Source organism: Lolium perenne, unplaced genomic scaffold (genome assembly GCF_019359855.2).
Source record: "Lolium perenne isolate Kyuss_39 unplaced genomic scaffold, Kyuss_2.0 unplaced14, whole genome shotgun sequence".
NCBI classification, from domain to species: Eukaryota; Viridiplantae; Streptophyta; class Magnoliopsida; order Poales; family Poaceae; genus Lolium; species Lolium perenne.
The window spans coordinates 32,177-104,265 of record NW_027248972.1 but is presented as its reverse complement, the minus strand read 5'-3'; the positions used below and the strand labels follow the sequence as shown (position 1 = coordinate 104,265).

Here is a 72,089-nt window from a genome sequence, read left to right as displayed (position 1 = left end):
TGAACCAATTTTGTACCCCCGGGTGCGTCCAGCTACACGAACATGCGCTGATGGCAATTAGTCAATGTTGTAGACAACACGGTCAATGGATTAGGGTTTCCCTGGAAAGCGAGCATCGGATTGTGGGAATGACCCCAAAAATCGTGTGTGTCCACATAATGTGTACACTATCATGGTGGGGTGTTGTTTGAACCAATTTTTTACCCCCGGGTGCGTCCGGCTACACGCACATGCGCTGACGGCAATTTGTCAATGGATTAGGGTTTCCCTGGAAAGCGAGCCTCGGAGGGTGGGAATGACCCAAAAAATTGTGTGTGTCCACATGGTGTGTACACTATCATGGTGGGGCGTTGTTTGAACCAATTTTCTACCCCCAGGTGCGTCCGGCAACACACACATGCGCTGACGGCTATTAGTCAATGTTTTAGACAGCACGGTCAATGGATTAGGGTTTCCCTGGAAAGCCAGCCTCGGATTGTGGGAATGACCCCAAAAATCGTGTGTGTCCACATGGTGTGTACACTATCATGGTGGGGTGTTGTTTGAACCAATTTTGTACCCCTGGGTGCGTGCGGCTACACGCACATGCACTGACAGCTATTAGTCAATGTTGTAGACAGCACGGTCAATGGATTAGGGTTTACCTGGAAAGCGAGCCTCGGATTGTGGGAATGACTAAAAAAATCGTGTGTGTCCACATGGTGTGTACACTATCATGGTGGGGTGTTGTTTGAACCAATTTTGTACCCCCGGGTGCGTCCGGCTACACGCACATGCGCTGACGGCAATTTGTCAATGGATTAGGGTTTCCCTGGAAAGGGAGCCTTGGAGGGTGGGAATGACCCAAAAAAATTCTGTGTGTCCACATGGTGTGTACACTATCATGGTGGGGCGTTGTTTGAACCAATTTTCTACCCCCGGTGCGTCCGGCAACACACACATGCGCTGACGGCTATTAGTCAATGTTTTAGACAGCACGGTCAATGGATTAGGGTTTCCCTGGAAAGCCAGCCTCGGATTGTGGGAATGACCCCAAAAATCGTGTGTGTCCACATGGTGTGTACACTATCATGGTGGGGTGTTGTTTGAACCAATTTTGTACCCATGGGTGCGTCCGGCTACACGCACATGCGCTGACGGCTATTAGTCAATGTTGTAGACAGCACGGTCAATGGATTAGTGTTTCCCTGGAAAGCGAGCCTCGGATTGTGGGAATGACCCAAAAAATCGTGTGTGTCCACATGGTGTGTACACTACCATGGTGGGGTGTTGTTTGAACCAATTTTGTACCCCCGGGTGCATCCGGCTACACGCACATGCGCTGATGGCAATTAGTCAATGTTGTAGACAGCACGGTCAATGGATTAGGGTTTCCCTGGAAAGCGAGCCTCGGATTCTGGGAATGACCCCAAAAATAGTGTGTGTCCACATAATGTGTACACTATCATGGTGGCGTGTTGTTTGAACCAACTTTGTACCCCCGGGTGCGTCCGGCTACACGCACATGCGCTGACGGCAATTTGTTAATGGATTCGGGTTTCCCTGAAAAGCGAGCCTCGGAAGGTGGGAATGACCCAAAAAAATGTGTGTGTCCACATGGTGTGTACAGTATCATGGTGGGGTGTTGTTTGAACCAATTTTGTATCCCCGGGTGCGTCCAGCTACACGCACATGCGCTGATGGCAATTAGTCAATGTTGTAGACAACACGGTCAATGGATTAGGGTTTCCCTGGAAAGCGAGCCTCGGATTGTGGGAATGACCCCAAAAATCGTGTGTGTCCACATAATGTGTACACTATCATGGTGGGGTGTTGTTTGAACCAATTTTTTACCCCCGGGTGCGTCCGGCTGCACGCACATGCGCTGACGGCAATTTGTCAATGGATTAGGGTTTCCCTGGAAAGCGAGCCTCGGAGGGTGGGAATGACCCAAAAAATTGTGTGTGTCCACATGGTGTGTACACTATCATGGTGGGGCGTTGTTTGAACCAATTTTCTACCCCCAGGTGCGTCCGGCAACACACACATGCGCTGACGGCTATTAGTCAATGTTTTAGACAGCACGGTCAATGGATTAGGGTTTCCCTGGAAAGCCAGCCTCGGATTGTGGGAATGACCCCAAAAATCGTGTGTGTCCACATGGTGTGTACACTATCATGGTGGGGTGTTGTTTGAACCAATTTTGTACCCCTGGGTGCGTCCGGCTACACGCACATGCACTAACGGCTATTAGTCAATGTTGTAGACAGCACGGTCAATGGATTAGGGTTTCCTTGGAAAGCGAGTCTCGGATTGTGGGAATGACCAAAAAAATCGTGTGTGTCCACATGGTGTGTACACTATCATGGTGGGGTGTTATAGATTGATATCTCAACACATCATTCATTACATCACATAATTGTCTTACATAGAGGGATCACATGATCCAGTCTTAATACATCATAGTGGATCTAGAGATCCTATTACAAAACACATAGCGGAAGCGAAGTAACGATTGCGGTCCATCTATTCCACAGGCAACTGTTGACGTCAGGAGTGATCCTAGTTGTCGTAGACGTCCTGCTGTCCATCTTCCTCGTACTGCTGTTCCTCTTCATAGTCTGGCCATTTGAATAGCCAGGGACAAAGCCATGAGTACTTTAAAGTACTCGCAAACTAATACTAATGTAAGCACTATCAACTATAGTAAGGGGGATGCTAAGCTCTAGGTTTATTTGCATAAAGCCAAGTTTATTTCATAAACATTTAGTAAAGATGCTTGAATCGCTAGACTAACTCAAGGGGGAACATTAGTGTCATTCCCACAACTCTGTTGTGATTCCAGTCAAAGTCACCAGTTCAGGTTCAAAACACAAGTCACCCTTCACATGTCACATTTTTGAAAATGGTCTGATGACGGAACAGTATGGCCTTTCCAATCGTCCGTAACCGTGGACACGGCTATTCGAATAGTTCTACACTCTGCAGAGGTCGTACACTTGTGCCACAATATTTGCAATAATCCGTCAGGGTGAACTGGCCCTGATTTATCACACTCCGTGTGCGGACTACCAACCATAACCTTTCACTTACATACCCTAGTATAGGCACCTCTCCCCATGAGCTTGGCCTCCCAGTGAAGACAGACAGTCAGCACAGGAGCGCACAGGGCTTGGGCCGGACAATTCACCTCATTCACGTCATTTCACATCATGTCATGTTTCTTTGGAGGCAGCCCTTGGCATAACCCCGATGACGCTTGTTTAGAGGGAACCCATACTAAGATACATAAACTTCCAGTTAAGCCCTTACCCATAATCAGGTATTGTGGGGGTACTTGCAAAATTGGAATGGTATCGCATCCGAACCCAACCATCAGTTTTTGTAAAGTTCACCATGTCATTCACAAGTCACATTCACCTTCAAAATCTTTCAATAGAATGACTCATCATTCCAAGGTTTTCAAAGTCATTTCATTTCACAAGTTCCCATCTAGAGTAGTCAATTTTATTTGTTAGCACTAGCAACTAATCATGAGGGGTGCTATCTAGCTTTCATTGCTCTAGGCTAAATTTGCTGATCTTGTTCTACTCTAGACCAAGTGAATCATGAACCAAAAGTAAACTTTGATAAACCAAAAACATTAAAGCTTGTAAGGTAAAACTTGGGTTGGGATCATTAAGCATAAAGTAAAAAAATGGTGGTGCCTTGCTCTGGTAGAGCTTTGCACTTAGCAATAATATTAGCTTGCCTTGGGTGGTGTACTGATCAAAGTGGTCTTCTTCTTCCTGGAAGTAGACCTCCTCCTCCTCGGTGTACTCCTCGGTACTAGCGTCTAAATACGAGTATAATACACACAATTACTACACAAAGCCTAAGTACTAGACTAAGCACACACATAAATCATTCCTACTAAGCTATCAATCAACATGCTTATTAGGTGAGTTGATTTAATTTTATTCTTAAGAAAAATATTTTCATCTCATTATAAATATTAATTAGAGTTTCTATTTATTTCTTGAGAGAAAATAATTTCCTCTCATTAAATATTATTAAGATTTAATTTCCTTCATGAATAAGATGTGACCTAGGTTGACTAAAGTCAACCTCTTCACAAGTGTCAATTGGGAAATGATTTAAATGAGGTACACCACCTCATGCCTTTTTAATACTCAGGATTAATGATTTAATATCATCAACTAATTTAATATGAGTTTAAAATTGACCATAGTCCATACCCCATATTAACTTAGTTGAGACAAGATTTAAATGAGACCAAAACATCTCATATGATTTAATAAGTAGTTTTGAACAATTTAAATACTACTAGGAAAATGATTTAAATGAGGTGAAGCGCCTCATGCAATTTAATCCTAACATGGTAAAGTTTTAATATCATTAAACAATTCACATGAGACCTAAATGACCAGAGTCTCTACCTTATTTTGAATTGTTCATGACAAGATTTAAATGAGAGAAATACTCCCATAAGCTTTATTAATAGTTTTGGATAATATCTTTGACTAGAAATAGCCATAAAGTCCTTTAATTAAACTAGGCCATGATCATTCAAGGTAAGCATGGCATATTTTTGCAGAAACAATTAGTATAAGTGAAATGTGAATTATAGGAGTTGGACTCAACTCAAAAGCATTTTTGGTTGATTTTTAAGAATTAATCTAAGGCAGAAAAGTCCCTGCCTTGTTATTTTTATCATATTATTTCTACCAACAATTTAAGGGTGAGACCAGTGTAGTTGTTTAGAGAATTTCATAAGCTTTCCAAATATATAAAGTTTGTTCAATTTGGTTTGGTAGATTTTATTCTATTTAATTTTCAAAACAGCATCTGAGAGGATTTTGATTTAATTCGAAAAATTCCAATTCAAACGCATGGGCTCGCGCGGGAAAACAAATGGGCCAGGGAGAGAGGGAACGAGTTGGGCCGGCCCAGCTATGCTGGCGATGCTCGCGGGCCGCCTGACAGGGGCTACCCCACCTGTCAGCCTCACTTAAACCCGCGAAGCGGTACACGAAGCGTGAGCCGTTGGATTAGAACTAGATCGAGCGGCTCAGGAGGGTCATCGTCTCCGGCGAGAACCAGGGTTACGGGCGGCGACAGTGGGGGGTCGGAGAGTCACCTGGGCTCCGGCGAGGCTGGTCGTCGGTGCAGGGTGATGTTGCGGACGATGAGGAAGCGACTGGTACCGACGGCGGCTCGAATGGTGGTCGGATTTGATGGCTTCCTTCTCAGCACCGCCGCGGGCTCCGGCGAGAAATTTGACGGCTGCGGGCGGCAATGTGGAGGGGCAGGAGGTCGAGAGGGCTCAGGAGGGAGTGGGGAGTGGAGAGGTGTGAAGAGATCATCCAGGGGATGCCTCCTTTTATAGCGGCGCGTGGTGGCCGTGTCGAGCGGGGCAGGTCGTCGACGTCGGCATGGCTACGGTAGGTTAGCGTCAACGGCGGAGGTGCGGCAGTGTTGGCGACGTCACTGTGGACACGACGGGCGTCCTGGCGTTGAAATTGGAGCACGGGAGCGTCGGCGTCATCACCATGTACCCGTGTACCTTGGCGGATGGCGTCGGCCATGGCGTGATGCACAGGGTTCCCGCGGCCAGGTAGGCGTGTCCAAGGCGTTGCTGGGGTCGTGGTCGTCCTTCTGGCGCAGAGAGAGAAGAGGGGGAACGACGGAGCAGGTGGCGCGACGACGTGGCCAGGCGCGTCTGCGACGCACGCCGTGCGCGCTCTGGCGTGCGCGTGCACGTTCCGGGCGCGTCTGGGCGTCCCTGTTCCGGCGCGTGTGACGCACCAAAACGTCGAGGCTGGGGTCTGGCACGACCGTGGGAGTGTGTAGAGCAAGTTTGGCAAGGTGGTGCGTGCTGGAGATGGCTAGGGAGAAAGGTGGCATGGTGACATCCATGCCATGCCACGGCATGGCAAGTTTTGGGTCAAAATATGATGAGTGCTTGTACCACAGCTTGTCCCTTCTGTTTGGCAAGGTTTAGCAAGGTCAATGGAGTACAGAGGATGACCTAAGGTTGAAGAGGAATGCCAAAATCTGCTGGACAAAGCCATGTCTTGGGTTGGCAGATTGGGGCTCACAAAGTGTTTGATGAAATGGCCGCAAGAACAAAACTTTCAAATTTTTGGATGAATTTTGGTGGGTTGCAAACATATATTATTTGCAGTAGAATAGTGGTGGTTTGGGTTAATTTGGCAAAGATTTGCAAAATCACAAAATGCATGTGATCTTACATATGCAACAAAGTCTCAATTTTGGTTCACCACCATTTGAAAAAGAGAGGGAATTTGGGGTGGTGTCTTTGGGCAAAGTTATTCACCTTGATGTTGTCTTGGATGAGGTGCAAAGTTTGAGCAAAGTCTAGAAGAGAAATCTCAAGAAAACAGGGCTCAAAGTAGGTACCAGAATAAGAAAAGCCAAAATGACCATATTGCATGTCACTTGGAATTTGAATTTGGTTTTGGTTTGATTTGAGTTTCTTCACTTCCAAAAGTGTTTAAATGTGTTTAGTAACCATTTACCTCCAATGGTGCAAGCCATAATGGTCTAGGTTCAAGATTTGTAAAAATGGCCATATCCACCTATGTGTATTGGAACATCTTCTTATTTTCTATTTGATTTGGTTTTTCTTGATCTCCTTGATGTGGTTGAGGTTGAATATGATATAAGAAAACAATCCCAGCAAGGGAAACAAGTTTGATGGTCTTTGGCTCACATTTGTATTTTTGGCCATATGCACATATGTGCATTTCATATATTTATTTCCATTTCTTTATTTATGATCAAAGGTCATGGTTTAGGGTTTATTCAATGTTAGATTGGGTTTGGTAAAGTTTTCCAACCATTTGTGTAAGGTAGGGGTGTTTAGGTCAAGTTTTGGAAAATGGCTATGTGCCACATATGCTCCTATGCATAGGCTTGATTTCTTTTTATTTTCTTTGGTTTCAACTTGGAATTGGTTGGAGAAGTACTAGGTAAGGTTTATGAAGGTTTTCCAATCCTCTATATAAAGTGGAAAGGTCTAAGGTAAAGTTGTATAGAAATAGCCATAGGCACATATGTCCTTTTTCTTATTTAATTCCTTTTATTTCATTTTAACTAAGATGGTAAAACAAAGGGGTGAGGTTTAGGGTTTTGTGGAGTATATCAATGGTTCACCTCTATTTTAACAAGTAAGAATGGTATTAGTCAATATTTGCATACTAGGGTTATATGCCCATTTATGCCTTTTTATTTTAGTTCTCTCTTATTTGATACTATTTAGTTTTGAGAGGATTAGGGTTTAGGATTTTGGGAATTAGGTTCAATGCAATAAACAAACAATCATGGCAATATCACCACATATAAGCATGCTCACTATGTACCAAACTTAATTTAATAAAAGTTTTTGTTGGTTCTCATTTTTGGAAAAAGGGAATTCATTTTCTCTTTGTTTTAAATTTTTTTGGGATGTTACAAACCCTTCCCCCTTAAACAAATCTCGTCCCGAGATTTTAAGAAAAGTTAGGTTCCTAAGAAAGATTGAGCAATTTTGATTAACAGAAAAACATACTTGGCATGGCCTGAGGTGCTTCCTGTGCTTCTGCTGCATTCATGTGGTAGAGGCGGCCGTTATTGTTGTTCTGATTCCTCCTTCCGGCAAAGCGGCGCTGTTGCTGAGCAGGTGCGGCGGTATTGGCGGCAATCCTGGCAAGCTTCTTGGGGCACTCATTGGAGAAGTGACCCACAACTCCACATTCATAGCAGTTGACTGTGGTCTTGTCTTTGGGGTTGACGGGGACAGTGTTGCTTCCAGTCTTTGGGGCATTATTGGGGTTGTTATTGTTTCCCTTGTTGTTACTGTTGTTGTTGTGGTTGTTGTTGTTGTTGTTGCCTCCGGGCTTCGGGGGTCCTCCATTGTGGTTGGGGTAGTTGGGGCGATAATTCTGAGCAGGGGGTTTATTGTATCTTGGGGTGAATCCTCCAGAGGAGTTGTTGCGGTACTTCTGGGTATGGTGGGGTCCATTCTGGTTCATCATCCTGCGCTTGCGGTTTTCATTGGCTTGATGTAACTTTCCTTCCATTTGTATGGCTGAGTCTACCAGGGCTTCTAAGTCAGCGAACGGAATGTTCACTAACACAGTTTGCATCTCGTCATGCAGTCCATTCAGAAATCTTTCCTTTCTCTTTTCATTGGTGTCGGTCTCATCCGGGGCGTACCTTGACAGTGTAAGAAACCTGTCGCGGTATTCCACCACGGACATCCTTCCTTGTTTGAGTTCACGGAACTCGTCTCTCATTTTCTTGATTAGTCCTTGGGGCACATGGTATTTACTAAACTTCAGCTTGAAGTCTTCCCAGTTCATCATTTGTCCAGCATTCATTGCGCGGGCACTTGTCCACCAGGCTCTTGCAGGTCCTGACAGATAGTGGGTGGCAAACAGTACTTTCTCTGCGGCTTCAACTTGCGCAACTTCGAGGTTGTTCTCCATTGTCTGGAGCCAGTCATCTGCGTCAAGTGGCTCTTCAGTCTTGCTAAACATCGGAGGGTTGGTGTTCTGAAAGTTCTTGAGCTTTGATCCTGGGTGATCATGGTTTCCATGGCCTTGATTGTTCTGAGCTATCTGTTGCAGTGCAGCTAAGTTGGCTTGTCGTTCAGCTCTCGTGGCTTCGCGATCTTCCATCATCATCTGGAGCATCTGCATCATTGCGTCTTGGTTGCGGTTTGGTGGGGCCATCTGAAGATTGAGATAGATGATAAGATAAGAGGGAAATTTCTATGGTTTATTTGAGTTAAAGTTCACAAAGTTTTCAAAACTTGAGTAGTGTTGAGGGGGTAAAAACCCACAACACTTTTTTATTTATACCAAGCATCACACATTACAAGGCTAACACACCGGTGGTTTTAAGAACCATTCATCGCGCTACTATACAAAAGGGATCCTGATACAAACTCACACCTACGATAGTGCTTTAATAATACTACTCTTCAGGGGGGGAATTCTTTGTCTTTACGGTTGAGGTGCTTGGCGAAGTGCGAGGGCGTTGTCCAAATCCCTGCGGGTTTTGTACTGCCTGAAGTCATGAGGGGCTTTATAGGGGTTCATCTCTGGTTGTGGTGGGGGCATGGTCATCGGTCTTCCCATGGAGTCATGTCTTGGGTAGTAGAGGAAACGAGTGTTCTTGATCTTGTCCTTATTTTGTCCACACAGACGGGAAATTGCTTCTTGCATAGCTTTGTCTAGTCCTTCCTTCCAGGTGTTTCCCGTTACAGAAAACCATATGGTTTCCCATACCGGGGCTCCAAGCTTTCTTCCTAGATCAGCAGAAACTTCCCACCGAGGTGGTCCTCCCAACTGATTATTGAAGGATGTTCCGAAGAACTCAGGGTACGGGTGTCCTAGATATTCCACTAGTTGCTTCAAATCCTTTTCGAACTTCAGTTCTCCTCCATGACCAAGCTGATAGCATTTCCATTGGTATTCCATCTGTGAGAAATTTAAGATGAGTAAGTTAGAGAAGTGATCAAGTGTGCAAACTTTTATGTAGGATTATAAGGAAAAGTGGAGGATGGATCTCTTATTTTGGAAAAGATCTCAAGGATAAGAGTGAGAATAAGTTTTCATAAATATCTACTTCATTTGTTTTTGAAACTAATTTTTTTTCAGGACGTCCATTCTAACTAGGGTCTCCTAAGGTCAACAATGGCTCTGATACCAACTTGTCAACACCCGGATTTTTAAGTCCAGATGCCTATTATGCCATTCATCGCAATCCCAGGAATATTGTTTTTGCGAGACATAATAGATTGATATCTCAACACATCATTCATTACATCACATAATTGTCTTACATAGAGGGATCACATGATCCAGTCTTAATACATCATAGTGGATCTAGAGATCCTATTACAAAACACATAGCGGAAGCGAAGTAACGATTGCGGTCCATCTATTCCACAGGCAACTGTTGACGTCAGGAGTGATCCTAGTTGTCGTAGACGTCCTGCTGTCCATCTTCCTCGTACTGCTGTTCCTCTTCATAGTCTGGCCATTTGAATAGCCAGGGACAAAGCCATGAGTACTTTAAAGTACTCGCAAACTAATACTAATGTAAGCACTATCAACTATAGTAAGGGGGATGCTAAGCTCTAGGTTTATTTGCATAAAGCCAAGTTTATTTCATAAACATTTAGTAAAGATGCTTGAATCGCTAGACTAACTCAAGGGGGAACATTAGTGTCATTCCCACAACTCTGTTGTGATTCCGATCAAAGTCACGATTCAGGTTCAAAACACAAGTCACCCTTCACATGTCACATTTTTGAAAATGGTCTGATGACGGAACAGTATGGCCTTTCCAATCGTCCGTAACCGTGGACACGGCTATTCGAATAGTTCTACACTCTGCAGAGGTCGTACACTTGTGCCACAATATTTGCAATAATCCGTCAGGGTGAACTGGCCCTGATTTATCACACTCCGTGTGCGGACTACCAACCATAACCTTTCACTTACATACCCTAGTATAGGCACCTCTCCCCATGAGCTTGGCCTCCCGGTGAAGACAGACGGTCGGCACTGGAGCGCACAGGCTTGGGCCGGACAATTCACCTCATTCACGTCATTTCACATCATGTCATGTTTCTTTGGAGGCAGCCCTTGGCATAACCCCGATGACGCTTGTTTAGAGGGAACCCATACTAAGATACATAAACTTCCAGTTAAGCCCTTACCCATAATCAGGTATTGTGGGGGTACTTGCAAAATTGGAATGGTATCGCATCCGAACCCAACCATCAGTTTTTGTAAAGTTCACCATGTCATTCACAAGTCACATTCACCTTCAAAATCTTTCAATAGAATGACTCATCATTCCAAGGTTTTCAAAGTCATTTCATTTCACAAGTTCCCATCTAGAGTAGTCAATTTTATTTGTTAGCACTAGCAACTAATCATGAGGGGTGCTATCTAGCTTTCATTGCTCTAGGCTAAATTTGCTGATCTTGTTCTACTCTAGACCAAGTGAATCATGAACCAAAAGTAAACTTTGATAAACCAAAAACATTAAAGCTTGTAAGGTAAAACTTGGGTTGGGATCATTAAGCATAAAGTAAAAATGGTGGTGCCTTGCTCTGGTAGAGCTTTGCACTTAGCAATAATATTAGCTTGCCTTGGGTGGTGTCTTGATCAAAGTGGTCTTCTTCTTCCTGGAAGTAGACCTCCTCCTCCTCGGTGTACTCCTCGGTACTAGCGTCTAAATACGAGTATAATACACACAATTACTACACAAAGCCTAAGTACTAGACTAAGCACACACATAAATCATTCCTACTAAGCTATCAATCAACATGCTTATTAGGTGAGTTGATTTAATTTTATTCTTAAGAAAAATATTTTCATCTCATTATAAATATTAATTAGAGTTTCTATTTATTTCTTGAGAGAAAATAATTTCCTCTCATTAAATATTATTAAGATTTAATTTCCTTCATGAATAAGATGTGACCTAGGTTGACTAAAGTCAACCTCTTCACAAGTGTCAATTGGGAAATGATTTAAATGAGGTACACCACCTCATGCCTTTTTAATACTCAGGATTAATGATTTAATATCATCAACTAATTTAATATGAGTTTAAAATTGACCATAGTCCATACCCCATATTAACTTAGTTGAGACAAGATTTAAATGAGACCAAAACATCTCATATGATTTAATAAGTAGTTTTGAACAATTTAAATACTACTAGGAAAATGATTTAAATGAGGTGAAGCGCCTCATGCAATTTAATCCTAACATGGTAAAGTTTTAATATCATTAAACAATTCACATGAGACCTAAATGACCAGAGTCTCTACCTTATTTTGAATTGTTCATGACAAGATTTAAATGAGAGAAATACTCCCATAAGCTTTATTAATAGTTTTGGATAATATCTTTGACTAGAAATAGCCATAAAGTCCTTTAATTAAACTAGGCCATGATCATTCAAGGTAAGCATGGCATATTTTTGCAGAAACAATTAGTATAAGTGAAATGTGAATTATAGGAGTTGGACTCAACTCAAAAGCATTTTTGGTTGATTTTTAAGAATTAATCTAAGGCAGAAAAGTCCCTGCCTTGTTATTTTTATCATATTATTTCTACCAACAATTTAAGGGTGAGACCAGTGTAGTTGTTTAGAGAATTTCATAAGCTTTCCAAATATATAAAGTTTGTTCAATTTGGTTTGGTAGATTTTATTCTATTTAATTTTCAAAACAGCATCTGAGAGGATTTTGATTTAATTCGAAAAATTCCAATTCAAACGCATGGGCTCGCGCGGGAAAACAAATGGGCCAGGGAGAGAGGGAACGAGTTGGGCCGGCCCAGCTATGCTGGCGATGCTCGCGGGCCGCCTGACAGGGGCTACCCCACCTGTCAGCCTCACTTAAACCCGCGAAGCGGTACGCGAAGCGTGAGCCGTTGGATTAGAACTAGATCGAGCGGCTCAGGAGGGTCATCGTCTCCGGCGAGAACCAGGGTTACGGGCGGCGACAGTGGGGGGTCGGAGAGTCACCTGGGCTCCGGCGAGGCTGGTCGTCGGTGCAGGGTGATGTTGCGGACGATGAGGAAGCGACTGGTACCGACGGCGGCTCGAATGGTGGTCGGATTTGATGGCTTCCTTCTCAGCACCGCCGCGGGCTCCGGCGAGAAATTTGACGGCTGCGGGCGGCAATGTGGAGGGGCAGGAGGTCGAGAGGGCTCAGGAGGGAGTGGGGAGTGGAGAGGTGTGAAGAGATCATCCAGGGGATGCCTCCTTTTATAGCGGCGCGTGGTGGCCGTGTCGAGCGGGGCAGGTCGTCGACGTCGGCATGGCTACGGTAGGTTAGCGTCAACGGCGGAGGTGCGGCAGTGTTGGCGACGTCACTGTGGACACGACGGGCGTCCTGGCGTTGAAATTGGAGCACGGGAGCGTCGGCGTCATCACCATGTACCCGTGTACCTTGGCGGATGGCGTCGGCCATGGCGTGATGCACAGGGTTCCCGCGGCCAGGTAGGCGTGTCCAAGGCGTTGCTGGGGTCGTGGTCGTCCTTCTGGCGCAGAGAGAGAAGAGGGGGAGCGACGGAGCAGGTGGCGCGACGACGTGGCCAGGCGCGTCTGCGACGCACGCCGTGCGCGCTCTGGCGTGCGCGTGCACGTTCCGGCGCGTCTGGCGTCCCTGTTCCGGCGCGTGTGACGCACCAAAACGTCGAGGCTGGGGTCTGGCACGACCGTGGGAGTGTGTAGAGCAAGTTTGGCAAGGTGGTGCGTGCTGGAGATGGCTAGGGAGAAAGGTGGCATGGTGACATCCATGCCATGCCACGGCATGGCAAGTTTTGGGTCAAAATATGATGAGTGCTTGTACCACAGCTTGTCCCTTCTGTTTGGCAAGGTTTAGCAAGGTCAATGGAGTACAGAGGATGACCTAAGGTTGAAGAGGAATGCCAAAATCTGCTGGACAAAGCCATGTCTTGGGTTGGCAGATTGGGGCTCACAAAGTGTTTGATGAAATGGCCGCAAGAACAAAACTTTCAAATTTTTGGATGAATTTTGGTGGGTTGCAAACATATATTATTTGCAGTAGAATAGTGGTGGTTTGGGTTAATTTGGCAAAGATTTGCAAAATCACAAAATGCATGTGATCTTACATATGCAACAAAGTCTCAATTTTGGTTCACCACCATTTGAAAAAGAGAGGGAATTTGGGGTGGTGTCTTTGGGCAAAGTTATTCACCTTGATGTTGTCTTGGATGAGGTGCAAAGTTTGAGCAAAGTCTAGAAGAGAAATCTCAAGAAAACAGGGCTCAAAGTAGGTACCAGAATAAGAAAAGCCAAAATGACCATATTGCATGTCACTTGGAATTTGAATTTGGTTTTGGTTTGATTTGAGTTTCTTCACTTCCAAAAGTGTTTAAATGTGTTTAGTAACCATTTACCTCCAATGGTGCAAGCCATAATGGTCTAGGTTCAAGATTTGTAAAAATGGCCATATCCACCTATGTGTATTGGAACATCTTCTTATTTTCTATTTGATTTGGTTTTTCTTGATCTCCTTGATGTGGTTGAGGTTGAATATGATATAAGAAAACAATCCCAGCAAGGGAAACAAGTTTGATGGTCTTTGGCTCACATTTGTATTTTTGGCCATATGCACATATGTGCATTTCATATATTTATTTCCATTTCTTTATTTATGATCAAAGGTCATGGTTTAGGGTTTATTCAATGTTAGATTGGGTTTGGTAAAGTTTTCCAACCATTTGTGTAAGGTAGGGGTGTTTAGGTCAAGTTTTGGAAAATGGCTATGTGCCACATATGCTCCTATGCATAGGCTTGATTTCTTTTTATTTTCTTTGGTTTCAACTTGGAATTGGTTGGAGAAGTACTAGGTAAGGTTTATGAAGGTTTTCCAATCCTCTATATAAAGTGGAAAGGTCTAAGGTAAAGTTGTATAGAAATAGCCATAGGCACATATGTCCTTTTTCTTATTTAATTCCTTTTATTTCATTTTAACTAAGATGGTAAAACAAAGGGGTGAGGTTTAGGGTTTTGTGGAGTATATCAATGGTTCACCTCTATTTTAACAAGTAAGAATGGTATTAGTCAATATTTGCATACTAGGGTTATATGCCCATTTATGCCTTTTTATTTTAGTTCTCTCTTATTTGATACTATTTAGTTTTGAGAGGATTAGGGTTTAGGATTTTGGGAATTAGGTTCAATGCAATAAACAAACAATCATGGCAATATCACCACATATAAGCATGCTCACTATGTACCAAACTTAATTTAATAAAAGTTTTTGTTGGTTCTCATTTTTGGAAAAAGGGAATTCATTTTCTCTTTGTTTTAAATTTTTTTGGGATGTTACATGTTTGAACCAATTTTGTACCCCCGGGTGCGTCCGGCTACACGCACATGCGTTGATTTTAATTAGTCAATGTTGTAGACAGCACGGTCAATGGATTAGGGTTTCCCTGGAAAGCGAGCCTCGGATTGTGGGAATGACCCAAAAAATCGTGTGTGTCCACATAATGTGTACACTATCATGGTGGCGTGTTGTTTGAACCAATTTTGTACCCCCGGGTGCGTCCGGCTACACGCACATGCGCTGACGGCAATTTGTTAATGGATTAGGGTTTCCCTGAAAAGCGAGCCTCGGAAGGTGGGAATGACCCAAAAAATTGTGTGTGTCCATATGGTGTGTACAGTATCATGGTGGGGTGTTGTTTGAACCAATTTCGTACCCCCAGGTGCGTCCAGCTACACGCACATGCGCTGATGGCAGTTAGTCAATGTTGTAGACATCACGGTCAATGGATTAGGGTTTCCCTGGAAAGCGAGCCTCGGATTGTGGGAATGACCCCAAAAATCGTGTGTGTCCACATAATGTGTACACTATCAAGGTGGCGTGTTGTTTGAACCAATTTTGTACCGCCGGGTGCGTCCGGCTACACGCACATGCGCTGACGGCTATTAGTCAATGTTGTAGACAGCACGGTCAATGGATTAGGGTTTCCCTGGAAAGCGAGCCTCGGATTGTGGGAATGACCCCAAAAATCGTGTGTGTCCACATAATGTGTAGACTATCATGGTGGCGTGTTGTTTGAACCAATTTTGTACCCCCGGGTGCGTCCGGCTACACGCACATGCGCTGACGGCAATTTGTTAATGGATTAGGGTTTCCCTGAAAAGCGAGACTCGGAAGGTGGGAATGACCCAAAAAAATGTGTGTGTCCGCATGGTGTGTACATTATCATGGTGGGGTGTTGTTTGAACCAATTTTGTACCCCCGGGTGCGTCGAGCTACACGCACATGCGCTGATGGCAATTAGTTAATGTTGTAGACAACACGGTCAATGGATTAGGGTTTCCCTGGAAAGCGAGCCTCGGATTGTGGGAATGACCCCAAAAATCGTGTGTGTCCACATAATGTGTACACTATCATGGTGAGGTGTTGTTTGAACCAATTTTGTACCCCCGGGTTTGTCCGGCTACACGCACATGCGCTGACGGCAATTTGTCAATGGATTAGGGTTTCCCTGGAAAGCGAGCCTCGGAGGGTGGGAATGACCCCAAAAATTGTGTGTGTCCACATGGTGTGTACACTATCATGGTGGGGTGTTGTTTGAACCAATTTTGTACCCCCGGGTGCGTCCAGCTACACGAACATGCGCTGATGGCAATTAGTCAATGTTGTAGACAACACGGTCAATGGATTAGGATTTCCGTGGAAAGCGAGCCTCAGATTGTGGGAATAACCCCAAAAATCGTGTGTGTCCACATAATGTGTACACTATCATGGTGGGGTGTTGTTTGAACCAATTTTGTACCCCCGGGTGCGTCCGGCTACACGCACATGCGCTGACGGCAATTTGTCAATGGATTAGGGTTTCCCTGGAAAGCGAGACTCGGAGGGTGGGAATGACCCAAAAAATTGTGTGTGTCCACATGGTGTGTACACTATCATGGTGGCGTGTTGTTTGAACCAATTTTGTACCCCCGGGTGCGTCCGGCAACACACACATGCGCTGACGGCTATTAGTCAATGTTTTAGACAGCACGGTCAATGGATTAGGGTTTCCCTGGAAAGCGAGCCTCGGATTGTGGGAATGACCCCAAAAATCATGTGTGTCCACATTATGTGTACACTATCATGGTGGGGTGTTGTTTGAACCAATTTTGTACCCCCGGGTTTGTCCGGCTACACGCACATGCGCTGACGGCAATTTGTTAATGGATTAGGGTTTCCCTGGAAAGCGAGCCTCGGAGGGTGGGAATGACCCAAAAAATTGTGTGTGTCCACATGGTGTGTACACTATCATGGTGGGGTGTTGTTTGAACCAATTTTGTACCCCCGGGTGCGTCCAGCTACACGAACATGCGCTGATGGCAATTAGTCAATGTTGTAGACAACACGGTCAATGGATTAGGGTTTCCCTGGAAAGCGAGCATCGGATTGTGGGAATGACCCCAAAAATCGTGTGTGTCCACATAATGTGTACACTATCATGGTGGGGTGTTGTTTGAACCAATTTTTTACCCCCGGGTGCGTCCGGCTACACGCACATGCGCTAACGGCAATTTGTCAATGGATTAGGGTTTCCCTGGAAAGCGAGCCTCGGAGGGTGGGAATGACCCAAAAAATTGTGTGTGTCCACATGGTGTGTACACTATCATGGTGGGGCGTTGTTTGAACCAATTTTCTACCCCCAGGTGCGTCCGGCAACACACACATGCACTGACGGCTATTAGTCAATGTTTTGGACAGCACGGTCAATGGATTAGGGTTTCCCTGGAAAGTCAGCCTCGGATTGTGGGAATGACCCCAAAAATCGTGTGTGTCCACATGGTGTGTACACTATCATGGTGGGGTGTTGTTTGAACCAATTTTGTACCCCTGGGTGCGTCCGGCTACACGCACATGCACTAACGGCTATTAGTCAATGTTGTAGACAGCACGGTCAATGGATTAGGGTTTCCTTGGAAAGCGAGCCTCGGATTGTGGGAATGACCAAAAAAATCGTGTGTGTCCACATGGTGTGTACACTATCATGGTGGGGTGTTGTTTGAACCAATTTTGTACCCCCGGGTGCGTCCGGCTACACGCACATGCGTTGATTTTAATTAGTCAATGTTGTAGACAGCACGGTCAATGGATTAGGGTTTCCCTGGAAAGCGAGCCTCGGATTGTGGGAATGACCCAAAAAATCGTGTGTGTCCATATAATGTGTACACTATCATGGTGGCGTGTTGTTTGAACCTATTTTGTACCCCCGGGTGCGTCCGGCTACACGCACATGCGCTGACGGCAATTTGTTAATGGATTAGGGTTTCCCTGAAAAGCGAGCCTCGGAAGGTGGGAATGACCCAAAAAATTGTGTGTGTCCACATGGTGTGTACAGTATCATAGTGGGGTGTTGTTTGAACCAATTTTGTACCCCCGGGTGCGTCCAGCTACACGCACATGCGCTGATGGCAGTTAGTCAATGTTGTAGACATCACGGTCAATGGATTAGGGTTTCCCTGGAAAGCGAGCCTCGGATTGTGGGAATGACCCCAAAAATCGTGTGTGTCCACATAATGTGTACACTATCAAGGTGGCGTGTTGTTTGAACCAATTTTGTACCCCCGGGTGCGTCCGGCTACACGCACATGCGCTGACGGCTATTAGTCAATGTTGTAGACAACACGGTCAATGGATTAGGGTTTCCCTGGAAAGCGAGCCTCGGATTGTGGGAATGACCCCAAAAATCGTGTGTGTCCACATAATGTGTAGACTATCATGGTGGCGTGTTGTTTGAACCAATTTTGTACCCCCGGGTGCGTCCGGCTACACGCACATGCGCTGACGGCAATTTGTTAATGGATTAGGGTTTCCCTGAAAAGCGAGACTCGGAAGGTGGGAATGACCCAAAAAAATGTGTGTGTCCGCATGGTGTGTACAGTATCATGGTGGGGTGTTGTTTGAACCAATTTTGTACCCCCGGGTGCGTCAAGCTACACGCACATGCGCTGATGGCAATTAGTCAATGTTGTAGACAACACGGTCAATGGATTAGGGTTTCCCTAGAAAGCGAGCCTCGGATTGTGGGAATGACCCCAAAAATCGTGTGTGTCCACATAATGTGTACACTATCATGGTGAGGTGTTGTTTGAACCAATTTTGTACCCCCGGGTTTGTCCGGCTACACGCACATGCGCTGACGGCAATTTGTCAATGGATTAGGGTTTCCCTGGAAAGCGAGCCTCGGAGGGTGGGAATGACCCAAAAATTGTGTGTGTCCACATGGTGTGTACACTATCATGGTGGGGTGTTGTTTGAACCAATTTTGTACCCCCGGGTGCGTCCAGCTACACGAACATGCGCTGATGGCAATTAGTCAATGTTGTAGACAACACGGTCAATGGATTAGGATTTCCGTGGAAAGCGAGCCTCGGATTGTGGGAATAACCCCAAAAATCGTGTGTGTCCACATAATGTGTACACTATCATGGTGGGGTGTTGTTTGAACCAATTTTGTACCCCCGGGTGCGTCCGGCTACACGCACATGCGCTGACGGCAATTTGTCAATGGATTAGGGTTTCCCTGGAAAGCGAGACTCGGAGGGTGGGAATGACCCAAAAAATTGTGTGTGTCCACATGGTGTGTACACTATCATGGTGGGGCGTTGTTTGAACCAATTTTCTACCCCCTGGTGCGTCCGGCAACACACACATGCGCTGACGGCTATTAGTCAATGTTTTAGACAGCACGGTCAATGGATTAGGGTTTCCCTGGAAAGCCAGCCTCGGATTGTGGGAATGACCCCAAAAATTATGTGTGTCCACATAATGTGTACACTATCATGGTGGGGTGTTGTTTGAACCAATTTTGTACCCCCGGGTTTGTCCGGCTACACGCACATGCGACGACGGCAATTTGTCAATGGATTAGGGTTTCCCTGGAAAGCGAGCCTCGGAGGGTGGGAATGACCCAAAAATCGTGTGTGTCCACATGGTGTGTACACTATCATGGTGGGGTGTTGTTTGAACCAATTTTGTACCCCCGGGTGCATCCAGCTACACGAACATGCGCTGATGGCAATTAGTCAATGTTGTAGACAACACGGTCAATGGATTAGGATTTCCGTGGAAAGCGAGCCTCGGATTGTGGGAATAACCCCAAAAATCGTGTGTGTCCAAATAATGTGTACACTATCATGGTGGGGTGTTGTTTGAACCAATTTTGTACCCCCGGGTGCGTCCGGCTACACGCACATGCGCCGACGGCAATTTGTCAATGGATTAGGGTTTCCCTGGAAAGCGAGACTCGGAGGGTGGGAATGACCCAAAAAATTGTGTGTGTCCACATGGTGTGTACACTATCATGGTGGGGCGTTGTTTGAACCAATTTTCTACCCCCTGGTGTGTCCGGCAACACACACATGCGCTGACGGCTATTAGTCAATGTTTTAGACAGCACGGTCAATGGATTAGGGTTTCCCTGGAAAGCCAGCCTCGGATTGTGGGAATGACCCCAAAAATCGTGTGTGTCCACATGGTGTGTACACTATCATGGTGGGGTGTTGTTTGAACCAATTTTGTACCCATGGGTGCGTCCGGCTACACGCACATGCACTAACGGCTATTAGTCAATGTTGTAGACAGCACGGTCAATGGATTAGGGTTTCCCTGGAAAGCGAGCCTCGGATTGTGGGAATGACCCCAAAAATCGTGTGTGTCCACATGGTGTGTACACTATCATGGTGGGGTGTTGTTTGAACCAATTTTGTACCCCCGGGTGCGTCCGGCTACACGCACATGCGTTGATTTTAATTAGTCAATGTTGTAGACAGCACGGTCAATGGATTAGGGTTTCCCTGGAAAGCGAGCCTCGGATTGTGGGAATGACCCCAAAAATCGTGTGTGTCCACATAATGTGTACACTATCAAGGTGGCGTGTTGTTTGAACCAATTTTGTACCCCCGGGTGCGTCCGGCTACACGCACATGCGCTGACGGCTATTAGTCAATGTTGTAGACAGCACGGTCAATGGATTAGGGTTTCCCTGGAAAGCGAGCCTCGGATTGTGGGAATGACCCCAAAAATCGTGTGTGTCCACATAATGTGTAGACTATCATGGTGGCGTGTTGTTTGAACCAATTTTGTACCCCCGGGTGCGTCCGGCTACACGCACATGCGCTGACGGCAATTTGTTAATGGATTAGGGTTTCCCTGAAAAGCGAGACTCGGAAGGTGGGAATGACCCAAAAAAATGTGTGTGTCCGCATGGTGTGTACAGTATCATGGTGGGGTGTTGTTTGAACCAATTTTGTACCCCCGGGTGCGTCAAGCTACACGCACATGCGCTGATGGCAATTAGTCAATGTTGTAGACAACACGGTCAATGGATTAGGGTTTCCCTAGAAAGCGAGCCTCGGATTGTGGGAATGACCCCAAAAATCGTGTGTGTCCACATAATGTGTACACTATCATGGTGAGGTGTTGTTTGAACCAATTTTGTACCCCCGGGTTTGTCCGGCTACACGCACATGCGCTGACGGCAATTTGTCAATGGATTAGGGTTTCCCTGGAAAGCGAGCCTCGGAGGGTGGGAATGACCCCAAAAATTGTGTGTGTCCACATGGTGTGTACACTATCATGGTGGGGTGTTGTTTGAACCAATTTTGTACCCCCGGGTGCGTCCAGCTACACGAACATGCGCTGATGGCAATTAGTCAATGTTGTAGACAACACGGTCAATGGATTAGGATTTCCGTGGAAAGCGAGCCTCGGATTGTGGGAATAACCCCAAAAATCGTGTGTGTCCACATAATGTGTACACTATCATGGTGGGGTGTTGTTTGAACCAATTTTGTACCCCCGGGTGCGTCCGGCTACACGCACATGCGCTGACGGCAATTTGTCAATGGATTAGGGTTTCCCTGGAAAGCGAGACTCGGAGGGTGGGAATGACCCAAAAAATTGTGTGTGTCCACATGGTGTGTACACTATCATGGTGGGGCGTTGTTTGAACCAATTTTCTACCCCCTGGTGCGTCCGGCAACACACACATGCGCTGACGGCTATTAGTCAATGTTTTAGACAGCACGGTCAATGGATTAGGGTTTCCCTGGAAAGCCAGCCTCGGATTGTGGGAATGACCCCAAAAATTATGTGTGTCCACATAATGTGTACACTATCATGGTGGGGTGTTGTTTGAACCAATTTTGTACCCCCGGGTTTGTCCGGCTACACGCACATGCGACGACGGCAATTTGTCAATGGATTAGGGTTTCCCTGGAAAGCGAGCCTCGGAGGGTGGGAATGACCCAAAAAATTGTGTGTGTCCACATGGTGTGTACACTATCATGGTGGGGTGTTGTTTGAACCAATTTTGTACCCCCGGGTGCATCCAGCTACACGAACATGCGCTGATGGCAATTAGTCAATGTTGTAGACAACACGGTCAATGGATTAGGATTTCCGTGGAAAGCGAGCCTCGGATTGTGGGAATAACCCCAAAAATCGTGTGTGTCCAAATAATGTGTACACTATCATGGTGGGGTGTTGTTTGAACCAATTTTGTACCCCCGGGTGCGTCCGGCTACACGCACATGCGCTGACGGCAATTTGTCAATGGATTAGGGTTTCCCTGGAAAGCGAGACTCGGAGGGTGGGAATGACCCAAAAAATTGTGTGTGTCCACATGGTGTGTACACTATCATGGTGGGGCGTTGTTTGAACCAATTTTCTACCCCCTGGTGTGTCCGGCAACACACACATGCGCTGACGGCTATTAGTCAATGTTTTAGACAGCACGGTCAATGGATTAGGGTTTCCCTGGAAAGCCAGCCTCGGATTGTGGGAATGACCCCAAAAATCGTGTGTGTCCACATGGTGTGTACACTATCATGGTGGGGTGTTGTTTGAACCAATTTTGTACCCATGGGTGCGTCCGGCTACACGCACATGCACTAACGGCTATTAGTCAATGTTGTAGACAGCACGGTCAATGGATTAGGGTTTCCCTGGAAAGCGAGCCTCAGATTGTGGGAATGACCAAAAAAATCGTGTGTGTCCACATGGTGTGTACACTATCATGGTGGGGTGTTGTTTGAACCAATTTTGTACCCCCGGGTGCGTCCGGCTACACGCACATGCGTTGATTTTAATTAGTCAATGTTGTAGACAGCACGGTCAATGGATTAGGGTTTCCCTGGAAAGCGAGCCTCGGATTGTGGGAATGACCCAAAAAATCGTGTGTGTCCATATAATGTGTACACTATCATGGTGGCGTGTTGTTTGAACCTATTTTGTACCCCCGGGTGCGTCCGGCTACACGCACATGCGCTGACGGCAATTTGTTAATGGATTAGGGTAAACATTGAAATCGAGCCTCTGAAGGTGGGAATGACCCAAATAATAGTGTGAGTCCACATGGTGTGTACAGTATCATAGTGGGGTGTTGTTTGAACCAATTTTGTACCCGGGTGCGTCCGACTACACGCACATGCGGCGATGGCGATTAGTCAATGTTGTAGACATCACGGTCAATGGATTAGGGTTTCCCTGGAAAGCGAGCCTCGGATTGTGGGAATGACCCCAAAAATCGTGTGTGTCCACATAATGTGTACACTATCAAGGTGGCGTGTTGTTTGAACCAATTTTGTACCGCCGGGTGCGTCGGCTACACGCACATGCGGCGACGGCTATTAGTCAATGTTGTAGACAGCACGGTCAATGGATTAGGGTTTCCATGGAAAGCGAGCCTCGGATTGTGGGAATGACCCCAAAAATCGTGTGTGTCCACATAATGTGTAGACTATCATGGTGGCGTGTTGTTTGAACCAATTTTGTACCCCGGGTGCGTCCGGCTACACGCACATGCGGCGACGGCAATTTGTTAATGGATTAGGGTTTCCCTGAAAAGCGAGACTCGGAAGGTGGGAATGACCCCAAAAAATGTGTGTGTCCGCATGGTGTGTACAGTATCATGGTGGGGTGTTGTTTGAACCAATTTTGTACCCCCGGGTGCGTCAAGCTACACGCACATGCGCTGATGGCAATTAGTCAATGTTGTAGACAACACGGTCAATGGATTAGGGTTTCCCTAGAAAGCGAGCCTCGGATTGTGGGAATGACCCCAAAAATCGTGTGTGTCCACATAATGTGTACACTATCATGGTGAGGTGTTGTTTGAACCAATTTTGTACCCCCGGGTTTGTCCGGCTACACGCACATGCGCTGACGGCAATTTGTCAATGGATTAGGGTTTCCCTGGAAAGCGAGCCTCGGAGGGTGGGAATGACCCCAAAAATTGTGTGTGTCCACATGGTGTGTACACTATCATGGTGGGGTGTTGTTTGAACCAATTTTGTACCCCCGGGTGCGTCCAGCTACACGAACATGCGCTGATGGCAATTAGTCAATGTTGTAGACAACACGGTCAATGGATTAGGATTTCCGTGGAAAGCGAGCCTCGGATTGTGGGAATAACCCCAAAAATCGTGTGTGTCCACATAATGTGTACACTATCATGGTGGGGTGTTGTTTGAACCAATTTTGTACCCCCGGGTGCGTCCGGCTACACGCACATGCGCTGACGGCAATTTGTCAATGGATTAGGGTTTCCCTGGAAAGCGAGACTCGGAGGGTGGGAATGACCCAAAAAATTGTGTGTGTCCACATGGTGTGTACACTATCATGGTGGGGCGTTGTTTGAACCAATTTTCTACCCCCTGGTGCGTCCGGCAACACACACATGCGCTGACGGCTATTAGTCAATGTTTTAGACAGCACGGTCAATGGATTAGGGTTTCCCTGGAAAGCCAGCCTCGGATTGTGGGAATGACCCCAAAAATTATGTGTGTCCACATAATGTGTACACTATCATGGTGGGGTGTTGTTTGAACCAATTTTGTACCCCCGGGTTTGTCCGGCTACACGCACATGCGACGACGGCAATTTGTCAATGGATTAGGGTTTCCCTGGAAAGCGAGCCTCGGAGGGTGGGAATGACCCAAAAAATTGTGTGTGTCCACATGGTGTGTACACTATCATGGTGGGGTGTTGTTTGAACCAATTTTGTACCCCCGGGTGCATCCAGCTACGAACATGCTGATGGCAATTAGTCAATGTTGTAGACAACACGGTCAATGGATTAGGATTTCCGTGGAAAGCGAGCCTCGGATTGTGGGAATAACCCCAAAAATCGTGTGTGTCCAAATAATGTGTACACTATCATGGTGGGGTGTTGTTTGAACCAATTTTGTACCCCCGGGTGCGTCCGGCTACACGCACATGCGACGACGGCAATTTGTCAATGGATTAGGGTTTCCCTGGAAAGCGAGACTCGGAGGGTGGGAATGACCCAAAAAATTGTGTGTGTCCACATGGTGTGTACACTATCATGGTGGGGCGTTGTTTGAACCAATTTTCTACCCCCTGGTGTGTCCGGCAACACACACATGCGCTGACGGCTATTAGTCAATGTTTTAGACAGCACGGTCAATGGATTAGGGTTTCCCTGGAAAGCCAGCCTCGGATTGTGGGAATGACCCCAAAAATCGTGTGTGTCCACATGGTGTGTACACTATCATGGTGGGGTGTTGTTTGAACCAATTTTGTACCCATGGGTGCGTCCGGCTACACGCACATGCACTAACGGCTATTAGTCAATGTTGTAGACAGCACGGTCAATGGATTAGGGTTTCCCTGGAAAGCGAGCCTCGGATTGTGGGAATGACCAAAAAAATCGTGTGTGTCCACATGGTGTGTACACTATCATGGTGGGGTGTTGTTTGAACCAATTTTGTACCCCCGGGTGCGTCCGGCTACACGCACATGCGTTGATTTTAATTAGTCAATGTTGTAGACAGCACGGTCAATGGATTAGGGTTTCCCTGGAAAGCGAGCCTCGGATTGTGGGAATGACCCAAAAAATCGTGTGTGTCCACATAATGTGTACAATATCATGGTGGCGTGTTGTTTGAACCAATTTTGTACCCCCGGGTGCGTCCGGCTACACGCACATGCGCTGACGGCAATTTGTTAATGGATTAGGGTTTCCCTGAAAAGCGAGCCTCGGAAGGTGGGAATGACCCAAAAAATTGTGTGTGTCCACATGGTGTGTACAGTATCATAGTGGGGTGTTGTTTGAACCAATTTTGTACCCCCGGGTGCGTCCAGCTACACGCACATGCGCTGATGGCAGTTAGTCAATGTTGTAGACATCACGGTCAATGGATTAGGGTTTCCCTGGAAAGCGAGCCTCGGATTGTGGGAATGACCCCAAAAATCGTGTGTGTCCACATAATGTGTACACTATCAAGGTGGCGTGTTGTTTGAACCAATTTTGTACCCCCGGGTGCGTCCGCCTACCCGCTCATGAGCTGACGGCTATTAGTCAATGTTGTAGACAACACGGTCAATGGATTAGGGTTTCCCTGGAAAGCGAGCCTCGGATTGTGGGAATGACCCCAAAAATCGTGTGTGTCCACATAATGTGTAGACTATCATGGTGGCGTGTTGTTTGAACCAATTTTGTACCCCCGGGTGCGTCCGGCTACACGCACATGCGCTGACGGCAATTTGTTAATGGATTAGGGTTTCCCTGAAAAGCGAGACTCGGAAGGTGGGAATGACCCAAAAAAATGTGTGTGTCCGCATGGTGTGTATAGTATCATGGTGGGGTGTTGTTTGAACCAATTTTGTACCCCCGGGTGCGTCAAGCTACACGCACATGCGCTGATGGCAATTAGTCAATGTTGTAGACAACATGGTCAATGGATTAGGGTTTCCCTGGAAAGCGAGCCTCGGATTGTGGGAATGACCCCAAAAATCGTGTGTGTCCACATAATGTGTACACTATCATGGTGAGGTGTTGTTTGAACCAATTTTGTACCCCCGGGTTAATCCGGCTACACGCACATGCGCTGACGGCAATTTGTCAATGGATTAGGGTTTCCCTGGAAAGCGAGCCTCGGAGGGTGGGAATGACCCAAAAAATTGTGTGTGTCCACATGGTGTGTACACTATCATGGTGGGGTGTTGTTTGAACCAATTTTGTACCCCCAGGTGCATCCAGCTACGAGAACATGCGCTGATGGCAATTAGTCAATGTTGTAGACAACACGGTCAATGGATTAGGATTTCCGTGGAAAGCGAGCCTCGGATTGTGGGAATAACCCCAAAAATCGTGTGTGTCCAAATAATGTGTACACTATCATGGTGGGGTGTTGTTTGAACCAATTTTGTACCCCCGGGTGCGTCTGGCTACACGCACATGCGCTGACGGCAATTTGTCAATGGATTAGGGTTTCCCTGGAAAGCGAGACTCGGAGGGTGGGAATGACCCAAAAAATTGTGTGTGTCCATGATGGCGTGTAACTCACACGTTCGTTGGGAACCCCAAGAGGAAGGTATGATGCGCACAGTAGCAAGTTTTCCCTCAGAAAGAAACCAAGGTTTAATCGAACCAGGAGGAGCCAAGAAGCACGTTGAAGGTTGATGGAGGCGAAATGTGATGCGGCGCAACAACAGGGATTCCGGCGCCAACGTGGAATCTGCACAACAAAACCAAAGTACTTTGCCCCAACGAAACAGTGAGGTTGTCAATCTCACCGGCTTGCTGTAACAAAGGATTAAACGTATCGAGTGGAAGATGATTGTTTGCAAGAAAACAGTAAAACACAATTGCAGTAGATTGTATGCTATGTAAAGAATAGGACCGGGGTCCAAAGTTCACTAGAGGTGTCTCTCCCATAAGATAAAAGCATGTTGGGTGAACAAATTACAGTCGGGCAATTGACAAATAGAGAAGGGCATAACAATGCATATACATGATATGATAAATATAGTGAGATTTAATCCGGGCATTACGACAAAGTACATAGACCGCCATCCAACTGCATCTATGCCTAAAAAGTCCACCTTCAGGTTATCATCCGAACCCCATTCAGTATTAAGTTGCTAAGCAATAGACAATTGCATTAAGTATGGTGCGTAATGTAATCGACAACTACATCCTTAGACATAGAATCAATGTTTTATCCCTAGTGGCAACAACACATCACAACCTTAGAACTTTCTCACATCGTCCCGGTGTCAATGAAGGCATGAACCCACTATCGAGCATAAATACTCCCTCTTGGAGTTAAGAGTACAAACTTGGCCAGAGCCTCTACTAATAACGGAGAGCATGCAAGATCATAAACAACACATAAACAATAGATTGATAATCACCATAACATAGTATTCTCTATCCATCGGATCCCGACAAACACAACATATAGTATTACAGATAGATGATCTTGATCATGTTAGGCAGCTCACAAGATCCAACAATGAAGCACAACAAGGAGAAGACGACCATCTAGCTACTGCTATGGACCCATGGTCCAGGGGTGAACTACTCACTCATCACTCCGGAGGCGATCATGGCGATGAAGAGTCCTCCGGGAGATGAATCCCCTCTCCGGCAGGGTGCCGGAGGCGATCTCCTGAATCCCCCGAGATGGGATTCGCGGCGGCGGCGTCTCTGGAAGGTTTTTCGTATCGTGGCTCTCGGTACTGGGGGTTTTGCGACGGGGGCTTTAAGTAGGCGAAAGGGCAGGTCAAGAGGCGGCGCGAGGGGCCCACACCACAGGCCGGCGCGGCCAGGGCCTGGGCCGCGCCGCCCTATGGTGTGGCCACCTCGTGGCCCCACTTCCTTCCCTCTTCGGTCTTCTGGAAGCTCCGTGCAAAAATAGGACCCTGGGCGAAGATTTCGTCCAATTCCGAGAATATTTCCTTACTAGGATTTCTGAAACCAAAAACAGCAGAAACAAAGAATCGGCTCTTCGGCATCTTGTTAATAGGTTAGTTCCAGAAAATGCATAAATATGACATATAATGTTCATAAAACATGTAGGTATCATCAATAAAGTAGCATGGAACATAAGAAATTATCGATACGTTGGAGACGTATCAGCATCCCCAAGCTTAGTTCTGCTCGTCCCGAGCAGGTAAAACGATAACAAAGATAATTTCTGAAGTGACATGCCATCATAATCTTGATCATACTATTTGTGAACATATGTAATGAATGCAGCGATCAAAACAAAGGTAATGACATGAGTAAACAAATGAATCATAAAGCAAAGACTTTTCATGAATAGTACTTCAAGACAAGCATCAATAAGTCTTGCATAAGAGTTAACTCATAAAGCAATAAATCAAAGTAAAGGTGTTGAAGCAACACAAAGGAAGATTAAGTTTCAGCGGTTGCTTTCAACTTATAACATGTATATCTCATGGATATTGTCAACATAAAGTAATATAACAAGTGCAATATGCAAGTATGTAGGAATCAATGCACAGTTCACACAAGTGTTTGCTTCTTAAGGTGGAGGGAGATAGGTAAACTGACTCAACAATAAAAGTAAAAGAATGGTCCTTCAAAGAGGAAAGCATCGATTGCTGTATTTGTGCTAGAGCTTTTATTTTGAAAACATGAAACAATTTTGTCAACGGTAGTAATAAAGCATATGAGTTATGTAAATTATATCTTACAAGTTGCAAGCCTCATGCATAGTATACTAATAGTGCCCGCACCTCGTCCTACTTAGCTTGGACTACCAGATCTTTGCATGCCATGTTTCAACCAAGTGCCACAAAGGGGTACCTCCATGCCGCCTGTACAAAGGTCTAAGGAGAATGCTCGCATTTTGGATTTCTCGCTTTTGATTATTCTCAACTTAGACATCCATACCGGGACAACATGGACAACAGATAATGGACTCCTCTTAAATGCATAAGCATGTAGCAATGATTATTATTCTCATATGAGACTGAGGATATATGTCCAAAACTGAAACTTCAACCATGATTCATGGCTTTAGTTAGCGGCCCAATGTTCTTCTCTAACAATTTTGCATGCTCCAACCACAAAGGTGATAGATCCTTCAGACAAGACGGACATGCATAGCAACTCACATGATATTCAACAATAGTTGATGGCGTTCCCCAGAAGCATGGTTATCGCACAACAAGCAACTTAATAAGAGATAAAGTGCATAAGTACATATTCAATACTACGATAGTTTTTAAGGCTATTTTGTCCCATGAGCTATATATTGCAAAGGTGAATGATGGAATTTTAAAGGTAGCACTCAAGCAATTTACTTTGGAATGGCGGAGAAATACCATGTAGTAGGTAGGTATGGTGGACACAAATGGCATAGTAGTTGGCTCAAGGATTTTGGATGCATGAGAAGTATTCCCTCTCGATACAAGGTTTAGGCTAGCAAGGTTATTTGAAGCAAACTCAAGGATGAACCGGTGCAGCAAAACTCACATAAAAGACATATTGTAAACATTATAAGACTCTACACCGTCTTCCTTGTTGTTCAAAACTCAATACTAGATATTATCTAGACCTTAGAGAGACCAAATATGCAAATCAAATTTTAGCAAGCTCTATGTATTTCTTCATTAATGGGTGCAAAGCATATGATGCAAGAGCTTAAACATGAGCACAACAATTGCCAAGTATCACATTATCCAAGACATTTTAGAATTACTACATGTAGCATTTTCCAATTCCAACCATATAACAATTTAACGAAGAAGAAACTTCGCCATGAACATTATGAGTAAAGCCTAAGGACATATTTGTCCATATGCAACAGCGGAGCGTGTCTCTCTCCCACAAAGTGAATGCTAGGATCCATTTTATTCAAACAAAAACAAAAACAAAAACAAACCGACGCTCCAAGCAAAGAACACAAGATGTGACAGAATAAAAATATAGTTTCAGGGGAGGAACCTGATGATGTTGTCGATGAAGAAGGGGATGCCTTGGGCATCCCCAAGCTTAGACGCTTGAGTCTTCTTAAAATATGCAGGGGTGAACCACGGGGGCATCCCCAAGCTTAGAGCTTTCACTCCTCTTGATCATAGTATATCATACTCCTCTCTTGACCCTTGAAAACTTCTTTCACACCAAACTTCAAGCAAACTCATTAGAGGGTTAGTGCACAATTAATAATTCACACATTCAGAGGTGACACAAACATTCTTTACACTTCTGGACATTGCATAAAGCTACTGGACATTAATGGATCAAAGAAATAAATCCAACATAGCAAAAGAGGCAATGCGAAATAAAAGGCAGAATCTGTCAAAAACAGAACAGTCCGTAAAGACGAATTTAAAGCTGGCAGCAGACTTGCTCAAATGGAAAAACTCAAAACTAATGAAAGTTGCGTACATATCTGAGGATCACGCTCGTAAATTGGCAGATTTTTTCGAATTTTCTACAGAGGCCTGTGCCCAGATTCGTGACAGACAGCAATGCTGTTTCTGCGCAGCGATCCCAAATATAACATCAACTTTAACATAGAAACTTTACTTGGCACAAAAACATGATAAGGAGAGGTTGCTACAGTAGTAAACAACTTCCAAGACTCAAATATAAAACAAAGTACTGTAGTAAAAACATGGGTTGTCTCCCATAAGCGCTTTTCTTTAACGCCTTTCAGCTAGGCGCAGAAAGTGCAAATCAAGTAACATCGAGAGTAGAAGCATCAACATCATAACCAGGGGTATTGGGAGTTTTCTCAACTAAGCATAGTATATTGGATACATAAGTTTTAGCGTCTCCCTTTTCATTAGTCTTGGGCTTGCTACTCTCATCGAACAAATTTTCAGGAACAAGCCAAGCATAGTTATTTTCTAGTGCATCATTCATAGCTAGGAGTTTACATGGTATTGGTGCTTTGATCTCCCCACCATCATTAATATTATTAGTGTATCTTATTCTATCTATGTCCATTTTTTCAAGGAGACCAACAAAATTAGTATGGGAACCTAGCATATTAAATTTAGCAAAGACCTTTCTAGCCTCTCTTGCTAATCCCCCAAATTCTCTAAGAAGAGTTTCTAGAACAAAATCTTTCTTTTCCCCTTCTTCCATATCACCGAGTGTAAGAAACATGTGTTGGATTATAGGATTGAGATTAACAAATTTAGTTTCCAACATGCGAACTAAAGCAGCAGCAACAATTTCATAGGTAGGTGCAAGTTCTACCAAGTGTCTATCTTCAAAATCTTCAGTAATACTAACATGATTGAAAAATTCTTCTATATTATTTCTCCCAACTATGGACCCACGTCCTACCGGTATGTCTTTTGTGGTAAAATTGAAAGGAAACATGGTGCAATAAGCAAAAAGTAAACTAGGCAACAAAGTAAAGACAAGTAACTAATTTTTTTTGTGTTTCAGATATAGAGAGCAAGACAATAAATAAAGTAAAACTGGCAACTAATTTTTTTTTGTTTTGTTTAGGTGCAGCAAACAAAGTAGTAAATAAAATAAAGCAAGACAAAAACAAAGTAAAGAGATTGAGAAGTGGAGACTCCCCTTGCAGCGTGTCTTGATCTCCCCGGCAACGGCGCCAGAAAAAGAGCTTGATGGCGTGTAACTCACACGTTCGTTGGGAACCCCAAGAGGAAGGTATGATGCGCACAGTAGCAAGTTTTCCCTCAGAAAGAAACCAAGGTTTAATCGAACCAGGAGGAGCCAAGAAGCACGTTGAAGGTTGATAGTGGCGAAATGTGATGCGGCGCAACAACAGGGATTCCGGTGCCAACGTGGAATCTGCACAACAAAACCAAAGTACTTTGCCCCAACGAAACAGTGAGGTTGTCAATCTCACCGGCTTGCTGTAACAAAGGATTAAACGTATCGAGTGGAAGATGATTGTTTGCAAGAAAACAGTAAAACACAATTGCAGTAGATTGTATGCTATGTAAAGAATAGGACCGGGGTCCAAAGTTCACTAGAGGTGTCTCTCCCATAAGATAAAAGCATGTTGGGTGAACAAATTACAGTCGGGCAATTGACAAATAGAGAAGGGCATAACAATGCATATACATGATATGATAAATATAGTGAGATTTAATCCGGGCATTACGACAAAGTACATAGACCGCCATCCAACTGCATCTATGCCTAAAAAGTCCACCTTCAGGTTATCATCCGAACCCCATTCAGTATTAAGTTGCTAAGCAACAGACAATTGCATTAAGTATGGTGTGTAATGTAATCGACAACTACATCCTTAGACATAGAATCAATGTTTTATCCCTAGTGGCAACAGCACATCACAACCTTAGAACTTTCTGTCACTGTCCCAGGTGTCAATGAAGGCATGAACCCACTATCGAGCATAAATACTCCCTCTTGGAGTTAAGAGTACAAACTTGGCCAGAGCCTCTACTAATAACGGAGAGCATGCAAGATCATAAACAACACATAAACAATAGATTGATAATCACCATAACATAGTATTCTCTATCCATCGGATCCCGACAAACACAACATATAGTATTACAGATAGATGATCTTGATCATGTTAGGCAGCTCACAAGATCCAACAATGAAGCACAACAAGGAGAAGACGACCATCTAGCTACTGCTATGGACCTATGGTCCAGGGGTGAACTACTCACTCATCACTCCGGAGGCGATCATGGCGATGAAGAGTCCTCCGGGAGATGAATCCCCTCTCCGGCAGGGTGCCGGAGGCGATCTCCTGAATCCCCCGAGATGGGATTCGCGGCGGCGGCGTCTCTGGAAGGTTTTTCGTATCGTGGCTCTCGGTACTGGGGGTTTCGCGACGGGGGCTTTAAGTAGGCGAAAGGGCACCACAGGCCGGCGCGGCCAGGGCCTGGGCCGCTCCGCCTTATGGTGTGGCCACCTCGTGGCCCCACTTCCTTCCCTCTTCGGTCTTCTGGAAGCTCCGTGCAAAAATAGGACCCTGGGCGAAGATTTCGTCCAATTCCGAGAATATTTCCTTACTAGGATTTCTGAAACCAAAAACAGCAGAAAACAGCAACTGGCTCTTCGGCATCTTGTTAATAGGTTAGTTCCAGAAAATGCATAAATATGACATATAATGTGCATAAAACATGTAGGTATCATCAATAAAGTAGCATGGAACATAAGAAATTATCGATACGTTGGAGACGTATCAGTCCACATGGTGTGTACACTATCATGGTGGGGCGTTGTTTGAACCAATTTTCTACCCCCTGGTGTGTCCGGCAACACACACATGCGCTGACGGCTATTAGTCAATGTTTTAGACAGCACGGTCAATGGATTAGGGTTTCCCTGGAAAGCCAGCCTCGGATTGTGGGAATGACCCCAAAAATCATGTGTGTCCACATAATGTGTACAGTATCATGGTGAGGTGTTGTTTGAACCAATTTTGTACCCACGGGTGCGTCTGGCTACACGCACAAGCGCTGACGGCAATTTGTCAATGGATTAGGGTTTCCCTAGAAAGCGAGCCTCGGAGGGTGGGAATGACCCAAAAAATTGTGTGTGTCCACATGGTGTGTACACTATCATGGTGGGGTGCTGTTTGAACCAATTTTGTACCCCCGGGTGCGTCCAGCTACACGAACATGCGCCGATGGCAATTTGTCAATGTTGTAGACAACATGGTCAATGGATTAGGATTTCCGTGGAAAGTGAGCCTCGGATTGTGGGAATGACCCCAAAAATCGTGTGTGTCCACATAATGTGTACACTATCATGGTGGGGTGTTGTTTGAACCAATTTTTTACCCCCGGGTGCGTCCGGCTACACGCACATGCGCTGACGGCAATTTGTCAATGGATTAGGGTTTCCCTGGAAAGCGAGCCTCGGAGGGTGGGAATGACCCAAAAAATTGTGTGTGTTCACATGGTGTGTACACTATCATGGTGGGGCGTTTTTTGAACCAATTTTCTACCCCCAGGTGCGTCCGGCAACACACACATGCGCTGACGGCTATTAGTCAATGTTTTAGACAGCACAGTCAATGCATTAGGGTTTCCCTGGAAAGCCAGCCTCGGATTGTGGGAATGACCCCAAAAATCGTGTGTGTCCACATGGTGTGTACACTATCATGGTGGGGTGTTGTTTGAACCAATTTTGTACCCCTGGGTGCGTCCGGCTACACGCACATGCACTGACGGCTATTAGTCAATGTTGTAGACAGCACGGTCAATGGATTAGGGTTTCCCTGGAAAGCGAGCCTCGGATTGTGGGAATGACCAAAAAAATCGTGTGTGTCCACATGGTGTGTACACTATCATGGTGGGGTGTTGTTTGAACCAATTTTGTACCCCCGGGTGCGTCCGGCTACACGCACATGCGTTGATTTTAATTAGTCAATGTTGTAGACAGCACGGTGAATGGATTAGGGTTTCCCTGGAAAGCGAGCCTCGGATTGTGGGAATGACCCCAAAAATCGTGTGTGTCCACATAATGTGTACACTATCATGGTGGCGTGTTTTTTGAACCAATTTTGTACCCCCGGGTGCGTCCGGCTACACACACATGCGCTGACGGCAATTTGTTAATGGATTAGGGTTTCCCTGAAAAGCGAGCCTCGGAAGGTGGAAATGACCCAAAAAATTGTGTGTGTCCACATGGTGTGTACAGTATCATGGTGGGGTGTTGTTTGAACCAATTTTTTACCCCCGGGTGCGTCCAGCTACACGCACATGCGCTGATGGCAGTTAGTCAATGTTGTAGACAGCACGGTCAATGGATTAGGGTTTGCCTGGAAAGCGAGCCTCGGATTGTGGGAATGACCCCAAAAATCGTGTGTGTCCACATAATGTATACACTATCAAGGTGGCGTGTTGTTTGAACCAATTTTGTACCCCCGGGTGCGTCCGGCTACACGCACATGCGCTGACGGCTATTAGTCAATGTTGTAGACAGCACGGTCAATGGATTAGGGTTTCCCTGGAAAGCGAGCCTCGGATTGTGGGAATGACCCCAAAAATCGTGTGTGTCCACATAATGTGTAGACTATCATGGTGGCGTGTTGTTTGAACCAATTTTGTACCCCCGAGTGCGTCCGGCTACACGCACATGCGCTGACGGCAATTTGTTAATGGATTAGGGTTTCCCTGAAAAGCGAGCCTCGGAAGGTGGGAATGACCCAAAAAAATGTGTGTGTCCGCATGGTGTGTACAGTATCATGGTGGGGTGTTGTTTGAACCAATTTTGTACCCCCGGGTGCGTCAAGCTACACGCACATGCGCTGATGGCAATTAGTCAATGTTGTAGACAACACGGTCAATGGATTAGGGTTTCCCTGGAAAGCGAGCCTCGGATTGCGGGAATGACCCCAAAAATCGTGTGTGTCCACATAATGTGTACACTATCATGGTGAGGCGTTGTTTGAACCAATTTTGTACCCCCGGGTTTGTCCGGCTACACGCACATGCGCTGACGGCAATTTGTCAATGGATTAGGGTTTCCCTGGAAAGCGAGCCTCGGAGGGTGGGAATGACCCAAAAAATTGTGTGTGTCCACATGGTGTGTACACTATCATGGTGGGGTGTTGTTTGAACCAATTTTGTACCCCTGGGTGCGTCCAGCTACACGAACATGCGCTGATGGCAATTAGTCAATGTTGTAGACAACACGGTCAATGGATTAGGATTTCCGTGGAAAGCGAGCCTCGGATTGTGGGAATAACCCCAAAAATCGTGTGTGTCCACATAATGTGTACACTATCATGGTGGGGTGTTGTTTGAACAAATTTTGTACCCCCGGGTTTGTCCGGCTACACGCACATGCGCTGACGGCAATTTGTCAATGGATTAGGATTTCCCTGGAAAGCGAGACTCGGAGGGTGGGAATGACCCAAAAAATTGTGTGTGTCCACATGGTGTGTACACTATCATGGTGGGGCGTTGTTTGAACCAATTTTCTACCCCCTGGTGCGTCCGGCAACACACACATGCGCTGACGGCTATTAGTCAATGTTTTAGACTGCACGGTCAATGGATTAGGGTTTCCCTGGAAAGCCAGCCTCGGATTGTGGGAATGACCCCAAAAATCGTGTGTGTCCACATGGTGTGTACACTATTATGGTGGGGTGTTGTTTGAACCAATTTTCTACCCCTGGGTGCGTCCGGCTACACGCACATGCACTGACGGCTATTAGTCAATGTTGTAGACAGCACGGTCAATGGATTAGGGTTTCCCTGGAAAGCGAGCCTCGGATTGTGGGAATGACCCAAAAAATCGTGTGTGTCCACATGGTGTGTACATTATCATGGTGGAGTGTTGTTTGAACCAATTTTGTACCCCCGGGTGCGTCCGGCTACATGCACATGTGCTGACGACAATTTGTCAATGGATTACGGTTTCCCTGGAAAGCGAGCCTCGAAGGGTGGGAATGACCCAAAAAATTGTGTGTGTCCACATGGTGTGTACACTATCATGGTGGGGTGTTTTTTGAACAAATTTTGTACCCCCCCGGGTGCATCCGGCTACACGCACATGCGCTGACGGCTATTAGTCAATGTTGTAGACAACACAGTCAATGGATTAGGGTTTCCCTGGAAAGCGAGCCTCGGATTGTGGGATGACCCAAAAAATCATGTGTGTCCATATGGTGTGTACGCTATAATAGTGGGGTGTTGTTTGAACCAATTTTGTACCCCCGGGTGCGTCCGGCTACACACACATGCGCTGACGGCAATTTGTCAATGGATTAGGGTTTCCCTGGAAAACAAACCTCAGAGGGTGGGAATGACCCAAAAAATTGTGTGTGTCCACATGGTGTGTACACTATCATGGTGGGGTGTTGTTTGAACCAATTTTGTACCCCCGGGTGCGTCCGGCTACATGCACATGCGCTGATGGCAATTAGTCAATGTTGTAGACAGCACAGTCAATGGATTAGGGTTTCCCTGGAAAGCGAGCCTCGGATTGTGGGAATGACCCCAAAAATAGTGTGTGTCCACCTGGTGTGTACACTATCATGGTGGGGTGTTGTTTGAACCAATTTTGTACCCCCGGGTGCGTCCGGCTACACGCGCATGAGTTGACGGCAATTTGTCTATGGATTATGGTTTCCCTGGAAAGCGAGCCTCGGAGGGTGAGAATGACCCAAAAAATTGTGTGTGTCCACATGGTGTGTACACTATCATGGTGGGGTGTTGTTTGAACCAATTTTGTACCCCCGGGTGCGTCTGGCTACACGCACATGCGCTGATGGCAATTAGTCAATGTTGTAGATAACACGGTCAATGAATTAGGGTTTCCCTAGAAAGCGAGCCTCGGATTGTGGGAATGACCCCAAAAATCGTGTGTGTCCACATGGTGTGTACACTATCATGGTGGGGTGTTGTTTGAGCCAATTTTATACCCCCGGGTGCGTCCGGCTACACGCACATGCGCTGATGGCAATTTGTCAATGGATTAGGGTTTCCCTTGAAAGCGAGCCTCGGGGGGTGGGAATGACCCAAAAAATTGTGTGTGTCCACATGGTGTGTACACTATCATGGTGGGGTGTTGTTTGAACCAATTTTCTACCCCCGGGTGCGTCCGGCTACACACACATGCGCTGACGGCTATTAGTCAATGTTTTAGACAGCACGGTCAATGGATTAGGCTTTCCCTGGAAAGCCAGCCTCGGATTGTGGGAATGACCCCAAAAATAGTGTGTGTCCACATGGTGTGTACACTATCATGGTGGGGTGTTGTTTGAACCAATTGTCTACCCCCAGGTGCGCCCGGCTACACGCACATCCGCTGACGGCTATTAGTCAATGTTGTAGACAGCACGGTCAATGGATTAGGGTTTCCCTGGAAAGCGAGCCTCGGATTGTGGGAATGACCAAAAAAATCATGTGTGTCCATATGGTGTGTACACTATAATGGTGGGGTGTTGTTTGAACCAATTTTGTACGCCCGGGTGCATCCGGCTACATGCACATGCGCTGACGGCAATTTGTCAATGGATTACGGTTTCCCTGGAAAGCGAGCCTTGAAGGGTGGGAATGACCCAAAAAATTGTGTGTGTCCACATGGTGTGTACACTATCATGGTGGGGTGTTGTTTGAACCAATTTTGTACCCCCGGGTGCGTCCGGCTACACGCACATGCGCTGACGGCAATTTGTCAATGGATTAGGGTTTCCTTGGAAAGCGAGCCTCGGAGGGTGGGAATGACCCAAAAAATTGTGTGTGTCCACATGGTGTGTACACTATCATGGTGGGGTGTTGTTTGAACCAATTTTGTACCCCCGGGTGTGTCCGGCTACACGCACATGCGCTGACGGCAATTAGTCAATGTTGTAGACAGCACGGTCAATGGATTAGGGTTTCCCTGGAAAGCAACCCTCGGATTGTGGGAATGACCCCAAAAATCGTGTGTGTCCACATAATGTGTACACTACCATGGTGGCATGTTGTTTGAACCAATTTTGTACCCCCGGGTGCATCCGGCTACACGCACATGCGCTGACGGCAATTTGTCAATGGATTAGGGTTTCCCTGGAAAGCGAGCCTCGGAGGGTGGGAATGACCCCAAAAAATTGTGTGTGTCCAGATGGTGTGTACACTATCATGGTGGGGTGTTGTTTGAACCAATTTTGTACCCCCGGGTGCGTCCGGCTACACGCACATGCGCTGACGGCAATTTGTCAATGGATTACGGTTTCCCTGGAAAGCGAGCCTCGAAGGGTGGGAATGACCCAAAAAATTGTGTGTGTCCACATGGTGTGTACACTATCATGGTGGGGTATTTTTTGAACAAATTTTGTACCCCCCCGGGTGCATCCGGCTACACGCACATGCGCTGACGGCTATTATTCAATGTTGGAGACAGCACGGTCAATGGATTAGGGTTTCCCTGGAAAGCGAGCCTCGGATTGTGGGATGACCCAAAAAATCATGTGTGTCCACATAGTGTGTACGCTATAATAGTGGGGTGTTTTTTGAACCAATTTTGTACCCCCGGGTGCGTCCGGCTACACGCACATGCGCTGACGGCAATTTGTCAATGGATTAGGGTTTCCCTGGAAAGCGAGCCTCGGAGGGTGGGAATGACCCAAAAAATTGTGTGTGTCCACATGGTGTGTACACTATCATGGTGGGGTGTTGTTTGAACCAATTTTGTACCCCCGGGTGCGTCCGGCTACACGCACATGCGCTGATGGCAATTAGTCAATGTAGTAGACAGCACGGTCAATGGATTAGGGTTTCCCTGGAAAGCGATCCTCGGATTGTGGGAATGACCCCAAAAATAGTGTGTGTCCACATGGTGTGTACACTATCATGGTGGGGTGATGTTTGAACCAATTTTGTACCCCCGGGTGCGTCCGGCTACACGCGCATGAGTTAACGGCAATTTGTCTATGGATTAGGGTTTAACTGTAAAGCGAGCCTCGGAGGGTGGGAATGACCCAAAAAATTGTGTGTGTCCACATGGTGTGTACACTATCATGGTGGGGTGTTGTTTGAACCAATTTTGTACCCCCGGGTGCGTCCGTCTACATGCACATGCGCTGATGGCAATTAGTCAATGTTGTAGATAACACGGTCAATGAATTAGGGTTTCCCTGGAAAGCGAGCCTCGGATTGTGGGAATCACCCAAAAAATTGTGTGTGTCCACATGGTGTGTACAGTATCATGGTGGGGTGTTGTTTGAACCAATTTTGTACCCCCGGGTGCGTCCAGCTACACGCACATGCGCTGATGGCAATTAGTCAATGTTGTAGACAGCACGGTCAATGGATTAGGGTTTCCTTGGAAAGCGAGCCTCGGATTGTGGGAATGACCCCAAAAATCGTGTGTGTCCACATAATGTGTACACTATCATGGTGGCGTGTTGTTTGAACCAATTTTGTACCCCCGGGTGCGTTCGGCTACACGCACATGCGCTGACGGCAATTTGTCAATGGATTAGGGTTTCCTTGGAAAGCGAGGCTCGGAGGGTGGGAATGACCCAAAAAAATGTGTGTGTCCACATGGTGTGTACAGTATCATGGTGGGGTGTTGTTTGAACCAATTTTGTACCCCCGGGTGCGTCAAGCTACACACATATGCGCTGATGGCAATTAGTCAATGTTGTAGACAACACGGTCAATGGATTAGGGTTTCCCTGGAAAGCGAGCCTCGGATTGTGGGAATGACCCCAAAAATCGTGTGTGTCCACATAATGTGTACACTATCATGGTGAGGTGTTGTTTGAACCAATTTTGTACCCCCGGGTGCGTCCGGCTACACGCACATGCGCTGACGGCAATTTGTCAATGGATTAGGGTTTACTTGGAAAGCCAGCCTCGGAGGGTGGGAATGACCCAAAAAATTGTGTGTGTCCACATGGTGTGTACACTATCATGGTGGGGTGTTGTTTGAACCAATTTTGTACCCCCGGGTGCGTCCAGCTACACGAACATGCGCTGATGGCAATTAGTCAATGTTGTAGACAACACGGTCAATGGATTAGGGTTTTCCTGGAAAGCGAGCCTCGGGGGGTGGGAATGACCCAAAAAATTGTGTGTGTCCACATGGTGTGTACACTATCATGGTGGGGTGTTGTTTGAACCAATTTTCTACCCCCGGGTGCTCCGGCTACACACACATGCGCTGACGGCTATTAGTCAATGTTTTAGACAGCACGGTCAATGGATTAGGCTTTCCCTGGAAAGCCAGCCTCGGATTGTGGGAATGACCCCAAAAATCGTGTGTGTCCACATGGTGTGTACACTATCATGGTGGGGTGTTGTTTGAACCAATTGTCTACCCCCGGGTGCGCCCGGCTACACGCACATGCGCTGACGGCTATTAGTCAATGTTGTAGACAGCACGGTCGATGGATTAGGGTTTCCCTGGAAAGCGAGCCTCGGATTGTGGGAATGACCCCAAAAATAGTGTGTGTCCACATGGTGTGTACACTATCATGGTGGGGTGATGTTTGAACCAATTTTGTACCCCCGGGTGCGTCCGGCTACACGCGCATGAGTTAACGGCAATTTGTCTATGGATTAGGGTTTAACTGGAAAGCGAGCCTCGGAGGGTGGGAATGACCCAAAAAATTGTGTGTGTCCACATGGTGTGTACACTATCATGGTGGGGTGTTGTTTGAACTAATTTTGTACCCCCGGGTGCGTCCGTCTACACGCACATGCGCTGATGGCAATTAGTCAATGTTGTAGATAACACGGTCAATGAATTAGGGTTTCCCTGGAAAGCGAGCCTCGGATTGTGGGAATCACCCAAAAAATTGTGTGTGTCCACATGGTGTGTACAGTATCATGGTGGGGTGTTGTTTGAACCAATTTTGTACCCCCGGGTGCGTCCAGCTACACGCACATGCGCTGATGGCAATTAGTCAATGTTGTAGACAGCACGGTCACACTACTAGGAAAAGGCTTATAGCCGCATTTATTACCGCCGGCTAATTTGAGCTGAAGTGGCCGGTGGTAACACCTTTCAGGCCCACCTCGCGTTACCGCCGGCAAATTTGTTTGGGGGCGCCAGGGCTAACCCATTCATCGCCGGCGAATTGGAACAACAAGTGCCAGGGATGTGGTGGGCCGCAAACCACATGATAGGTCTCCTCTTACCGCTGGCGAAAACGGGACGCGTTCGCCGGGGGTTCGCCCTCTACCGCCGGAGAGTACATTTTTTTTTTTGAGATAACTCCACCCCTTTTATTAACTCACACTATAGTTCATACAAACACCATCTGGTGGAGAAAGAAACCAGGAATGCCTGCCCACCTCTAGAAAAATAGAGCTTCTAGCCAAGTTATGGGCATCCACATTTACACTTCTGCCTTCATACACGAACTGAACTTCTCTGAAACTAGCAGCCCTGGCCACGATCTCCTGGATGACGTGACCATAAGCACCAAAACATGGCTCAGAGATGCTTCGGATAACGTTGCTGCAGTCACTAGCTAGCCGAAATTTCTGTACTAGTAGATCAGCAGCCACCGTCATTCCCTCCCTACACGCCAAAGCTTCCAAAATCTCTGGATTAGATATACCCTCCAAAACAGCTGATGACGCACCGAGGAAGGCACCATCTTCTCCTCGCACCACTGCTGCAATCGCTGATTTTGCTGAATTTTTGGATGTTGCAGCATCCACACCGCCGGCGAGTACATGCCACGCGCGACAGGAGAACTTGGGCTACCTGGGCTGGAAAATACCTCCTGGCCCCCGTTCACTCCCACCCACCCAACCCATCCACACGTCTTATCCCTTCTCCTCTCGATCCCCTTTCTCTCACCTCCGCAAAATCCCCAAAATCCAGCCACATGTGCTGCCGCCGGTGGAATCAATCCCCAAAATCCAGCCGCTGCAAACCCACCTCCGTCCCCTGCCCACCGTCGACCCAGCCAACATCGTCCGACGCCGCACCTACGCCGACACGCGAGGCCGGGTCACGCCCTACCTCGTCTACCTCGACCATGCGCACGCCGACATCGTGCTCGCGCTCCGGGGCCTCACCTCGGCCGCGAGTCCGATTACGCGCTGCTCCTCGACAACCGCCTCGGCAAGCGCCGCTTCGATGGCGGCTACGTCCACAACGGCCCCCTCCGCGCCACCGGCTGGGTGCTCGACAAGGATTGCGACCTGCTCCGGGACCTCCTCGGCCGGTATCCCGACTACACGCTCACCTTCACGGGACACTCCCTCGGGGCCGGGGCCGGGGTCGCCGCCATGCTCACCATGGTCGTCGTGCTCTACCTCGACAAGCTCGGGGTAGTCCAGATGGGAAGGATCCGCAGACGTCAACAACTCGGTCGTCCTACAGGTGACAAGAATTTTGTTATTCTGTCAGAACAACATACATGTTCTACTGCTGAAAGGTTTCTTCTGTTTTCAGATCCAGTAAAAAAATTGTCTGAATTATGTTAGTACCTGTTATGCTTACGAGGCAGAACATCACATTCTTCATATGTGGAATAGATGTACAGTATGGATAGCGTGAGCGTAATTGTTTGTCTGGTTCATTCCACTTCGCAGAATCGGTAGAATTTTTAACATCTCTGTCTGAATTTTTTGTCATGTGCTACTACTGTGTCATACCGCATACAGCTTGCTGCCGCTTCCAAACGATATAGATTAAATCTAATTCAGTTACTCATTGCCAAGTAGTACTGTCAAACAGCATGAAGTTTCTAGGATAGAACTTTGCCGTGTGAAGCTCAACATAGTTCTTCTTGTTGACAGGATGATTTCTTGCCTCGGACTGCTACTCCTTTAGAAGATATTTTCAAGTCTATTCTCTGGTACGCACATGGCGCCATTGCTCTTTATTCTATTTTCATACTCACCGCTGTTAGCTATAGTATGATTCTAGTACCAAACACACCTTTACATTATGTAATTTTAGTGGCCAGCCAGTACTTGAAGTGTATCAGTTGAAAATTTAGCATGTCATAAACTCACGATTCATTAATTGTTGAATTAGTTACCTCTGTTGCCTATTCTAGGCCTTCAAAGTAAGAATTAGCAACTGGCAACTATATATCTCTCCCTGGGGATACAATGATCCAACTGGCAGTGATGTAGTAGTATTTGCATTGTTATCTGAAAAAATAGAGTTTACCTCTAGGTAATTATTTTCTTGTATCTGGGGTGTATGATCTTTTTTTTTCTAATTATGATATCGAGTATGTTGAATGCAATGTGATTATTTTCTTCCATATTTATGGGTTGAAGCAATTTTAAAATTGGACCATCTTCTCTTGGGCAGTCTGCCATGTCTAATAAGTTTGAGATGTTTGAAGGATACTTGCATACCTGAAGATGCTCTGTTGAAAGATCCAAGGAGGCTCTATGCACCAGGTCGGATATATCACATTGTGGAAAGGAAAAGTTTCAGGTACCCTCTGTTCTTAATAAATGTATAACACTCAAAGGATCTGAAATATTACATTGATGCAGAGTAACACTAGATACCACTCGTATGTACCAAGTGTTACAAAAAGTTAATGGTGTAATGGCAGAGGTTCTCACAAATTTCAGAAGTAGAAATAATGTAGCTGATTGGTGTCAAGGATCATCTGTATCCCTGGTATCCTATCAGAACCTTCACAATAATTTATGCCCATTGATCTGTAATATAAAAATGAAGGTGCTTTTGTTTTGCATCGTTGTTTGATACAAGCATATTGTTGGCTATGGTAAACTGCACTAGATGCCAGAAATCATTTTTTGTAAAGTTGTTTCGCTGTTCCAAATGAACTGCATGACTTATGTATTACTAGCTGATTAGTCAAGTACCAATTTTATCATTTTCTGTTTCGAGAGATGTTCACTGAATCCTAGAGTGCCAATTCTATCATTTTCTGTTTTGAGAGATGTTCACTATCCTAGAGTACCAATTCTATCATTTTCTTGCATTATTTCAGTCACTGATAATTGAAATGAAATTGCTCATGTTTTTCTCATTAACACTAGTTCTAATTCATGGAATTCTTTCATGTGATTTTCTTCTTCAGTTGAACTAAACAAACAATAATGATACTTCCATGTGTAGGGAGCTTGGCTTCGGAGTCCGAGCACGCAGGAGGAGGAGCTGGCTGGCGGCGTTTCGGCGAGTAGGCTGGCCAGCATCGATTGAGCGAGTAGGCTGGCCGCAGCCAGCGAAGGAGCGAGAAACCTGGTGGGGCAGCTAGCGGGCAGAACTTGTATCTATTTGTGTAATATTTGCTAGTTAGAGACTTTCAATATCTGTTGTGTTATTGATGCATGCACGTTATGAACATTTGGATACTTTCTATATCTGTTGTGTTATTGATGTGTATCTTGCTGTCATTCTGGTATTTCCCTCTGATACGTCTCCAACGTATCGATAATTTCTTATGTTCCATGCTACTTTATTGATGATACCTACATGTTTTATGCACATTATATGTCATATTTATGCATTTTCTGGAACTAACCTATTAACAAGATGCCGAAGAGCCGATTCTGTTTTCTGCTGTTTTTGGTTTCAGAAATCCTAGTAAAGAAATATTCTCGGAATTGGACGAAACTTTCGCCCAGGGTCCTATTTTTGCACGAAGCTTCCAGAAGACCGAAGACCTAACGAAGTGGGGCCACGAGGCGGCCAGGAGGGAGGCCGGCGCGGCCCAGGCCCTGGCCGCGCCGACCTGCCCCCTGGGCCCCTCGTGTGGCCCCCCGCGTTGACCTTCCGCCTACTTAAAGCCTCCGTCGCGAAACCCCCAGTACCGAGAGCGACGATACGGAAAACCTTACAGAGACGCCGCCGCCGCGAATCCCATCTCGGGGGATTCTGGAGATCGCCTCCGGCACCCTGCCGGAGAGGGGATTCATCTCCCGGAGGACTCTTCATCGCCATGATCGCCTCCGGAGTGATGAGTGAGTAGTTCACCCCTGGACCATGGGTCCATAGCAGTAGCTAGATGGTCGTCTTCTCCTTGTTGTGCTTCATTGTTAGATCTTGTGAGCTGCCTAACATGATCAAGATCATCTATATGTAATTCTATATGTTGTGTTTGTCGGGATCCGATGGATAGAGAGTACTATGATTATGGTGATTATCAATCTATTGTTCATGTGTTGTTTATGATCTTGCATGCTCTCCGTTATTAGTAGAGGCTCGGCCAAGTTTTTACTCTTAACTCCAAGAGGGAGTAATTATGCTCGATAGTGGGTTCATGCCTTCATTGATACAGGGACGATGTGAAAAGTTCTAAGGTTGTGATGTGCTGGTGCCACTAGTGATAAAACAGTGATGCTATGTCTAAGGATGTAGTTATTGATTACATTACGCACAATACTTAATGCAATTGTCTGTTGCTTTGCAACTTAATACTGGAGGGGGTTCGGACGATAACCTGAAGGTGGACTTTTTAGGCATAGATGCAGTTGGATGGCGGTCTATGTACTTTGTCGTAATGCCCAATTAAATCTCACTATATTTATCATGTCATGTATATGCATTGTTATGCCTTTCTCTATTTGTCAATTGCCCGACTGTAATTTGTTCACCCAACATGCTTTTATCTTATGGGAGAGACACCTCTAGTGAACTGTGGACCCCGGTCCTATTCTTTCCATAGCATACAATCTACTTGTTTCTTGTTTTCTTTGCAAACATCTTCCACTCGATACGTTTAATCCTTTGTTACAGCAAGCCGGTGAGATTGACAACCTCACTGTTTCGTTGGGGCAAAGTACTTTGGTTGTGTTGTGCAGGTTCCTAGTTGGCGCCGGAATCCCTGGTGTTGCGCCGCATCACATTTCGCGACCATCAACCTTCAACGTGCTTCTTGGCTCCCTCTTTTGGTTCGATTAAACCTTGGTTTCATACTGAGGGAAAACTTGCCACTGTGCGCATCATACCTTCCTCTTGGGGTTCCCAACGGACGTGTACATCTACGCGCATCAAGCACTTTTTCTGGCGCCGTTGCCGGGGAGATCAAGACACGCTGCAAGGGGAGTCTCCACTTCTCAATCCCTTTACTTTGTTTTTGTCTTGCTTTATTTTATTTACTACTTTGTTTGCTGCACTAAATCAAAACACAAAAAAATTAGTTGCTAGTTTTACTTTATTTGCTATCTTGTTTGCTATATCAAAAACACAAAAAAATTAGTTACTTGTCTTTACTTTATTTGCCTAGTTTACTTTATTGCTGTTATCATGAGTAATCCTGAAGTTGAAGTTCGTTCTTTTAAGCAACAGGGTGGAGAAAGTTTTAAAGACGCTTGGTATAGAATTAGTAATGCTCATCAAAGGTGCATTAAGAAACACTCCACCACTATCCTTCTTAGGAACTTTTATGTTGGTTTATCTAGTTGGAATAGATATGTTCTTGATACTCTTTCGGGAGGTAATTTCCTAGGTACTCCTGCTTTAGAAGCTAGTTGCATCATTGAGAGTCTAGTTGGAATACCACCTGTTAATGAAGTTAAAATTGAAATCTCTCTTGAAGATGTTATGAAAAAATTGGAAACCATAGAGAAAAAATTTCCAAGTGTTGAAGCTAAATTGGGAATGTTATTTGACAAAACTTATGAACTTGATAAATCCTTAGGAGGAATTGATGAAAGAATTAGTATCCTAGGAACTTGTGTTGTCCATGATAATCAAACCAATAGGATTGATGAACTTGAAAAAGCTATGGGAACCTTGGGTTCAACCTTTTCTTCTCTCAAGTATAATGAGAAAGCTTATGTGGGTAAAGAGCAAAAATTCATGTACGCCTCTAAGGTGCCTAAACAAAAGAATTATTATAGGCCTAAAATTGCTAAAACCCCTAGCACTACCATAGAAAATCTAGATAATGGAACACCTAAAGTACCCCCTGCAACAAGTTGTGTTTGCATGAAGAATAATAATGTTGATGCTTCTACTCTCGATGTTACTTGATTTGTACTTTCTGCGCCTAGCTGAAAGGCGTTAAAGAAAAGCGCTTATGGGAGACAACCCATGTTTTTACCTACAGCAATTTTTTGTTTTATTGAGTCTTGGAAGTTGTTTACTACTGTAGCAACCTCTCCTTATCAAGTTTTTGTGCCAAGTAAAGTTTCTATGTCAAAGTTGATGTTATATTTGGGATCGCTGCACAGAAACAGCATTGCTGTCTGTCACGAATCTGGGCATAATTCTCTGTAGAAAATTCGAAAAAATCTGCCAATTTACGAGCGTGATCCTCAGATATGTACGCAACTTTCATTAGTTTTGAGTTTTTCCATTTGAGCAAGTCTGGTGCCATTTATAAATTCGTCTTTACGGACTGTTCTGTTTTTGACAGATTCTGCCTTTTATTTCGCATTGCCTCTTTTGCTATGTTGGATTTATTTCTTTGATCCATTAATGTCCAGAAGCATTATGCAATGTCCAGAAGTGAAAAGAATGATTGTGTCACCTCTGAATGTGTGAATTATTAATGATGCACTAACCCTCTAATGAGTTTGCTTGAAGTTTGGTGTGAAGGAAGTTTTCAAGGGTCAAGAGAGGAGAATGATATACTAAGATCAAGAGGAGTGAAAGCTCTAAGCTTGGGGATGCCCCGTGGTTCATCCCTGCATATTTTAAGAAGACTCAAGCATCTAAGCTTGGGGATGCCCAAGGCATCCCCTTCTTCATCGACAACATCATCGAGTTCCTCCCTGAAACTATATTTTTATTCAGTCACATCTGGTGTTCTTTACTTGGAGCGTCGGTTTGTTTTCGTTTTTGTTTTTGTTTGAATAAGATGGATCCTAGCATTCACTTTGTGGGAGAGAGACACGCTCCGCTGTTGCATATGGACACATGTGTCCTTAGGCTTTACTCATAATGTTCAAGGCGAAGTTTCTTCTTCGTTAATTTGTTATATGGTTGGAATTGGAAAATGCTACATGTAGTAATTCTAAAAATGTCTTGGATAATGTGATACTTGGCAATTGTTGTGCTCATGTTTAAGCTCTTGCATCATATGCTTTGCACCCATTAATGAAGAAATACATAGAGCTTGCTAAAATTTGATTTGCATATTTGGTTTCTCTAAGGTCTAGATAATATCTAGTATTGAGTTTTGAACAACAAGGAAGACAGTGTAGAGTCTTATAATGTTTACAATATGTCTTTTATGTGAGTTTTGCTGCACTTGTTCATCCTTGAGTTTGCTTCAAATAACCTTGCTAGCCTAAACCTTGTATCGAGAGGGAATACTTCTCATGCATCCAAAATCCTTGAGCCAACCATTATGCCATTTGTGTCCACCATACCTACCTACTACATGGTATTTACCCGCCATTCCAAAGTAAATTGCTTGAGTGCTACCTTTAAAATTCCATCATTCACCTTTGCAATATATAGCTCATGGGACAAAATAGCCTTAAAAACTATCGTAGTATTGAATATGTACTTATGCACTTTATATTTTATTAAGTTGCTTGTTGTGCGATAACCATGTTTCTGGGGAACGCCATCAACTATTGTTGAATATCATGTGAGTTGCTATGCATGTCCGTCTTGTACGAAGGTCTATCATTTTAGTGGTTGGAGCATGCAAAATTGTTAGAGAAGAACATTGGGCCGCTAACTAAAGCCATGAACCATGGTGGAAGTTTCAGTTTTGGACATATATCCTCAATCTCATATGAGAATAATAACTTTGCTACATGCTTATGCATTAAAGAGGAGTCCATTATCTGTTGTCCATGTTGTCCCGGTATGGATGTCTAAGTTGAGAATAATCAAAAGCGAGAAATCCGAAATGCGAGCATTCTCCTTGGACCTTTGTACAGGCGGCATGGAGGTACCCCTTTGTGACACTTGGTTGAAACATGGCATGCAAAGATCCGGTAGTCCAAGTTAAGTAGGACGAGGTGCGGGCACTATTAGTATACTATGCGTGAGGCTTGCAACTTGTAAGATATAATTTTCATAACTCATATGCTTTATTACTACCGTTGACAAAATTGTTTCATGTTTTCAAAATAAAAGCTCTAGCACAAATACAGCAATCGATGCTTTCCTCTGCGAAGGACCATTCTTTTACTTTTACTGTTGAGTCAGTTTACCTATCTCCTTCCACCTTAAGAAGCAAACACTTGTGTGAACTGTGCATTGATTCCTACATACTTGCATATTGCACTTGTTATATTACTTTATGTTGACAATATCCATGAGATATACATGTTACAAGTTGAAAGCAACCGCTGAAACTTAATCTTCTTATGTGTTGCTTCAACGCCTTTACTTTGATTTATTGCTTTACGAGTTAACTCTTATGCAAGACTTATTGATGCTTGTCTTGAAGTACTATTCATGAAAAGTCTTTGCTATATGATTCAGTTGTTTACTCATGTCATTACCTTTGCTTTGATCGCTGCATTCATTACATATGTTTACAAATAGTATGATCAAGATTATGATGGCATGTCACTTCAGAAATTATCTTTGTTATCGTTTTACCTGCTCGGGACGAGCAGAACTAAGCTTGGGGATGCTGATACGTCTCCAACGTATCGATAATTTCTTATGTTCCATGCTACTTTATTGATGATACCTACATGTTTTATGCACATTATATGTCATATTTATGCATTTTCTGGAACTAACCTATTAACAAGATGCCGAAGAGCCGATTCTTGTTTTTCTGCTGTTTTTGGTTTCAGAAATCCTAGTAAAGAAATATTCTCGGAATTGGACGAAACTTTCGCCCAGGGTCCTATTTTTGCACGAAGCTTCCAGAAGACCGAAGACCTAACGAAGTGGGGCCACGAGGCGGCCAGGAGGGAGGCCGGCGCGGCCCAGGCCCTGGCCGCGCCGACCTGCCCCCTGGGCCCCTCGTGTGGCCCCCCGCGTTGACCTTCCGCCTACTTAAAGCCTCCGTCGCGAAACCCCCAGTACCGAGAGCCACGATACGGAAAACCTTACAGAGACGCCGCCGCCGCGAATCCCATCTCGGGGGATTCTGGAGATCGCCTCCGGCACCCTGCCGGAGAGGGGATTCATCTCCCGGAGGACTCTTCATCGCCATGATCGCCTCCGGAGTGATGAGTGAGTAGTTCACCCCTGGACCATGGGTCCATAGCAGTAGCTAGATGGTCGTCTTCTCCTTGTTGTGCTTCATTGTTAGATCTTGTGAGCTGCCTAACATGATCAAGATCATCTATATGTAATTCTATATGTTGTGTTTGTCGGGATCCGATGGATAGAGAGTACTATGATTATGGTGATTATCAATCTATTGTTCATGTGTTGTTTATGATCTTGCATGCTCTCCGTTATTAGTAGAGGCTCTGGCCAAGTTTTTACTCTTAACTCCAAGAGGGAGTAATTATGCTCGATAGTGGGTTCATGCCTTCATTGATACCTGGGACAGTGACAGAAAGTTCTAAGGTTGTGATGTGCTGTTGCCACTAGGGATAAAACATTGATGCTATGTCTAAGGATGTAGTTATTGATTACATTACGCACAATACTTAATGCAATTGTCTGTTGCTTTGCAACTTAATACTGGAGGGGGTTCGGACGATAACCTGAAGGTGGACTTTTTAGGCATAGATGCAGTTGGATGGCGGTCTATGTACTTTGTCGTAATGCCCAATTAAATCTCACTATATTTATCATGTCATGTATATGCATTGTTATGCCTTTCTCTATTTGTCAATTGCCCGACTGTAATTTGTTCACCCAACATGCTTTTATCTTATGGGAGAGACACCTCTAGTGAACTGTGGACCCCGGTCCTATTCTTTCCATAGCATACAATCTACTTGTTTTACTGTTTTCTTTGCAAACATCTTCCACTCGATACGTTTAATCCTTTGTTACAGCAAGCCGGTGAGATTGACAACCTCACTGTTTCGTTGGGGCAAAGTACTTTGGTTGTGTTGTGCAGGTTCCTAGTTGGCGCCGGAATCCCTGGTGTTGCGCCGCATCACATTTCGCGACCATCAACCTTCAACGTGCTTCTTGGCTCCTACTGGTTCGATTAAACCTTGGTTTCATACTGAGGGAAAACTTGCCACTGTGCGCATCATACCTTCCTCTTGGGGTTCCCAACGGACGTGTACATCTACGCGCATCACCCTCTATCTTATGTGTATATACTATGTATTATGGTGTATATACAGTGTAATTTGAGATTATTTTTTTGCCTCCTGTTATTATTACCCCTGGCGTTTTTAGTTTTACCACTGGCAAGAATGTAAGTGCCGGCGATACACACCGTTACCCCCGGCGAATAGGCTAGGTGCCGGCGGTAACAAATACCGTTGGCGAATTGGAGAAGGTGCCGGTGATAAGTTGGAGTTACCACCGGCGAATCCGAGGACGCCGGCGGTAAGCGCTTACCACCGGCGAGGTGATCGCCGGCGAATCTGAAAGTGCCGGCGGTAAGCCTTTTCAGGTCGCCGGCGGTAAGCAGTTTTGTAGTAGTGTCAATGGATTAGGGTTTCCCTGGAAAGCGAGCCTCGGATTGTGGGAATGACCCCAAAAATCGTGTGTGTCCACATAATGTGTACACTATCATGGTGGCGTGTTGTTTGAACCAATTTTGTACCCCCGGGTGCGTTCGGCTACACGCACATGCGCTGACGGCAATTTGTCAATGGATTAGGGTTTCCTTGGAAAGCGAGCCTCGGAGGGTGGGAATGACCCAAAAAAATGTGTGTGTCCACATGGTGTGTACAGTATCATGGTGGGGTGTTGTTTGAACCAATTTTGTACCCCCGGGTGCGTCAAGCTACACACACATGCGCTGATGGCAATTAGTCAATGTTGTAGACAACACGGTCAATGGATTAGGGTTTCCCTGGAAAGCGAGCCTCGGATTGTGGGAATGACCCCAAAAATCGTGTGTGTCCACATAATGTGTTCACTATCATGGTGAGGTGTTGTTTGAACCAATTTTGTACCCCCGGGTGCGTCCGGCTACACGCACATGCGCTGACGGCAATTTGTCAATGGATTAGGGTTTCCTTGGAAAGCCAGCCTCGGAGGGTGGGAATGACCCAAAAAATTGTGTGTGTCCACATGGTGTGTACACTATCATGGTGGGGTGTTGTTTGAACCAATTTTGTACCCCCGGGTGCGTCCAGCTACACGAACTGATGGGATTCGTAGCATAGAAAACAAAAATTTTCCTACCGCAAGAACGAAAACCAAGCCAAGATCTAATCTAGTAGACGGTAGCAACGAGGAGATGATGAGACTAACCCTCGAAGATTCGCAAAGCTTAACGAGATTAGATCTCGGGGTGGATGTAGACGATCACTTGCCGCTTGCAAAAGCGCGTAGAAGATCTTGATCTTGACGGTGCCACAATCGGGCAGCACCTCCGTACTCGGTCACACATTCGGTGTTGATGAAGACGACGTCCTTCTCCCCGTTCCAGCGGGCAGCGGAAGTAGTAGATCCTCCTCTGAATCCCGGCAGCACGACGGCGTGGTGACGGTGGTGGTGGAGATCTCCGGCAGGGCTTCGCCGCAAGCGCTGCGGGAGAAGAAGGAGGAGGGAATAGCTAGGGTTCGGGCGCAGGGTGGTGCTGCGACTTGGGTAGCTAGGGCTGCGACTTGTGGTGCCCTTGGGGTGCCCCTTGGCCTCTTTAAATAGGTGGCCAAGCCCCTTGGGTCGTCCAAAAACCTGCCCCCAAGTTTGACTGAGTTCCGATAGGTTTCCGGTTCCGAAAACCTAGTCCTACTCGGACTCTTTTGCCAATTCCGAAATTGCATTAAGGAAAGACTCCTTTTCCCTTAAGGCAACGTGGTTGCACCTATTATGGAACCCTCCGGACTTCCTTAGACATCCCGGGTCGTCCCGGACACTTCCGGAACCTTCCATAATATTCCGGACTATTCCGGTCCTTCCAGAACCTTCTAGAAGCTCCGGTCAAAACACCGGACTTTTTCCGAACCCCGGAAAATGACTTCCCATATATGAATCTTATTCTTCGGACCATTCCGAACCTCCTCGTGATGTCTCGGATCCCATCCGATACTCCGAACAACATTCGAGCTCCATTCCATATTCCATATCTACTTAAAACGACATCAAACCTTAAGTGTGTCACCCTACGGTTCGCGAACTATGCAGACATGGTTGAGACTTCTCTCCGACCAATAACCAATAGCGGGATCTGGAGATCCATAATGGCTCCCACATATTCAACGATGACTAAGTGATCGAACGAACCATTTACATACGATACTGATTCCCTTTGTCTCACGATATATTACTTGTCCGAGGTTTGATCATCGGTATCACGATACCTTGTTCAACCTCGTCTCCTGACAAGTACTCTTTACTCGTACCGTGGTATGTGGTCTCTTATGAACCATTCATATGCTTGCAAGCTAATTAGACGACATTCCACCGAGAGGGCCCAGAGTATATCTATCCGTCATCGGGATGGACAAATCCCACTGTTGATCCATATGCCTCAAGCTTATACTTTCCGGATACCTAATCCCACCTTTATAACCACCCATTTACGCAGTGGCGTTTGATGTAATCAAAGTACCCTTCCGGCATAACTGATTTATATGATCTCATGGTCGAAAGGACTTGGTAACTATGTATCGAAAGCTTATAGCAAATGAACTTAATGACGTGATCTTATGCTACGCTTAATTGGGTGTGTCCATTACATCATTCACATAATGATATAACCTTGTCATTAATAACATCCAATGTTCATGATCACAAAACGATGATCATCTATTAATCAACAAGCTAGTTATACAAGAGGCTTTACTAGGGACTTCTTGTTGTTTACATAACACACATGTATCAATGTTTCGGTCAATACAATTATAGCATGGTATATAAACATTTATCATAAACACAAAGATATATAATAACCAATTTATTATTGCCTCTTGGGCATATCTCCAACAGTCTCCCACTTGCACTAGAGTCAATAATCTAGATTACATTGTAAGGTACCTAACACCCATGGCATTCTGGTGTTGGTCATGCTTTGCCCTAGGGAGAGCTTTAGTCAACGGATCTGCTACATTCAGATCAGTGTGTACTTTGCAAATCTTTACTTCTCCATCTTCGATGTACTCGCGAATCGAATGAAAACGCAGCTTGATATGCTTCAGCTTCTTGTGTGACCTTGGTTCTTGTGCATTGGCGATGGCACCCATGTTGTCACAATAAATGACTAGTGGGTCCAATGCACTAGGAACCACACCGAGCTCAACAATGAACCTCTTCATCCATACCGCTTCTGATGAAGCCTCTGAAGCCGCTATGTATTCCGATTCTGCTGAAGACTTCGCCACCGTGCACTGCTTGGAGCTGCACCAGCTATCTATGACACCATTCAATATAAACACGTACCAGGTGAGACTTAGAGTCATCAGGATCAGTGTTCCAACTTGCATCGGTGTAACTTGTTACAACGAGCTCTTGGTCACCGCCATAACAAAGAAACATATCCTTAGTTCTTTTCAAGTACTTCAGGATATTCTTGACCGCTGTCCAGTGTTCCATTCCTGGATCACTTTGATATCTGCTAGTCAAACTAACAGCATGTGCTATATCGGGTCTAGTACACAGCATGGCATACATGATAGAGCCTACTGCCGAGGCATAGGGGATCTGATTCATCCTCTCTCTTTCTTCTGCTGTAGCTGGACCTTGAGTCTTGCTCAAGACCTTACCTGGCAACATCGGTAAGAATCCTTTCTTACTTTCATCCATTCTAAACTTCTTTAGAATCTTGTCCAGGTATGTACTCTGTGAAAGCCCTATTAGGCGTCTTGATCTATCTCGATAAATCTTGATGCCTAAAATGTACGCTGCTTCACCAAGGTCCTTCATTGAAAAACATTTATTCAAATAACCTTTTACACTGCTTAATAGTTCTATATCATTCCCAATCAATAATATGTCATCTACATATAATATCAGGAATGCTACAGAGCTCCCACTCACTTTCTTGTAAATACAGGCCTCTCCATTGCACTGTATAAACCCGAAGTCTTTGATCACCTTATCAAAGCGTCGGTTCCAACTCCTGGATGCTTGCTTCAGTCCATAAATGGAACGCTGAAGTTTGCATACCATGTCAGCATTTTTAGGATCGACAAAACCTTTGGGTTGTACCATATACAACTCTTCCTCAATGTCACCATTAAGGAACGCCGTTTTGACATCCATCTGCCAAATCTCATAATCGAAAAATGTAGCTATTGCTAACAAAATCCTCACAGACTTTAGCTTCGCTACAGGTGAGAAAGTCTCATCGTAGTCAACACCTTGAATTTGTCGGAAACCCTTTGCGACAAGTCGAGCTTTATAGACAGTAACATTACCGTCAGCATCTGTTTTTCTCTTGAAGATCCATTTATTCTCAACAGCCTTGCGGCTATCAGGTAGATCTACCAAAGTCCATACTTTGTTATCATACATGGATCCCATTTCGGATTTCATGGCTTCTTGCCATTTGTTGGAATCTGGGCTCATCATCGCTTCTTCATACGTTGCAGGGTCCTCATCATTGTTGTCCACAATCATGAGATTTAGACAAGGATCATACCAATCAGGAGTGGTACGTTCTCTTGTCGACCTGCGAGGTTCAGCAGCTACCTCGCTCGAAGTTTCATGATCATTATCATTAGCTTCCTCTGTTATCGGTGCGGGCGGCACAGGAACATCTTCCGGTACTGCGCTACTCTGATCAACAAGAGAAGGTTCAGTAACCTCGTCGAGTTCTACTTTTCTTCCAGTCACTTCTTTAGTGAGAAATTCTTTCTCAAGAAAGGTTCCGTTCTTAGCAACAAATATTTTGCCTTCGGATCTGTGATAGAAAGTATACCCTATAGTTTCCTTAGGGTATCCTATGAAGACGCATTTCTCCGCTTTGGGTTCTAGCTTGTCCGGTTGTAACTTTTTTACATAGGCTTCGCAACCCCAAACTTTAAGGAACGACAGCTTAGGTTTCTTATTAAACCATAATTCATACGGTGTCGTTGCAACGGATTTCGATGGTGCCCTATTTAAAGTGAATGCTGCTGTCTCTAATGCATAACCCCAAAATGATAACGGCAAATCAGTAAGAGACATCATAGAACGAACCATATCTAAGAGAGATCGATTACGACGTTCGGACACACCATTGCGCTGTGGTGTTCCCGGTGGTGTCAACTGTGAAAGTATTCCACATTTCTTTAAATGCATGCCAAACTCATAACTCAGATATTCGCCTCCGCGATCAGAACGCAAAAACTTGATCTTCTTGTTACGTTGATTTTCTACTTCACTTTGGAATTCCTTGAACTTCTGGAAAGTCTCGGATTTATGTTTCATGAAATAGATATACCCATATCTACTCAGATCATCTGTGAAGGTTAGAACATAACGATAACCACCACGCGAGGCTACACTCATTGGTCCGCACACATCTGTATGTATGATTTCCAATAAGTCTGTAGCTCGCTCCATAATACCAGAAAATGGAGTCTTAGTCATTTTTCCCATTAGACATGCTTCGCATCTGTCAAGTGACTGAAAGTCAAGTGACTCAAGTAGTCCATCTGCATGGAGTTTCTTCATGCGTTTCACTCCAATATGACCAAGACGACAGTGCCACATATAAGTAGAATTATCATTCAATTTAATTCGTTTAGCATCAATGTTATGAACATGTGTATCGCTACTATCGAGATTTAATAGAAACAAACCATTCTTCTCAGGTGCATGACCATAAAAGATATTATTCATAAAAATAGAACAACCATTATTCTCAGACTTGAATGAATAACCGTCTTGCATTAAACACGATCCAGATATAATGTTCATGCTCAACGCAGGCACCAAATAACAATTATTAAGGTCTAAAACTAATCCCGATGGTAGATGTAGAGGGAGCGTGCCGACAGCGATCACATCGACCTTGGATCCATTTCCAACGCGCATCGTCACTTCATCCCTCGCTAGGCTTCGTTTATTCCGTAGTTCCTGTTTCGAGTTACAAATGTGAGCAACCGAACCAGTATCAAATACCCAGGCACTAGTACGAGAACCAGTGAGATAAACATCTATAACATGTATATCAGATATACCTTTCTTCTTCTTGACAAGGCTGCTCTTCAGATCAGCCAGATACTTGGAGCAATTCCCCTTCCAGTGCCCCTTCCCATTGCAGTAATAGCAGTCAGTATCAGGTTTAGGGCCACCCTTAGGCTTCTCAGGATGAGCGGCAGCTTTCTTGCCACCCTTATTGAGGTCCTTCTTAGGTTTGCCCTGTTTCTTGATCTTGGTGGTCTTATTGACCATCAACACTTGGTGCTCTTTCTGTATCTCAACCTCAGCAGATTTCAGCATGGAGAAGAGTTCAGGTAACTCCTTGTTCATGTTCTGCATATTGTAGTTCATCACGAAGTTCTTGTAACTTGGTGGCAGTGATTGGAGAACACGATGAATACCCAGCTGGTTAGGGATCACAATCCCCAAGTCACTAAGCTTCCTCGCATGTCCGGACATAGCGAACATGTGCTCACTAACGGAGCTGCCCTCTTCCATCATGCAGCCAAAGAACTGCTTCGAGGCCTCATAGCTTTCCACGGCCGCATGAGTTTCAAAGATAACTTTGAGCTCACGCATCATATCACAAGGGTCGTGGTGCTCAAAACGCTTTTGGAGCTCTGCCTCTAGGCTGCATAGGATGGCACACTGAACTTGAGAGTACACTTTAGCCCGAGCTTCGAAAACATTTTTTTCTTCCTCGGATACTACAGGAGGTGGTGTAGGACCTAGCGGTGCATCAAGCACATATTGCAGATTTCCGCCATTGAGGAAGATCCTCACATGACGGAACCAGTCGGTGAAGTTGCTACCATTGCTTTTAAGCTTTTCTTTCTCTAGGAACTGGTTAAAATTGATTGATGGGGACGCCATGATCTACAACAATTATTTGCAATAGTTTAGACTAGGTTTATGACAAATTGAGTTCAAATTTTAATTTAACAAAATTAAAAACTAGGTGAACTCCCACTCAAAACAATATCCCTCGCATTGTCTTAGTGATCACACGAACCAAATCCACCACACCAAGCCCGATCATCACGAACAAGATGTAATTTCAATGGCGAACACCCCAAGTGTTCATCATATCAATCATATGACTCATGCTCTACCTTTCGGTATCCCGTGTTCCGAGACCATGTCTGTACATGCTAGGCTCGTCAAGGCAACCTTAGTACCCGCGTGTACAAAACTGGCTTGTACCCGTTGTATGCACATGTAGAATCTATCACACCCGATCATCACGAGATGCTTCGAACCAACAAGTCTTAGCAACGGTGCATACTAAGGATGAACACTTTATTATCTTGATATTTAGTGAGAGGGATCATCTTATAATGCTACCGTCGCGATCTAAGCAATATAAGATGCATAAAAAGGATTAACATCACATGCAATTCATATGTGATATGATATGGCCCTTTTGTCTTTGCGCCTTTGATCTTCATCTCCAAAGCACGGACATGATCCTCCATCATCAAAGAGCATGATCTCCATCATCGTCGGCATAGCACCAAGGTCAATGGCGCCGTCTTCATGATTGTCCTCCATGTAGCAACTATTACAACTACTTTGAAATACTACTCAACATGAAATTTAAAGACAACCATAAGGCTCCTGCCGGTTGCCACAATACAATAATGATCATCTCATACATATTCATTATCACATTATGGCCATATCACATCACCAAACCCTGCAAAAACAAGTTAGACGCCTCTAATTGGTTTGCATATTTTACGTGGTTTAGGGTTTTCGCATAAGATCCAATCTACCTACGAACATGAACCACAACGGTGATACTAATGTTGTCAATAGAAAGAGTAAATTGGATCTTCACTATAGTGGGAGAGACAGACACCCGCAAAGCCACTTATGCAATACAAGTTGCATGTCGAACGTGGGGCAAGTCTCATGAACGCGGTCATGTAAAGTTAGCCCGAGCCGCTTCATCCCACTATGCCGCAAGATGCAAAGTACACGAACTAAAGACAACAAAAGCATCAACGCCCACAAAACAATTGTGTTCTACTCGTGCAACCAATCTATGCATAGACACGGCTCTGATACCACTGATCGGATTCGTAGCATAGAAAACAAAAAATTTCCTACCGCAAGAACGAAAACCAAGCCAAGATCTAATCTAGTAGACGGTAGCAACGAGGAGATGATGAGACTAACCCTCGAAGATTCACAAAGCTTAATGAGATTAGATCTCGGGGTGGATGTAGACGATCACTTGCCGCTTGCAAAAGCGCGTAGAAGATCTTGATCTTGACGGTGCCACAATCGGGCAGCACCTCCGTACTCGGTCACACGTTCGGTGTTGATGAAGACGACGTCCTTCTCCCCGTTCCAGCGGGCAGCGGAAGTAGTAGATCCTCCTCTGAATCCCGGCAGCACGACGGCGTGGTGACGGTGGTGGTGGAGATCTCCGGCAAGGCTTCGCCGCAAGCGCTGCGGGAGAAGAAGGAGGAGGGAATAGCTAGGGTTCGGGCGCAGGGTGGTGCTGCGACTTGGGGAGCTAGGGCTGCGACTTGTGGTGCCCTTGGGGTGCCCCTTGGCCTCTTTAAATAGGTGGCCAAGCCCCTTGGGTCGTCCAAAAACCTGCCCCCAAGTTTGACTGAGTTCCGATAGGTTTCCGGTTCCGAAAACCTAGTCCTACTCGGACTCTTTTGCCAATTCCGAAATTGCATTAAGGAAAGACTCCTTTTCCCTTAAGGCAACGTGGTTGCACCTATTATGGAACCCTCCGGACTTCCTTAGACATCCCGGGTCGTCCCGGACACTTCCGGAACCTTCCATAATATTCCGGACTATTCCGGTCCTTCCAGAACCTTCTAGAAGCTCCGGTCAAAACACCGGACTTTTTCCGAACCCCGGAAAATGACTTCCCATATATGAATCTTATTCTTCGGACCATTCCGAACCTCCTCGTGATGTCTCGGATCCCATCCGAGACTCCGAACAACATTCGAGCTCCATTCCATATTCCATATCTACTTAAAACGACATCAAACCTTAAGTGTGTCACCCTACGGTTCGCGAACTATGCAGACATGGTTGAGACTTCTCTCCGACCAATAACCAATAGCGGGATCTGGAGATCCATAATGGCTCCCACATATTCAACGATGACTAAGTGATCAAACGAACCATTTACATACGATACCGATTCCCTTTGTCTCACGATATATTACTTGTCCGAGGTTTGATCATCGGTATCACGATACCTTGTTCAACCTCGTCTCCTGACAAGTACTCTTTACTCGTACCGTGGTATGTGGTCTCTTATGAACCATTCATATGCTTGCAAGCTAATTAGACGACATTCCACCGAGAGGGCCCAGAGTATATCTATCCGTCATCGGGATGGACAAATCCCACTGTTGATCCATATGCCTCAAGCTTATACTTTCCGGATACCTAATCCCACCTTTATAACCACCCATTTACGCAGTGGCGTTTGATGTAATCAAAGTACCCTTCCGGCATAACTGATTTATATGATCTCATGGTCGAAAGGACTTGGTAACTATGTATCGAAAGCTTATAGCAAATGAACTTAATGACGTGATCTTATGCTACGCTTAATTGGGTGTGTCCATTACATCATTCACATAATGATATAACCTTGTCATTAATAACATCCAATGTTCATGATCACAAAACGATGATCATCTATTAATCAACAAGCTAGTTATACAAGAGGCTTTACTAGGGACTTCTTGTTGTTTACATAACACACATGTATCAATGTTTCAGTCAATACAATTATAGCATGGTATATAAACATTTATCATAAACACAAAGATATATAATAACCAATTTATTATTGCCTCTTGGGCATATCTCCAACACGAACATGCGCTGATGGCAATTAGTCAATGTTGTAGACAACACGGTCAATGGATTAGGGTTTCCCTGGAAAGCGAGCCTCGGGGGGTGGGAATGACCCAAAAAATTGTGTGTGTCCACATGGTGTGTACACTATCATGGTGGGGTGTTGTTTGAACCAATTTTCTACCCCCGGGTGCTCCGGCTACACACACATGCGCTGAAGGCTATTAGTCAATGTTTTAGACAGCACGGTCAATGGATTAGGCTTTCCCTGGAAAGCCAGCCTCGAATTGTGGGAATGACCCCAAAAATCGTGTGTGTCCACATGGTGTGTACACTATCATGGTGGGGTGTTGTTTGAACCAATTGTCTACCCCCGGGTGCGCCCGGCTACACGCACATGCGCTGACGGCTATTAGTCAATGTTGTAGACAGCACGGTCAATGGATTAGGGTTTCCCTGGAAAGCGAGCCTCGGATTGTGGGAATGACCAAAAAAATCGTGTGTGTCCACATGGTGTGTACATTATCATGGTGGGGTGTTGTTTGAACCAATTTTGTACGCCCGGGTACATCCGGCTACATGCACATGCGCTGACGGCAATTTGTCAATGGATTACGGTTTCCCTGGAAAGCGAGCCTTGAAGGGTGGGAATGACCCAAAAAATTGTGTGTGTCCACATGGTGTGTACACTATCATGGTGGGGTGTTGTTTGAACCAATTTTGTACCCCCGGGTGCGTCCGGCTACACGCACATGCGCTGACGGCAATTAGTCAATGTTGTTGACAGCACGGTCAATGGATTAGGGTTTCCCTGGAAAGCGAGCCTCGGATTGTGGGAATGACCCCAAAAATCGTGTGTGTCCACATAATGTGTACACTACCATGGTGGCGTGTTGTTTGAACTAATTTTGTACCCCCGGGTGCATCCGGCTACACGCACATGCGCTGACGGCAATTTGTCAATGGATTAGGGTTTCCCTGGAAAGCGAGCCTCGGAGGGTGGGAATGACCCCAAAAAATTGTGTGTGTCCACATGGTGTGTACACTATCATGGTGGGGTGTCGTTTGAACCAATTTTCTACCCCTGGGTGCATCCGGCTACATGCACATGCGCTGACGGCTATTAGTCAATCTTGTAGACAACACGGTCAATGGATTAGGGTTTCCCTGGAAAGCGAGCCTCGGATTGTGGGAACGACCCAAAAAATCGTGTATGTCCACATGGTTTGTACACTATCATGGTGGGGTGTTGTTTGAACAAATTTTGTACCCCCGGGTGCGTCCGGCTACACGCACATGCGCTGACGGCAATTTGTCAATGGATTACGGTTTCCCTGGAAAGCGAGCCTCGAAGGGTGGGAATGACCCAAAAAATTGTGTGTGTCCACATGGTGTGTACACTATCATGGTGGGGTGTTTTTTGAACAAATTTTGTACCCCCCCGGGTGCATCCGGCTACACGCACATGCGCTGACGGCTATTAGTCAATGTTGGAGACAACACGGTCAATGGATTAGGGTTTCCCTGGAAAGCGAGCCTCGGATTGTGGGATGACCCAAAAAATCATGTGTTTCCACATGGTGTGTACGCTATAATAGTGGGGTGCTGTTTGAACCAATTTTGTACCCCCGGGTGCGTCCGGCTACACGCACATGCGCTGACGGCAATTTGTCAATGGATTAGGGTTTCCCTGGAAAGCGAGCCTCGGAGGGTGGGAATGACCCAAAAAATTGTGTGTGTCCACATGGTGTGTACACTATCATGGTGGGGTGTTGTTTGAACCAATTTTGTACCCCCGGGTGCGTCCGGCTACACGCACATGCGCTGATGGCAATTAGTCAATGTTGTAGACAGCACGGTCAATGGATTAGGGTTTCCCTGGAAAGCGAGCCTCGGATTGTGGGAATGACCCCAAAAATAGTGTGTGTCCACATGGTGTGTACACTATCATGGTGGGGTGATTTTTGAACCAATTTTGTACCCCCGGGTGCGTCCGGCTACACGCGCATGAGTTAACGGCAATTTGTCTATGGATTAGGGTTTCCCTGGAAAGCGAGCCTCGGAGGGTGGGAATGACCCAAAAAATTGTGTGTGTCCACATGGTGTGTACACTATCATGGTGGGGTGTTGTTTGAACCAATTTTGTACCCCCGGGTGCGTCCGGCTACACGCACATGCGCTGATGGCAATTAGTCAATGTTGTAGATAACACGGTCAATGAATTAGGGTTTCCCTGGAAAGCGAGCCTCGGATTGTGGGAATCACCCAAAAAATTGTGTGTGTCCACATGGTGTGTACAGTATCATGGTGGGGTGTTGTTTGAACCAATTTTGTATCCCCGGGTGCGTCCAGCTACACGCACATGCGATGATGGCAATTAGTCAATGTTGTAGACAGCACAGTCAATGGATTAGGGTTTCCCTGGAAAGCGAGCCTCGGATTGTGGGAATGACCCCAAAAATCGTGTGTGTTCACATAATGTGTACACTATCATGGTGGCGTGTTGTTTGAACCAATTTTGTACCCCCGGGTGCGTTCGGCTACACGCACATGCGCTGACGGCAATTTGTCAATGGATTAGGCACTAGTGGAGAAGAGGCCTTTGGTCCTCAGCAAATAACCCAGTGCAGAACCAAACCGGGACCATTGGGGGCATTAGGCCCGGTTCGTTTTGCCCAGGGCGGCCCCACTGGTTCAGAGCCTGTCCTGTAGTGGCCTTTGGACCCGGTTTGTATTACAAACCGGGCCTAAAGGGTGGCCGGCAGGGCGCGGCAGGGCGTGTCAGGCGTGGGGACCCTTTAGTCCCGGTTTGTAATACAAACCGGGTCCAAAGGCCCCACCTCTGGACCCGGTTTGTATTACAAACCGGGACAAAGTCCCCAATCTGGCTATATGACCTTGCCCCTGCCCAAATGTGAGCCACACTTGGCCATTTTTTCACTTTCTTCACAAGAGGGGTGTATTGCTCTCCTCTCTTCTTCACATGCACAAGAGGTGTTCGATGAAATGCTTAAGAGGATTTGACACTTGAGTTTACACAAATCAAGCCACACTTAACTTGCTTTTTTCTTCTTCATCGAGGTTAACAACTTTATCCTTTTCATCTGTAATTGATAAAATGTAATGGTTTTTCATATAATGTTAATTATATCATGCAGATGAATCGGCAAAGGATGTACATTGACCGACGGTTTGACGAGTTCACTTCGGGCCTGGAGAATTTCATCGCCGTGGCTGAGGCAAACAAACATGGTGGCTTCATGTATTGTCCATGTGTCGACTGCAAGAATATCGTAAATTACGCTCACTCGAGTGTCATTCACAGCCACCTTCTGCGGGCAGGCACTACAAGAAAAGTTGCCATGGCCGACGAAGTTGAAGTCGCGCCGTGGTTGCTGGTGTACCATGGCCGACGATTTTGGTCCCTCCGTGGTGCATGTCAAAACTTTTTTTTTCTCGTTTTTGAGGCCACCTAGCCCGACGAAAGCGGCCAAAACGTGGCGTATGGTGGCCCGGGACGTGGTGCATCTCGAAATCTCGGGTTCGCCGGCCGAGTCAACGCAAATCCGCACCGCCGAGGGATGTAGGGCCCAGATGGCAGCCTCTCTGGCATTGTTTTTTTTCTACATCGCGCCATCTCGTTCAACGTTCTCCGATCGAGCCGTTTACGATGCACGATCATGGGTCCCGCATGTCATCCTCTATGAACCAAAATTCTTTCTATTCTTGGATTTTTTTTGACCCCCTGATTTCTGGCTACTTCCTTTTTCTTTTGATCCCTTGCCGCCTTGGAAACGTTGAGACCGCTGCTGCTAAATGGGACCCGCATGTCATCCTCTATGTGCAATCAACTTTCTTTTCTTGGAGTTTTTTTTGGCACCTCAAATTTGGTCACTTGCCTTTTTCTTTCGATCCCCTGCCGCCTCTCAAACGGTGATACCGCTCTGCTAATCGGGACCCGCATGTCATCCTCTATGTACTATAAAACTTTCTTTTCCTGGATTATTTTTGGCACCTCAAATTTGGTCACTTGCCTTTTTCTTTCGATCCCCTGCCGCCTCTCAAACGGTGATACCGCTGCTGCTAACTGGGACCCGCATGTCATCCTCTATGTACTATAAAACTTTCTTTTCTTGAATTATTTTTGGCACCTCATATTTGGTCACTTACCTTTTTCTTTCGATCCCCTGCCGCCTCTCAAACGGTGATACCGCTGCTGCTAACTGGGACCCGCATGTCATCCTCTATGTACTATAAAACTTTCTTTTCTTGGATTTTTTTGGCACCTCATATTTGGTCACTTGACTTTTTCTTTCGATCACCTGCTGCCTCTCAAACAGTGATACCGCTGCTGCTAAATGGGACCCGCATGTCATCCTCTATGTACTATAAAACTTTCTTTTCTTGGATTTTTTTTGGCACCTCATATTTGGTCACTTGACTTTTTCTTTCGATCACCTGCTGCCTCTCAAACAGTGATATCGCTGCTGCTAAATGGGACCCGCATGTCATCCTCTATGTACTATAAAACTTACTTTTCTTGGATTTTTTTTGGCTCCTCATATTTGGTCACTTGCCTTTTTCTTTCGATCCCCTGCTGCCTCTCAAACAGTGATACCGCTGCTGCTAAATGGGACCCGCATGTCATCCTCTATGTACTATAAAACTTTCTTTTCTTGAATTATTTTTGGCTCCTCATATTTTTTCACTTGCCTTTTTCTTTCGATCCCCTGCCGCCTCTCAAACGGTGATACCGCTGCTGCTAAATGGGACCCGCATGTCATCCTCTATGTACTATAAAACTTTCTTTTCTTGAATTATTTTTGGCTCCTGATATTTTTTCACTTGCCTTTTTCTTTCGATCTCATGCCACGTTTGAAACGTTGGGGAACCTGCAGGCTCATGGGACCCGCATGTCATCCTCTATGTACTATAAAAGTTCTTTTTCTTGGTTTTTTTTCACCATCTGATTTTTGGCAATTTCTTTTTTTCTTTTGATCCCCTGCCACCTCTCAAACGCTGATACCGCTGCTGCTAAATGGGACCCGCATGTCATCCTCTATGTACTATAAAACTTTCTTTTCTTGAATTATTTTTGGCTCCTGATATTTTTTCACTTGCCTTTTTCTTTCGATCTCATGCCACGTTTGAAACGTTGAGGAACCTGCAGGCTCATGGGACCCGCATGTCATCCTCTATGTACTATAAAAGTTCATTTTCTTGATTTTTTTTCACCATCTGATTTTTGGCAATTTCTTTTTTTCTTTTGATCCCCTGCCACCTCTCAAACGCTGATACCGCTGCTGCTAAATGGGACCCGCATGTCATCCTCTATGTACTATAAAACTTTCTTTTCTTGAATTATTTTTGGCTCCTCATATTTGGTCACTTGCCTTTTTCTTTCGATCTCATGCCAAGTTTGAAACGTTGAGGAACCTGCTGGCTCATGGGACCCGCATGTCATCCTCTATGAGCAATCAACTTTCTTTTCTTGGAGTTTTTTTTGGCACCTCATATTTGGGCACTTGCCTTTTTCTTTCGATCTCATGCCACGTTTGAAACGTTGAGGAACCTGCTGGCTCATGGGACCCGCATGTCATCCTCTATGTGCTATAAAAGTTTCCTTTGTTGGATTTTTTTTCACCCTCTGATTTTTGGCTTGCCTTTTTCTTTTGATCCCCTGCCCCCTTTGAAACGTTGAGTAAGCTGTTGGCTCAAGGGACCCGCATGTCATCCTCTATGTCCATCAACTTTCCTTTCTTGGATTTTTTTTCACCCCCTAATTACTAGCTACTTTCTTTTTCTTTTGATCTCAAGCCGCATTACAAACATTGAGACCGCTGCTGCAAAACGGGACCCACATGTCATCCTCTATGTACAATAAAGTTTCTTTTCTTGGATTATCTTTTGCTCCTGATATTTTGTCACTTGCCTTTTTCTTTCGATCCCCTGCCGCCTCTCAAACGGTGATACCGCTGCTGCTAAATGGGACCCGCATGTCATCCTCTGTGTGCTATAAAAGTTTCCTTTGTTGGATTTTTTTTCACCCTCTGATTTTTGGCTTGCCTTTTTCTTTTGATCCCCTGCCCCCTTTGAAACGTTGAGTAAGCTGTTGGTTCAAGGGACCCGCATGTCATCCTCTATGTCCATCAACTTTCTTTTCTTGGATTTTTTGTCACCCCCTAATTACTAGCTACTTTCTTTTTCTTTTGATCTCAAGCCGCATTACAAACATTGAGACCGCTGCTGCAAAATGGGACCCACATGTCATCCTCTATGTACAATAAATCTTGGATTATTTTTGGCTCCTGATATTTGGTCACTTGCCTTTTTTCTTTCGATCTCATGCCGCCTTTGAAACGTTGAGTAAGCTGCTGGCTCATGGGTCCCGCATGTCATCCTCTACGAACAATAAAAGTTTCCTTTATTGGAGTTATTTTTGACCCCTAATTTCTGGCTATTTGCCTTTTTCTTTTGATCCCCTGCCCCCTTTGAAACGATGAGGACGCTGTTGGCAGGTCGGTCCCACATGTCATCCTCTATGAACAATAAAAGTTTCCTTTGGTGGATTTATTTTTGACCCCTAAGTAATTTCTGGCTATTTCCTTTTTTTTCTTTTGATCCCCTGCCGCCTTGGAAACGTTGAGGATGCTGCTGCCTCATCGGTCCCGCATGTCATCCTCTCAGAACGATAAATGTTTTCTTTTCTTGGATTTTTTTACCAACTGACTTTTTGTTTTTTTTATTTTCGACCCACTGCCTTTGAAACGTTAACGACGCTGCTGGCTCATGGGTCCCTGATGTCAGCCTCCCCGTACAAGAAACATGTGATATCTTGATTATTTTGCAGACAATAAACAGTGTATTTCGCTCTGAGCTATTGCAAACGGATAAATTAAATCTTTATTTTTACAACTTATATCTTGAATCTCCTTGTTTTTTGTTTTTGCGAAGCATAGGACATTCCTGTTTTTTTTGAGAAAAATCCAAACTTCCATGTTCTGGAGTGGGCTGAAATTGTACGAATCAAAAGGCCCAGAAGGATAGTTCGAAGGCCCAGATGTCCAGATGCAGCCCAATTGAAATCTTTCTTTTCTTGGATTTTTTTCACCCCCTGATTTACGGCTACTTCATTTTTCTTTTGGTCCTGTGCCACCTTGGAAACGTTGAGACCGCTCGCAAATGGGACCCGTATGTCATCCTCTATGTACAATAAAGTTTCCTTTCTTGGATTATTTTTGGCTCTGATATTTGGTCACTTTCCTTTTTCTTTCGATCTCATGCCACGTTTGAAACGTTGAGGAATCTCGGCTCATGGGACCCGCATGTCATCCTCTATGTACAATAAAAGTTTGATTTCTTGGATTTTTTTTCACCCTCTGATTTTTGGCTATTTCCTTTTTCTTTTGATCCCCTGCCGCCTTTGAAACGTTGAGTAAGCTGCTGGCTCATAGGTCCCACATGTCAGCCTGTATGAACGATAAAGCTTTCCTTTCTTGGAGTTTTTTTTTTGACCCCCTAATTTCTGGCTACTTTCTTTTTCTTTTGATCTCAAGCCGCAATTGAAACGTTGGGACCGCTGCTGCAAAATGGGACCCGCACGTCATCCTCTATGTACAATCAAGTTTCTTTTCTTGGATTATTTTTGGCTCCTGATATTTGGTCACTTGCCTTTTTCTTTCGATCCCATGCCACGTTTGAAACGTTGAGGAACCTGCTGGCTCATGGGACCCGCATGTCATCCTCTACGTACTACAAAAGTTTATTTTCTAGGGTTTTTTTTCACTCTCTGATTTTTGGCTATTTCCTTTTTCTTTTGATCCCCTGCCGGCTTGGAAACGTTGAGTAAGCTGCTAACTCGTGGGTCCCGCATGTCATCCTCTATGTACAATCAACTTTCTTTTCTTCGAGTTTTTTTTATCCCCTAATTTCTGGCTACTTTCTTTTTCTTTTGATCTCAAGGCGCATTTGAAAAGTTGGGACCTCTGCTGCAAAATGGGACAGCATGTCACCCTCTATGTACAATAAAAGTTTCTTTTCTTCGATTATTTTTCACACTCTGATTTTTGGTCACTTGCCTTTTTCTTTCGATCTCATGCCGCCTTTGAAAATGTTGCGGAACCTGCTGGCTCATGGGACCCGCATGTCATCCTCTATGTACTATAAAAGTTTCTTTTCTTGGATTTTTTTCACCCTCTGATCTTTAGCTATTTCCATTTTCTTTTGATCCCCTGCCGCCTTGGAAACGTTGAGTAAGTCCGATCGATGGGACCCGCATGTCATCCTCTATGTACAATCAAGTCTCTTTTCTTGGATTTTTTTCCCTCTTATTTTTGGTCACTTGCCTTTTTCTTTCGATCTCATGCAGCCTCTGAAACGTTGAGGAAGCAGCTGGCTCATGGGACCCACATGTCATCCTCTATACTATAAAAGTTTCTTTTCTTGGATTTTTTTTCACCCTCTTATTTTTGGCTATTTCCTTTTTTCTTTTGATCCCCTGCCGCCTTGGAAACATTGATTAAGCTGCTGACACATGGGGCCCGCATGTCATCCTCTATGTACAATCAACTTGCAAGATCTTGGAGCGAAAGAGCTTGTATAAGTGGGACCCATATGTCATCCTCTATGTACAATAAAAGTTACTTTTCTTGGATTATTTTTTGCTCCTGATATTTGGTCAGTTTCCTTTTTCTTTTGATCTCATGCCGCCTCTGAAACGTTGAGTAAGGTGCTGGCTCATGGGACCCGCATGTCATCCTCTATGTACAATAAAGTTTCTTTTCTTAGATTTTTTTTACCCCCTGATTTTTGCTAACTTGCCTTTTTCTTTTCGATCATATGCCGCCTTTGAAATTGAGGTCGCCGCTGGCTCATGGGTCCCACATGTCAGCCTCTATGGACAACAAACCTTTCCTTTGTTGGATTTATTTTTTACCCCTAATTTCTGGCTATTTGCCTTTTTTTACACACTGGGACTGTACAATAAAGTTTCATTTCTTAGATTTTTTTACCCACTGATTTTTGCTAACTTGCCTTTTTCTTTTCGATCATATGCCGCCTTTGAAATTGAGGTCGCCGCTGGCTCATGGGTCCCACATGTCAGCCTCTATGAACAATAAAAGTTTCCTTCCTTGGAGTTATTTTGACCGCTAATTTCTGGCTATTTGCCTTTTTCTTTTGATCCCCTGCGGCCTTTGAAACGATGAGGACGCTGCTGGCAGGTCGGTCCCACATGTCATCCTCTATTAAGAATAAAAGTTTCCTTTTTGGATTTATTTTTTACCCCTAATTTCTGGCTATTTGCCTTTTTCTTCTGATCCCTGCCGACTTCGAAATGATGAGGATGCAGGCAGATCGGTCCCACATGTCACCTCTATGAACTATAAATGTTTCCTTTGTAGGATTTATGTTTTACCCCTATTTTCGGGCTACTTGCCTTTTTCTTTGAAACGTTGAGGACGCTACTGTCTCATGGGTCCCACATGGCATCCTCTCTGAACGATAAACCTTCATTTCTTGTTAAATACCGGTTTATCAGTATTATTTTCGCAGACTAATACAAGCTCTTTCGCTCCAAGATCTTGCAAGTTAATAGAATAAATCATGGAATTATTAGGATATGTTTTAAATTTCAAATCCACTTTATGAATTTTTGAAAATACCGTGATCTATGTGGGTATGGAGCGATCAAGGATTTTCATATTGGCCATGAGCAGTTTCAAAAATTGCAACCCAATAATTCAAAATAAATACAAACAACTTTTATGTAGAATCTCCGTGTTTTTGTTTTTTGCCAATCATACGATCTGTGGTTCTTTAGAAAAGGGCCAACATTGCATGAGCAGAAAGGCCCATTTGTAGTTATTGGGCTTCGACAGCCGGAGCAAGTAGGCCTATAGCAAATACCTTGTAGATGGCCGTTGGAACCCAAAAGTATTTGTTGCCTAGACTTAGATGCCAAACTCAGCCTTATTGACATGAACCTTGCTATGCACACGACAATTTCAGTCCGATCCGTGTACGAAACACAAGATCCAACCCTTCGTGTGAGGAAGCGGTGGCGACACACCTCCAGATGCTCAATCGTACATACGCATATCATATAGGAGTTGTCGTATGTACATCGATTCCGTATTGACATGTTTTTTTCTTTGGTTCACATGTGGGGTCCGCACAGTCACCTAGGTCGCACATCTACTTCCTTGCTCGTAGTTGATGCATGTTCGGTTTGGGGATGGGGTGGAACCCAACACACCCCCGTGCCAGTGGATGTACTTTTACCCTTTAGCGGCGAAAAAAATAGGAATGGTCCTCTCATGACTATGATCAACAAGAGGTGGCTATATTATAAAGGACGTACACACATTGTAATTATAGTGCTGAACGGCGAGGGATACTTTTTCCCTACATGGGTGGCAGCATAGTCTACGGATTGCAGCACCACCCACA

General features: G+C 45.2%; 1 pseudogene; it reads left to right on the top strand.

Moving 5' to 3' along the window:
- The first annotated feature begins 42,209 nt into the window (after positions 1–42,209).
- LOC127303460 (uncharacterized) lies at positions 42,210–45,112 on the top strand (annotated as a pseudogene).
- Positions 45,113–72,089: the final 26,977 nt, after the last annotated feature.